The sequence below is a fragment of the Vigna umbellata genome, chromosome 1 (genome assembly GCF_029865625.1).
Source record: "Vigna umbellata cultivar VRB3 chromosome 1, Vumbellata_1.0, whole genome shotgun sequence".
In the NCBI taxonomy this organism is placed as follows: Eukaryota; Viridiplantae; Streptophyta; class Magnoliopsida; order Fabales; family Fabaceae; genus Vigna; species Vigna umbellata.
In genome coordinates, this window is record NC_142165.1 from 4,548,412 (window position 1) to 4,619,507 (window position 71,096).

Genomic DNA, 71,096 nt, shown 5'->3' on the forward strand with positions numbered 1-71,096 from the left:
GAAGGTGTGCCTCCGACGGCTCTCCGAGAGGTATCGCTTCTGCAACTTCTCTCCCAATCCATCTACATCGTGCGCCTCCTATCTGTAGAACACGTCGATAAGGTCCCCAAAGCCCAGAAGGCCTCCGCCAACCCACTCACCAAGCCCATCCTATACCTCGTTTTCGAGTACCTTGACACTGACCTCAAGAAGTTCATCGATTCCCACCGTAAGGGACCTAACCCTAGGCCACTCCCTCCCCAACTCGTTCAGAGCTTTCTCTTCCAGCTATGCAAGGGCGTGGCGCACTGTCACAGCCACGGAGTCCTGCATCGCGATCTCAAGCCCCAGAACCTTCTCCTCGACCAGCAGAAGGGGATTCTCAAGATCGCTGATCTGGGCCTCGGGCGTGCCTTCACGGTCCCTCTCAAGAGCTACACGCATGAGATTGTTACTCTGTGGTACAGAGCGCCCGAGGTTCTCCTTGGCTCCACGCATTACTCCACTGGGGTTGATATTTGGTCTGTTGGCTGCATCTTTGGTCAGTCCACACCCACTCCCTCTCTCACTATCTTTATTCTAGTTTGTTTGTGTTTGAGTTTGGATGAATGAGTGCTTGCAAAAGAGATTTTGAATTGGATTTTTGTCAATAAAATCTGACTTTTGAAATAGTGTGCTAAATTATAGTTGTTTTTATCTAAACTTTTTTTAGTAAATAATTGTATTTGAAGATCTCGCCATCGACCATAACAACTAGAAATAGATCAAATTATAGCATATAACTAGATGTTAGTTTCATTTTATTGAATTAAGTTGGATTTAAATTCTACTATTACAGAAGTATTATAGGTTCAAATTGTTAGAGGCAATTTCTCTGTAGGATTTAAAACTGTATTATCAATTGTCAATGCGAATGATATAGCTAATATTATGAGAGGAAGTATTATTCTAGTGAACATGTTTGTTTGTATTTTAAAAAATGTTAAGTTTATTTAATTAAAAAAATGGGGAAACAAAAAAAAAATGTCAAAAGGAAAAAGTTGGAAAGGGTAATTATTATAGAAAATAACATTCATTTTATGTGAATGCAGATACTCATTCTTCATAATGGAGATGGGAAGTAAGACATCAATTATTTCTGGAATGTTTTTATTTTCAATACTTGTAACTAACATAGTAATTTTGCATTCCTATGTTCACTCTTACGAGAATCTTTCTAGATACGTTGAAACAAACACAACCTTTTATTGAGTATTTTTCAAGTGCGTTTGGTTAAATTTGAATATTCTCTGGAATATTTCCTAAAATCTACAAGAATTGAAAATGGAAGTTAAATGTGCATTAGACTCTAACTTTTCATATTTTTATGGAAATTTCATATTGTATACTCACGGAATAGAAATATAAAATAAAACGTGCTAATGTAACTTAGAGAGGTACTTTTAGACAAACTTACTCACACTAGAACTCCAATTAGTCACATCCGAAAATATGCAGAACCAAACATGTTTATTAGTTGCTTAATATTATGTTAACTAGTATTTCAATACGATGATTCCGGATTATCTAATGTAAATCCCAACACTCCTTTCTAAATTCCTCGACATTTTTTTTGTTTGTATGTTTCTATGCAGCTGAAATGGTGAAAAGGCAAGCGCTTTTTCCTGGGGATTCTGAGTTCCAGCAGCTAATTCACATATTCAAGTATGTCCGAAAACTTATTTTTTAGTTGAGTGGAATATTAGAACTTAGAAGCTAGTCACTTTTTTTCTGTCTTTTCTTTTCATACCTTGTTTGTTGATTCAACTATGCTATTTACTAATTATTGATCCCTCAAGGATGTTGGGGACTCCAACGGAGGAGCAATGGCCAGGAGTTACTTCTCTGCGCGATTGGCATGTGTACCCGCGGTGGGAACCTCAGAGTTTGGCAAGGAATGTACCTACCTTAGGACCCGATGGAGTGGACCTGTTGTCGGTTAGTATTTGTATTTTTCCTCTCTTGAATCCTCTACGCTTCTGAATTCATAACCATCCAGTCCTTCACATAAATATATACGTAGATATTTGTACAACATAACTTCCAGTCACGTAAATGCTTCTGACGTGTTCTCTGTTTCGTAACAACCCGAACAAAATCGAAATATGTCTGAGACTGTGACATAGGTGCTCTGCTTCATTTTTTTCTCAAAGTATCTTTTTCCTGGTGATGAAGTAATCTCGATGTAGTATCTATTGATAAAAAGAAATTTTACGTGCAATAGGAAAGAATGCTGTAAACCAGGGTGGGTTCCTCATGGATATCAGGTGCCTATAAAGAAATTTTGAAGCCAATTAAGGTTGCCTTAATACTTAAAATAGCATAATTCCATTTTAATTTTGGGTGGCACGGTTTCTAGTCCTATAAAAGTGGATAAGTCCTATAAAAGTGGATAGAAGGAGTTCAAGAAAATTATTAAAAAAAGCATTAAGTATATTTGAATTAATTTTTAGAGTGGTCAATTTAACTTATCTCACATGGCTGGAGTTTGTTATATATCATACACTTAATGTGGCTTATCACACTTGATTGGAGTTTCTTGTATACTATCACCTGATCCAGCTGTGATATGTTGCTAACCTTGAGTTTTGTACGCACTACGTATACATATATAACACCCCCTTTTGAACAATATATTTTCTCTCATCTGCAGAAAATGCTCAAGTACAACCCTTCTGAGAGAATATCTGCCAAGGCAGCACTTGATCATCCCTACTTTGACAGTCTCGACAAGTCTCAATTTTAGTTTTGCCTCTATGTCGAAAGTTTCCGTGCAAAAGTTCCCTTCATTCAGTATTATATAGCAGTCGATGAAAAGTATTCATGGCATGGAGCTTATATATATCCAATTTAGTTTGTGTGTAATATTTCGTCATCATCTTGGTGATATATGAACAGTTCACTCTTAAGGGCAGTTCATGGTTGCCAAAGTCTTTGTAGGACCCTTAAAAAACTTAATGCTCCTGAAAAGTTGTAGTTTCTGTCGAAATTGAAAAGGATAGTCCATTATTGTGGTATTAACTATCCCAGTGCTTAATGTCTAATCGTCTTAGGGTTGGTTGTATTTTCTGTTGAAATTGAAAGGAATACACCATGACTATACTCGTATACGTGTGTTTATGAAAGAATAACCATTCGTTTCATTCTTGAACTTCAAATGGTTCCTGAAGTCAAAAAGTTTATTAATTAGCTCCCAAGACAAATTATGTTGCGTAGTTTTTAAAATTTTTAAGAAAATTCTCAAATTATATTTTAGCACAGCAATAAGATTTAGTTAGAAACTAAACTGTCGAATATTTCAGAGGTTACTTGGTACGGTGTCCTAATTTTATAAATTATTTAAAGAGGTTAGTGTTTAGAATATAAAATCGGTTGTTATTGTTTTATTGCAATTGTCGTGCTATGAAGTTGCCAGTTTCCACATGGAAAACCATAATTAAAGGTTAGGTAATGAACGTCAACGCAAATATTTTATGGTCTACTTGCCCTGCTTTTAAATATCATTGTCGATACCTCACTTGAATCTCTTATTAAAATTTATTTTAGTTTTTTTATATAAAAAAATCTAATTAAATAATCGCAGTAATAGATCTGATGTTTTTTTTTTTACTTTTTATGCACAAAAATATTAAAATAAAATCATGTTAAGGGCAAATGTTAATATAAGAACAAGGTTGTCATAAAATCAACAATTTGTGATTTCAAAGGTTAGTGCGATTATATATGTTCTTTTGGCGTAGGAAAAATAATGGATATATTCCTTTTTTTTTTTATTGTACGTACTTTTACTTGGATAGTTAAATACTGTTCTATAATTGAGACAAAATAGAAAGAATATTTATGGCATTATTCATGTTACAATGGAATTCTTGGTTTGGAGGTTGGGGATGAAAAATGGTTGGCAAAATTAAGTGGGTATGTTTAGTAGGGTACATATAAAGAGAAATTGATGTTTTTAGCCCACTTTTTATTTATTTTACATCTTGCTGTCTCTTTCCATTTTTTTTTTCATTTAAGTAGTTGTTTTTTTAATTTATTTTATGCTCATCTATTTTGTTTATATTTTCATCTTTTATTTCTCTTTTCCTAACCAAAACAGACTGTAAGGGTTTTATACTTATAAAAGTTAATAGTTTTTAAATAAATTTTAATATTTAGTATTAGAATAATAAATTTGTTATGATTATAATATGTATAAGTAATGGTGTTTGATTGGTAATATATTATTCAAAATCACCCGTATTTATAAACTATTTCTGGTAACTACGTAAGTTGGAAATTTGGTAATATATTTACAAAGGGAAATTGGGAACGTCTTCATACAAGCAAAACAAAAGTGTTATTTGTTCAATAAAAGAATTTTTTTTTTGGGTATTTTAAAAGAAAGTTATTTGTTTATTATGAAAACGCTAAAACTTTTAGAAAAAGCTGTTTTCCAATAAGTTGTGAAACCATCAATTTATTTCTAATTATTTTTTTAATCTTTAGTAGTTCGTTGCTTCTTCTTAAGAATCTTAAAGTTAAGCAAGTCAGATTTTCTACAAAAACATGCTGTAAAAACCAGTGTTTAATAATTTTTGGAAGCAGTCATGGATATCTAAAGAGATCTAATATTCTTTATACATTACGTAATAATTATCAACATTTTACAAAACTTTCCAAGAATTTTGTTTTAGGATCGAGATTCCTAAAAAAACAAAAATTCCTTTCACTAAAACACCAGTTTGGAATCACTGATTTGGTGAAGAATGAAGAGCTTCTTACCAGTCTAATTTGGAACAACATTGTTTGTTTTGAGAACTCTAACCAATCTAATGATCAAAGGAGACAAGGCTTCATTTCCTGATGAAGTTATCCTTTATACCAAGGGAATGTACGAATGCATTTACAATTCAAACTTTCCTTTGTTTCATAAATTAAAGTTTAAAATACAATGATCATATATCATTGTAAACCCTCATAAATGTCACTCTTGATGCTAGTGATTGTTTGTTTATACGAAAATATAGTTAAGAAAGAAAGAGGTTATGCTGAGGCTAATGCTCAAGTCTGCATTGAGGAATTGCATCCTCCATAATAACATCTATTATGGTATCAAATTTCCCTATTCAAGAGAAACTGCATTGTTCCCCAGCAAATCCCACTCTGGATTGTTTGGTATCATAGATTACCCTTTGGTTTCTTTGCTGATAATTTCCAATAATAGCTGTGTCATATTCATCAGAAAGACTTGCAATGGCCAAGCAAACTTGTGAAGCATCCTCTTTTACCACATAGAATGTGCCAGTTTCATCCACCTTCAGCTCAGCATTGTCCTCAAAATGAAGATTTATAGTAGGTGTGCTCACTTCATCATACCCTGTGAGATTGAAACAGGTATCCAAAATTGAAAACCCTGGTGCTGAAGGGAAGCCAGTGAACTGTTTCAAGAACTCTGCCTTCAAAGCCTTGTACACTGATGGGGGCAGTCTTGTGATCACTGTGCCAGAATCAATCAAAACCCCATAACTTCCAAAGCTTGGAGCCTGCAAAGCCACTCCACCAATCTCTATGCCAGTGAGATTGAGAATGTAGAAGTTGGTAAGCTGTGGATTTGGAAGCATTCTGGTGTAACTGATGGGAGTTACATTCTTGAAAAGTGAAGATTCATTGCCCAAAACTAATGACCCAGATGAACCTTCTTCTATAGTTGGTAAACAGTATGAGAAAACTCCTCCAAATGTGGCATTGGTTTGAGAAACCAATGATAGGTAACTTCTTCCCAACCCCATAAGGCCAGAGACTCCTCCAAATAGACCTTTGTTGTTCCTACCACAACCAAACACAAAATCACTCACTGAAACACCTCCAATGCTAAGTTTTTCAACACCTAGCTCTCCATTAGTGTATGATCCATCACCATAGTTAACCACATAGCTGCAAGTTGATGTATTACTTCCACATGCTCCTGTGTTTCCTGTGGCAGTTTGAAGAGACATGCATGTTGATGAATTGCAAGAAACTGATTGGTAGGAAGAGGAAGTAGAAGGTTTGAACATTGGTCCTTGTTGATTGTAACATGACACGCAAGGCTGACATTGGACCCATGTCAAGTCGCTTCCGGTGTCAATTATCACAGTCATGTTCATGCTTCCCAATCCCATTGTCACAATGTAGTTTAAGGTTTGCAAGTTTATACCAGAAGCTAATGGAATTTGGGTTTGTGAAGCTTCTATCTTTTTGCTTGAGACTAGTTTTCTTATCCTGTTTTGCATTGAACGAACTCGAAGATCATCTAATATTAACTGCTTCTGAAGCCTTCTGTTCCAATCAATTTTCTTCTTTGAGCAGTGGCCTGTGTCCTTCATTTCCAGCACAATAGAACCTTTCTCCCGCCCTGAGAATTCATATTAGAAGGGGTTTCATTTCTGAACTGATATAACAAAAAGGCTTAAACTTTATCAACAGAAAGTATGATATAATATAAATCCAAAGTGATGTTAAAGTCAAGGTATGCTTTGTCAAAGGTGGTAAACCTCTTTAAGACCAAACTTGACAGAGAAAGGGAGAGACCAATGATAGTTTCTCTTTTCTCTTTTACTTAGATTCTAACAGTAAAAAAGATTGGTAGTTTTCGTTAAGTGTTATTATTAGATCCAAAGTGAAACATGACATAAAGCTCAGAAAAACAAAACCTATGAACTTCTCATTCCCACTAAACTCACTTGATTCAGGAAGGAGACAACCCTGGTTACCATGTTGCTGTTTCTTCTGGAACATTTGCACGTTGAACATCTTCTTCTCTTCCAAAGAACAGACTTCGTTTGCATTGATGATGCAGAGAGAAAGAAGGGAAAGAAAGAATGGCAACATTGGTGTTGCCATAGCCATTGATGAGGGATGATGGTGGGGAATGGTAAAGAAAGATAAACTTGGAAAGAATGTTGAAAAAGTTTAAGGGAAGCAAGGGAGAAGAAACATTGAGAGAGAGAGAGAGAGAGTGTGTGTTGAAGTTGAAGGCCTAATGGAGGAAAATGTGATTTGTGAGTGGTGTATTTTGGCATGAGAACAAAAGAGGAAGTGGTGGCTTTTAGACCCCACTTGTGCATGAGGAATTATTGGGGTTTCACGTGCAGATAATCAAAAAAGAAAACTAGTGTTCTGTTTGGTGGGTGGTGAAGTGGGTCGAGGGACTTTGGATTTTCAATCATCTTATTGGCCTCTTAAGAAGCCCTTTTGGATAAGACCAGCTGCCCTTCAAGGTTACCTCAAATCACACAACTTGTAAGTAAAAGTTTTCTCATTTAAGAACTTTACTTCATCAAAAACCTCAACTTAGTTTCTTCTTTTCTGTAACAAGTTTTTGTTCATAAAAGTTATTCAAACATGGCCTTAGTACGTCCTGTGCATTGTCTCTTACTGATATGTCTTTGTTGAATCTGCAAGACATGACATGTTCCAATGTCTACTAGCTGGCTTTATTCTTTTTCTACGAGAAAACTGAAAACGTACACTGTAATCAGTCTTCAGAAAACGATACATGAAGCAGTTCCACTTCAAAGCAATCAACTTAGTGTCATTTCTTATGGATTTTATGGTAAAAATTGACCTCTTATATTTTGTTTTTCCGAGACATAGATTAATTTTCCAGTTTTCTGCATTCCAACAAAAACAATTTAATATTGCTACCTTTACATTTCTCTAGCACGGTTCTCTTATTTTCCTATAAAATACCCTGTGGCACTTTTTGTACCAATATACATACACACACACATATATATACACACACACACATTCATAAATAGATAGATATAATTGACTTGGTCAAATTGCTTACAGATAGTATTAGTAACAGAGAGTTTAATTTTTTGAAAAAGGGTAGTGTTTCCTGTCTGAAATGAAAGTTGGTCTTTTAACATTGATATAAGGAGAGGCTTTGTGTTTCACATTGAAAAATGCAGTGTCATTTCAGAGTTTTTCTTCTAAAACTTTTGTTCCACATACACAAGAAGTTGATAATAGAAATTAGTGTATACGCATAGAATTTTCATATTACTATTCCAAGAACTAATCAATATGTACATGTTTAAAGTTTTATTTATCTAATATGATATATTTTAGATGCAAAAACATTATATTTTTTCTGCTATAAGTGTTTTTTTGACAGCCTTTTATCTACAGTACACAACAGATATGATTGGTTATTGGAGCAGGTGCAGGCCATGTCTTTAAGATTCAGCAACGAAAAAAAGATGGAAACTCCTTGGATCTGTAATTGAAAAAAAGTGTTGTATTAGTGTTAGAAAAGTTGCACTCCTTGGATCTGTAATTGAAGTATGGCATAACTAGTTAGTTGTTTAGTAGTATGCTTTATTTTTCTACTGATTTATACCAGTACAGTGTTTAGCATATATAGTGGTGATAATGAGTGTAGTGAAAACTGTAAGTATTGGTGATAATCATGTAAACCAGAATTTGCAATCTAAAGTTGCTATCAGGGAGGGAATATAAGACTCTTGAATTGCCTTAAATCCAAAGTGAATAGGTGGCAATATTATTCAAGTAATGTAGTTTTGTTAACATCTTTTAGTCCAATTATGTAGTTAAATGGTCACAACTTATATAGTATCAATCAGACATGCAATCAAAAATTGCTGCCATGGAAGGGAGAAGGAGACATTTGAATTGTAATTGATGCTTATGTTTTAACTGTTACGAAAATGACTAATGGAAAACTCTTTTTTAAAAACTAGTAGATTATGGATCTTTTCACTCTGATTCCATATGAGTATTTAGAGGGAGATTCAACCATAATAATAAGATATGAATCCAAATTTATATAACAAATTAACATTATTTTTAATCCAAAAACTTAAAGAAAATGAATTAATGAATTTTTCTTTTTATACGGTGTTTAAATTTTTTATTTTTATTCGATGTATAGCTTAGATATCCTTAAAAAAAAAGTAAGAAACTCTAAAAAAAATATTTTTTTTAAAAAATTTTATATTTTAAAATAATGAAACTTATTTATAATTATACTATTTATATTAAAAAAAATTAATATTAAAATAATTAAATATTATAAGTAAATAAGGTTTCCGTTTGTGATTGGGGAATAGATGTATTAAAACTTATATCGTTGATGGTGCTTAAATGTGGAGACAAAATCCTTGCTGCAAGAAAATGGTTGTTGTTTGTGTGAGAATTGGGTGTTTCTATAAAGGGTGATGCCAGAATCTGTTGGTGTTTGTGTTTATTTAACTACATTCCATCCAGAGAAAATAAATTATAAGGTATCAAACTTTTAAGAGAAATACATAGAAAAGATAAGCAAAGTTAAAAATATTAAAAAGAAAAACAAGTGGAAAAAAAATAGTGTAATAGATCTTATCATTTTGAAATTAATTAGTTCAAATTGAACTTCTAACTTTTCATTTTAAAATACCTATCATTTTAACTGTGTTAATATTTTATTATCCAATTGTGATATTTTACCCCTTATTAAATTGACGATTTTTTTAGATAGATGAGATTGATTCCTAGTATATTAAGTTATATTTACTTTCCTTTACTATACAAAATAATACAAATTACTTTTGTCTTTTCCCATTTCCTTTATAAACAATGGATGAAAGAAGGATTGAAACATTATTCTTGTGATAGATCTATCACATATCCATATTTATTTAGATAGATCATGGTTCCCTATGTAGGTCTAATGTCCTTTTGAGTTAGGTAATGGTGGCTAATTCTTTAATCCAATTTGGTAAGCTTTGAGTAAGTATTATTATTATTTGGCTATACACTTTATGATCCATCTCTTTCAACTACAAAAGCATGTTTTCTTACTTTTTTTTTATGTAAACAAAAGAATCAATATTAAATTAATTATACTATACTTTCATACATCATAAAAGATAACCAAAGTCCAAGAACCAACTCAATCCATCTTTGCTCACTTTGTAATAATAGTGTACATATATGTGGTACATTTGCCTTTTACCTACCTTTGTCTCTTGCCAAAGGGTCTTCTTCCTTTTCATTAAAAATATCTTTTTCTTTTTCTTTAATTTTTTTTTTATACATAAATATAATTTTAACAATTTTTCTTATAAATTTTTTATTACAATTTACGTGATAATTTGTGATTGATCTGTTTCAAATACATATATATCAATAAAATGGTTATTTATAGTTTATTATAAAAAAATTGTTAAAAAAGTGGTTAAAATATCAAGTTCCATCTCATAAACATATCTTCTTAGTGTTCTTGTGTAATTAAAGTTATCGAGGAAAAAGCATAAGAAAAATGCAAATTCAAGTATATATGCAACCATATATTCTTCTTACTTTGGACTTCCATCACCATCTACTTAAGATATAAAGAGTCGGAAGACTTTCAGATGTGACCCATTGGAACAACATAAACCAATATCTTTGTTTTTTTTTTCTTTTTCTTTTATATACGGTAATGCTGTAAACGTGGTTCATTCCAACCAAGTTTGATGGGTTCATTTTACTATTAAATTGAAATGAAGTGGAATGATGTACAGTTATAGTACAAGTATGAGTAGATATATGTATGTATGGCATTAAGATTCTTAACATATATATGTATATATAATCTTACATATTATAAATGTGTTCATAGCAAAGTAGAATCTGATAAGAACATCTCTACGTGACTGTTTATTTGGATTAATTAACTCCTATTTGCCCAAAAGATATGCTTAGAAAAATTGCCCACTTGTTCGGACATCATTTTCTCAAAGCCACCAAATTTTCTTCCAACTTTTCTTCATAATATATTCTGTAGACCTCATTAACACATGAAAAATAATAATTTATTTTATACATTTTCCTTCGAAAGACTATTTTTTCATTAACATGCTTTTAAAATAAAAGTAAAACTCAATTGAAAGATATTAAAATTAACTTAGTTATTAAACCTGTAAACAAACAGCAGGAGAACTACTCCCATATTTTAGATTATGTTGTAAATGATTAATGATGGAAAGAAAGATGATGTCCCTCCACACAAAACATCACACACTGTATCATTCATCTCTTTCTTTGTCTCTGTTAACATCATTACATTGCAGATGGATTTTCATCTCCACATTCAATCATTCTCTTACTACTTTCATTCAAAATTCTCATCCTCTTCTCTAATCCATCACTTCATAATTTCTTCAACTTTTTTAACAGATCTATTCAAAACATACAATATTATTAACACACCATTATGTCAGAGTTTAAGTAAAAATCATTCATATTTGTAAAGTTGTATTTTGATTAATGGGGAATTGTGTACTTTTAATATTTTTCAAAACATAAAATATTGAAACTAGGAATTTGAATCTAGCAATATTCTTGAAGAGCATGATATGAAGTCGGCTAGGAATTCTCAAACTTTAGCTAACCTCTTTCGGCAACTTGCTCCACTTGGATTTATTCACTTAATTTTATGACTTTATATCACATTTTTCTTCTTTTAGTTTAAGCAAAAGTTCACGATAAAAAAATATATAACTTTTCAACAAATTAAATTCACACACTAATGATTTTTAATCAGAAGAGGAAATTTCCATTTTCATAGTCTTTGTCATTCTTCTTTAGGACACTGTCTTCATTCTCACATGTTTAATACTTTTCCATTTTACCATTCAAAATTTTAAGCACGTTTACCCTTAAAACAAGGACCTTGTCTCTTAATTTTTTCACCTTCAAAATTAGTAGGTTAGAACATTTAAAGGGTATGACTATTCCCACATCACTTTTTCTCCCACTCACTTACCCAACTTTATATATATATATATTTTAATTTTAAAATGAAGCAAATTGCAGTGTTTTGTAAAAGCAGAAAGACAAGTAGATGAACATGGTTTAGTTTTTGGAGGCTCAAGTTTATCCATTAGCATAAAGCAAAAGCTAAAGCATAATAATAAATAATAAATAATAAAAATAAATAATAATAATAATAATTAACAAATTACTTACATTATCCAGAAAGGCATATATGGTGGGACCCATCTCTCCAGCTTACGTGTTCAACCCTCCCACCAGATCCTTCCACCTGTCCATCCAACTCCACCACGCAACTATAACCAAGAAGGTTCATGAACCGGGACCCACATTTTATCCATTAACATCACGTGATGCCACGTGCCTTCCAGACGGCACCACGCACGCCGTTTCCCACCGCAAACGGAAATTCTCAATCTGCCCACGCTACACGACATAAAAGGCCCATGCTTTTGTTTTCAACTCGAGGGTGTGTTTGTAATTACGCCTCCCGCTTGACCCAGCTGTCGTGTTTTAAATACGGCGTCGTTTCGTACGCGGCACGTGACAGTCAGCCATTGAAGAAAGAGACGAAACATTGGTTTTCCTCAGCGCCCGCCGTTGCATTGCTCAAGTGTTGCTAAAGGATTTATCATTTCTTGTTCTGAAAATCGGAGTCAAACTCTGCTCGTCGTGTTTGTCATAGCTTCTGTTTGTTTGAATCAGCGGCATGGTTCAGCTTATGAGGTCTGATACAGATAATCAATGTCTGAAAAAGGTGAAGATGGAGGTTCAAGATGAAATTCCCCCTCTTCACACCCACAAGCGACCCAAATTGGAAACACCCCCCAAGGTTTAATTTTTCTCCTTTAAATAGTTTTTTTTTTGTCCAATTTTCTGATGCCCATCACCAATTTCGTCTATGGGTAGTTTGTTTCTGTTTTGTTTTCTCTTGATTGAATTTTTTCTTTGGGTTTGAAACAGTGTGATTCTAGTGATGATTCCCTTTCGATTCCACCAACTTCGTATAATCTCTTGGATGAGCCAAGCCCTTTGGGTTTGCGTCTCAAGAAGAGTCCTTCCCTGTTGGATTTGATTCAGATGAGGCTCTCCCAACAAGAGGAGTCCAAGAAGAAAGATCACAAGGTTTCTGCTGCCTCTGCTGCGGCGGATTCTAAACTCAAAGCCTCCAATTTTCCTGGAACCATTTTGAAAATCGGGACCTGGGAGGTATGCTTGGAATTTTGTTGAATAGCATGTAATATGATTAGTACAATACAAACAGACATGATGTGATATTGTGATTGATGTGCATATGGTGATTCGTGCAGTACAAGTCTAGATACGAAGGAGACTTGGTGGCGAAGTGTTACTTTGCGAAGCATAAGCTGGTATGGGAAGTCCTTGATGGCTGTCTGAAGAATAAAATTGAGATCCCCTGGTCTGATATCATGGCTCTCAAGGCAAATTACCCTGAGGATGGACCAGGCACGCTCGAAGTAGTGGTAAACCATAAACGATCTCCTTTGTTTTTATTTTGATTGTTATGTTAATTTGACTTGGCATCACAATTATCTGTGGCACTAAGTTGGTGTTCCTTTTGTTGGTTGTAGCTGGCAAGAAGACCTCTGTTTTTTAGAGAGATCAATCCACAGCCAAGGAAGCATACCTTGTGGCAGGCAACATCAGACTTTACTGGTGGACAAGCCAGCCTGAACAGGTACTGTTATATTTTGTATTTGGTCTTCTTTTGGTGGTTTGTTACGTTGACTCCTTGGTGATGGTGATGCAATTCTCTTTATTGTTACAGGAGACATTTCCTACAGTGTCCACAAGGATTGCTAGGCAAGCATTTTGAGAAGCTCATTCAGTGTGATCCACGTCTCAACTGTCTGAGCCAGCAGCCGGATTTGGTGTTGGATTCTCCATATTTTGATCCCGGAACAAGTTCAATTCACGATCACATTGAAACAAGTGATGGTTTTGATAGAAAAAGCGAGGAGAGAGGTGGGATTTTTGCACTGCAGGATGTAGAGTCAGGATCTGCAGTCCAATCGTCTTCCTCAAAAAGTGAACCTAATCTTGGTAAAGCTGTGGAAAATGTTTCCCAAGAAATTACCTCACCTAGCCCAGGTAATTGCTGCCCAAAATTTTCAATGCCATTTAAATTCAGTATAATGGTAAATGCACTTTTTTGTTTATCCTGGGCTATCCATTAAACTTACACCATATATATGTTACCCTTATCAATGCGGGTACAAACTTGTAGGGTTTTTCTCATGGTAAAAAGTAAAACTCACAAACTGTACACTACTTAATGGCTATGTTTATCTCAACATTACACAGAAACAAAAGAATCTGAGTTATATTTTATGCTATAACATACGTCTCTTTTTAATATTATGTTCAGCCCCCTCCCTATCATATGTAGTACTATAATGATATAAAGAATATGGTACGTGTTAGTAAACTGTGAATCATATTTTATATTTATTCTGTATGCCTCATGTTATCATCATGCAAATATTATATTAATGCCGTTTGTCTCATGTGCAGTGATGAACATCCATGCAATGAAAGATTTCAGGAGTAGAGGAGCTGAAACTTTGAAGTTTCTTAGTAATTTGGATCAGATCAAATTGCCTGGACTTCACCCTTCGATGTCAATGGACGATTTGGTAAGCCACATTGGACATTGCATTTCAGAACAGATGGGATCTGACAATCCCAATTTTGCTGGTGATGGCCAGTATAGCAGATCTATTCTGGAAGAATTTACTCAATACTTGTTCAATGACTCTCAACATGCAACTACCTCTGATGAACAGCGTGTGATGTCAAGGGTGAACTCACTGTATTGTCTTCTGCAGAAGGACCCTTCTACAGCAGAAGACGCGAACACAATGGCCAAAAATGGCAATGGTCTGAGAGATGCAAATGTGATGTCAAGGGTGAACTCACTATACTCCCTTCTGCAGTGTGCAGAGGACACAATGACCAGAAATGGTAATGGTCCGAGGGATGCAGACGTGCTGTCTAGGGTGAACTCACTGTACTGTCTCCTGCAGAAGGATACTGCTGCAGCAGAAGACTCAAACACAATTACCAGAAATGCCAATGGTCTTGATGCAGATGACAGTGGAAAAGTTGGTGTGAGCAACTCCAACTCCACCCAATTGTCCCCAGGCAAAACTAAAGTGGCTGATTTGGAAAGTCAACCTGATGATGCTTCTTGCAAGCAGGGGGGGACTGGCATGTCCAGAAAGGAATCATCTGGCGATTTGCTTCTCAATCTTCCAAGGATCGCATCTCTGCCTCAGTTTTTGTTTCACATGTCTGAGGATTCTGTTCATAAAGTTAGATAATTACCATCTACCTGAACTTGCTAGTTGCAAGAAACCCAAAAGCTATATTATCTATATAGTTTTCAACCGTGTGAATATTGTATCTGCAGTTTTTTGCATGGATTCAGAAATTTACATTGATGATGAATCCTGACAGATGACGGCACAACATGGTATTTTCAGCTAAAAAAAAGTACAAAATAGAATATGTGGAAATTACGCGTGTAACAAAATTCGTCGCCACCTTGGTTTTGTTGATAAATTGTAGCGTAAAATGTTAATGGTAACATGCTCGCAGATGAAAAAGTAATGACTGTGATCTTTATTGAACTGTGATCTTTATTTAACTAAGCCACTTTATGAACTAGGCAAGTATATAAATTACAATAAATTACAATAAATTACAATGCTTTTTTATAGTTTAAAAGAGTAACAAGTTATAAATTAACAACCACACAGTCACTACAAAGATTTACAATTTTTTTCTTTTTTGAGATAAACGAATAGTTTGCTCATTGCGATTTGATCCATTTGCCCCCAAATATTACTATATGCACTCTAATAACTGCATAGACATTATGACGAACAAAACCTACAAAAAGAATTTGACACACACAAGCACACATAATGTACTATGGTAAACTTCAAGGTTCATCCGGGCCTTCCTCTCCCATTTGTTCTGCCTCTTGTAACATGTTCATGAGCATGTTCACTTGTTCTTGAAGCATTGCATTCTCTCTTTCAACTCGAGCACGTTTGCTTCGTTCATCCACAAGCTGAAGTTGCAAGTGCTCCAAGCAACGTGAGTCCTCCTCCAGTTGTTCATTTAGTCCATCAATTTCCCTGTCCTGTGACAACAACAACAACAATGGCAGAAAGTGAGCAAGTGGCTTGAATTTTAGGCCTATAAGTTAATAATTGTGTCTTGGCTTGGAAATTAAGGGAGCTGAAGAAACTTTGAACCTTTCTGTTCATTTCTTGGATGGCAATCCTTCGCATGCTTTCAACAACATCTACATTGACAAGCTTTCGTTTCTTTCCAATCAACCAGCCCTTAGGATAGTTTGCAGATTCAAAGTCAGGGGGAGGAAGTAAAGACTCAGCCGAGGGTCGTCGGCCATTAACATTCTTTATAGGTTCTAATGGTTCAAACATGGCCTTTCGACGCTCAGAAATTGGAGTTGTGTTCTGCACCTCCTCACTAGAAGAAGAAGAAGGAGGAGGAGGAGTAGGAGTATCTTCCTGCTTGCTGGGTGGTGTATTAGCAGTATCTTCTGATACCTCTAAATTCCTCCCGCTAGCTGTGGGCAACAAGTTACCATTTTTGTTTTTGGCAGCTCATCATTTACAATGCACGACAAAGTCAAACGTATGGAAAATCTCGTTTGCCAAAGTACTCATGTTCATTGCACTCAACAAACACATCTAATGATACGAGACTAATTACTACATGAATGTTATCCAAGAAATTATTAGGTAGTTGTTACAGAAGATAATAAACTTATCACTCTCTATATATAATATAATGATTTGTGATTGAACTAACAGTATGAATCTATTTTCTGCATAAAGAACAGAGTCCTTTTTTCTCTGCAGATTTTTGGATTGGCTTTGATATAGTTGAGTAGGTATACCAAAAGGAAGATGCCTACTTAAATGCTAACACAAACACATTGAGAACAAAAGAAAAATTACAAAAAGGTAATATTGACAAGCTTAAACGTCCCATCAGTAACAAGAGGAGCATCAACTTGAAATTCAGATATGCAAGGATAGGAAACCATAATTAAGGCTATTTTGTTATTGTGTAGAGGGTTGGTTGGAGGGTGAGCTGTCATACAGAGAAACCAATGATACGATGATGACTACATAATCTCAACAGCCACATACATTTTCTATTTCCCCTTTTTCCCTACCCTTCACAGAATGCAATAAATCATCAGTATTTATATCATCACAGATAAAGCCTTTTACCAAGATGCATAAACTTAGGTGAAATTTATAGAGTTAGTTCTCAATTATGAGGTACTAATCACCTGACAAGTTGCATAACAGTTTTGATCCTTTCATCTTGTCGAATCCATAATTTTAATATTCCATTCTCAAACAAGCTCATTTAGTTTTGGGGGTCAAAAATCAGTTCTTTTTATTTAATAAATTAAGTATAAAAAAATATTATTTTATTTAATAAAAAAAAATTATTTTTAGAAGTAAGGAACTAATTGTTATTATTATTACTATCATGATATTTAAAAATGGGATGAGCAAAACTAGGGAGCACAATAGGGGACCAAAGTTGAACTTTACCCTAAAAAACAACAACGTAACATAAAAGTCATACCAACCGTTAAAACCCATTTTACGCTTCCTCTATCTGAAACAGTGGCCAATTTTGCAGAAATCACAGAAACCATAATCAAATAAGGAACTACCATCAGTTCCAAATCATGTAAATACACAAATTTTCCTACTTTATTTTCTTTTCTGTGAAAAAAAAGATAAGAATTGACAGAGGGCATCTAAATATCGAAAAACCCATGCAAAAATCAACAAAACCATTGAATTCTATTTCCAAATCTGAGCAACATGAGACGAAAATGGCACAGAAGAGAAAGTAAAGTGCAGCAATTACCAAATTGTTTGGAACAACACTAAGTAACAGACAAGGTAAATTAGGGATGGGCGAAGTTAATTGAGAAAGAAAGAGTTTTTATATAAATAAATATATGTGTATGTATAGATAAATATATAGATATACCTGATCTTCTTCGGGACTTCCAGTAAATGGTAGTTGTGGATACAGGAGAGAAGGCGTTCAAAGCATCATCTATGGCCATCTTCATGTTTTCCATTCAAGAACAAGATATGCTTCAAATTCAGAATTTCAACACATAGTAAGAGAAAGAGAAGCAAAGAAAGAGATAGAGAGAAAGATTTTATGTTGTTGTGTTGTTTGTTAGAGGGGCTGTTTGGTTTTTACCTTAATCTTCCCACCATCTAAAAGTCTCGTTTTCCTTGTCCCAAACAACTTACACCGAGATGCTGATAATTGTATGGGACCATCACGATGAGATTCGGCTTTTTCAACGGCTCAGATTTCTTGTTTTGGTGAAAATTTTTATGTCCAAGACTTGACCTTTATATCATTTATTTTATTTATTTATGGTGTGTATTTCTTCACTTCATTGTCTTTATTATTTATTTGTTTTTTTAAAGGAAAATTGGTTGTCTTCGAATAACATAAAATATTTATTTTTCACGATAATTATTTCTTTATTTCTTGTAATTAGTTAAAAAGTATCTCTTGTAATTTGTACTCAGCATCTATGCAGAATATTCTCAGCATTCCTAGGTGGCGTCGATATAAACAGAAATTATTGATGTAGTTATTTATTTTCTGTTTGATTTCTTATTTAATTCCATTTTGTTTATTTTTCACGTGTTATTTTTTCTCTCTTCATACCTTTCTCTTAGCATACACACCTACCCAGCGTGAGCGACACGTTCATCGTAGGTATTAACATACCATATTTTTAATCAACATCAAACTTTGGATCTTCCGAAAGCTTATGCCACGCGCCACCGTCACCGTCACGTGGAATTAAAATATAAATCTTTTATTTATTTTCCATGAGTAACTTGCTTATAAAATATTCATGTTTTATAATATCACGGTTCCTCCAAGGGTTAGGGCTGCACATCTCCGTGGAAGGCTGCCGCCACTGTTGTCAGAGACTCGCTGTTGTTCACTATCGAAGGCTTTGCCACACTCTGCCATTGCCGAACTCTTCCACCCTCGTCGAAGGTTATGAGAACACTTCTCGCTGGAAAGAGAAACAAATCTGCAACCCAGAGGAACGTTTTTCCCTTTCCCTTTCAAAAGAGATTGAAAAACCTTGGCATAGTAGCAGTGGAAGAACGAAGGAGAAGAGGGGGAGCAAAACGACGTCATTGAGGCGGGAGCCGGAGGAGGACGCACCTGAGTTTTTCCTTGAATTATTATATAATTAACTATAATTGGTTATAATACAGTGCACGTGCAGTTTGCCCACCCCTAATTTCTAGGGTTTTAGGGTTAGGGTATTCTCAAATTGCAAGAACATGGGTTTTAACATTCAACCCTATGGGATTCAATCCATGCTCAAGGAAGGCCACAAACACCTTTCTGGTCTAGATGAGGCGGTTCTCAAGAACATCGACGCCTGCAAACAACTATCCACTATAACTCGAACTTCCCTTGGTCCCAATGGTAACGATCGCGCTTACCCTTTTTCGTTTTTACGTTTTTTAACTGACCCCGAGTGGTTGTTGCACCTTCACATTCCAAAAGTTTGGATTTTTATAATGTGGGTATGTGTACGTTTTCATGGTTGCGGATCTAGCGTTTATACGGATGCCGTGCTAAGAGTAAATGTAACGAGGTGGCTTGAGAAAGAGAAGTTTCTGTTTTTCGTTTACTAAGGAGATTTTCATTTTGGATTCTGGGAAAGTTTTTTGTTTGTTCGTGTATGAACCTGTTGCTGGTTGTTGTTAACTGAAGGAAGGGTTTGACTGGATAGATTTATATTATTTGTAATATTTTGTTTGATCTGCTTCAGGTATGAATAAGATGGTTATAAATCATTTGGACAAGCTTTTTGTCACGAATGACGCTGCGACAATTGTGAACGAACTTGAAGTTCAGCATCCTGCTGCCAAGATTTTGGTTTTGGCTGGGAAGGCTCAACAAGAGGAGATTGGGGATGGAGCTAACTTAACTATTTCATTTGCTGGGGAGCTCCTGCAGGGTGCTGAGGAACTTATCAGGATGGGTTTGCATCCGAGCGAGATAATCAGTGGATACATTAAAGCAATCAACAAGGTTTTTTGGTTTTGATGGGAGCTATAGTGATTCTTCTTTAAATATTGTATTGATGTTGCTGCTTTCTCTCGCTCTAATTCCTTGTCATGTTTCAGACTGTTCAAATATTGGATGATCTGGTTGAGGAAGGTTCGGAGACTATGGATGTTCGTGATAAGGAGCAAATTGTTTCTCGAATGAAAGCAGCGGTTGCTAGCAAGCAGTTTGGTCTAGAAAATACCATATGCTCACTTGTTGCTGATGTGAGTGCATCCGAATCCATTTTACTATGATAAATTGCTTTGGTAGGATAATACTGTTTACAGTCTGACCTTCGTTTGGAAAATAGGCATGCATCCAAGTATGTCCGAAAAACCCAGCAAACTTTAATGTGGACAACATTCGCGTTGCAAAGCTCTTGGGAGGGGGCTTGCATAACAGCACAGTAGTTCGAGGAATGGTGTTGAAGAGTGATGCTGTTGGGACTGTAAAGCAAGCAGAGAAGGCAAAGGTGAGCTTTCTCTGTGTTGAATTTTTTTAGTTTTATCGGTGAGTCTCCTATAAATTCATTTGTTGTGAATTAGATCCTTCAAAACTATCTTATCATTGCCATTTTTCCATACTCTATGCTAGATGATTTTAAGCCAAGCTTTCAGGTTTGCTTGTGCGTGTGCTCTTCATTGGTTCCTTAATTTGATATTTTGATTAGTTGGAAGCCTATACTTTTAGCCTGACCTGAGTAATATGTGAGGACTTCATTTTAGCTTTAGTCTATTTTTATCATCTTCAACATATTCTCTCACATAATTATGCATGACTGCAAGAAAAAAAAGGTGAAATTAGTACCTTAATTGTCTGACTCGATTTTTTGTTTTGGTTTTGTTCTCCAACGGTTTTTTGTTTAATTTTTGTCCTTGCTTTAAAGTTTAAAATGTTTAACAAGTTAATTCTGTTAGGTCCAGGCAACATTCTAACACCCGTAATTAATAGCTCTGTTAATGAGGTTAACTTGTCTTCTAATTTAGCTTAACATGGTTTCATGTTGATCTCCCTCTTTAGAATGTTCAACAATTTGTCCATTCTACGACAAAAGAATTTGAAACAGGGGTGTGCTACACTCGAGGGTTAAACCAGAAAACCCATTGAAATATTGGTATTTCATTGAACCAGAAAAACTAATTTCTCGCATATAGTAGATATAAACCACCCATTCCAACACTGCTGTGAACTACACAATCAAGCCCTTTGCAGCAATTCAAAACACAATCTCCATTAGAAAATCTTTTCATAGAAGTTATAGATTTGCACAGTGATACGGTTATGTGTGACTGTCGTATTTTGGTGGAATTCAATAATCAACTGAAACAATATTTTACTATGAGGTCTACCTGAAGCCTCCTTCATCCATATCTCCTATGAATGAATCCATACTTCTCCAAACCTCATCTCTACTTGACTTACTTCAATGTTTAGAAGGCCACTGTTTATCACACCCCAACTTCATGTTTATATCAGTTTTGAATCTCCTCTACTAATGATACTCCATTCCAATATCTCCAAACAAAACGGTTCTCCATTCCAGTACAAGGCATACTCTTGCCTGAGATTAGCCTGATTTTTATGAACATCAAGTCTGTATGCCATAAGATTAGTGGCAAGAAGGCAGAGTCATTGACAGTGTTGACAAAGTTATTAGTGGAATTGGATTTGGATGCATTTGTTAATGAAAAGGACTAAGTGTTTGGGTGTTTAAATGTTAGAGGGCCAAGAGAAAACAAATAGGGTGAGAGGACTTGAGCATTATTAACATGTTAAAAATAATTAAAAAAGGAAACAACAATAGAAACCATCATAGTAAGCCAAGTTGAGAAGATGGAAGAACTGCTATAACTTGAGGTTAAATTATTGAGTTGTTACTGCATTTATAAAAGTCTTAGAATTAGATTTATATTTTTTATATTCTGCATTGTTTAAAATTTGTGTGTGGAGTTTTCAATGCTATTTTTAGCTTCCAATGGTTTTTGACTTTGTCCAAACGTTTTGGCAGGTCTTTAATGTGAATTTATGAAAGCACTTTCTTTAGTAGTGTTCTAGGGCATATTGAACAAACTCCTATGACTACATAGTATATAGTCATATCCCTTTTGGGATCATGTCGGGCTTTAAAATTTAAACTGTATATGGGTTTGTAATTTTGAAAGGCGTCACATACTTACCTTTTCTAAAAAGTGATTTAATGTAAGTATGGAGTGGCTCATTTTGAGATTATTTAACTGAGTATTACCTACTAATATGATTGGTTGTGTCAGCCTGTTGCAATTATATGCTTCAACATGGAAGCTCTACTAATTTCAATGAAGTTATTTGTTCTCTCACTTTTTGTTGAGATGCATATTTTCCTGTCATCATGTAGCAAGATCTTTTTCTATAATCTTCTACATTGAGTATATTTGATATACACAAGATATCAATCCTTTTCTCCCAATGAAAAAATATTGGCAAATTTTCAAACTGTCTTGTGCTGAGTTCTTTTATCTGTATTGTTTAAGGTTGTTGTGTTTGCCGGTGGTGTTGATACATCAGCAACTGAGACTAAAGGAACTGTCCTCATACATTCAGCGGAGCAGGTATGTCAAAATGTCTAGAGTTTGGATTTGATCACTGTCTTCTACTTACTGTTTTATGTAGATATGTTCTTTTAATTGTTTGCATATAATGTGTCTAATGTTATAAGCTGGAGATCTAACTGTGTCCAAAATGAGAAGGTTGGAAGTGGATATTGGTTGGGTACTATAGCTAAATCTTAATGCAGTAATAACAACCGTAAACTTGTGTTATTGTTTCTTTTTACCAAGTATAAGTTTTCTCCGCTGATAATTTGGAAGGCTCTAACAAGGTATTATTTTGGGCCATGTCATTATTGTCTTGTAGATTTTGTTTGGTCACAATGCTGCTGAGTTTTCTATGTTCATTTATCATGATTTTTTGGGTTTGGTTATGCTTTATTGGTTTTACATATTCTTCTAATTGTTATAATTTAAAACATATAAAAATCCTAAAAGGTCTGTTGTACTTGGTCAATGCCTGATTCAAATTGTTATTACTTAATGCATACTAGCATTGAGTTTCTCAAATTGTTCCTTCATCCATTTTTCTCATGCTGATATGTTTTGAAGTGATTTGTGGCTAGATTTTTTTATTGGAAACAATTTAATGTTTAAATTTAAATCTGTAAGACAATTTGGCAGTAACTTTTAGGATAATCTGTTTTTTTTTTATTCTCAACTTCTGTAATAGGAAATGGTTTTATTTATTATACCTGAGGCTGTACAGCTAAAGGATCCTTGGGATTTTATAGACCCTGATTTTTCTAATGTTTTGTTTTCCTATATTATTTGATGCTTTGATAAATGGATTTTCTCTCTTTTTTATTTATATAGCTGGAAAATTATTCAAAAACTGAAGAGGCTAAAATAGAGGAGCTCATCAAAGCAGTAGCAGATTCTGGTGCCAAAGTGATTGTCAGTGGAGGAGCAGTTGGAGAGATGGCTTTGCATTTCTGTGAGCGTTACAAGTGTGTGAAGTCTTTTATCCCTTTTGGATTGTTTTAGTTGTTTCTCGCTATTGAATTAATATGAACATTATAAGTATTCAAGTCTAGATTGTTTTCTAACTTAAATATTATTGCATATAGGCTTATGGTTCTGAAAATCAGCTCAAAGTTTGAACTAAGACGATTTTGCAGAACAACTGGTTCTGTTGCTATGGTTTGTGTTTTTGCTTATTTGGTTATGTAAATATGTTTTATACTTTCTGTCTAATCAATTTTATTTTCCTGTTATAGTTGAAACTCAGCCAACCGAATCCAGATGTACTTGGATATGTGGATTCTGTTTCAGTTCAAGAAATTGGTGGTGTCAGGGTATGTTCAAACCTGAATGAGCTCTGATGTCTTCTTTGTTCCACGTTTCTTGTTTATATTAGTTTATGAGAAAATATGCTATGCACTGACAATGGAAAATACACTGGTTTATTCCAACTATGGTGTGCACTTAATTGATTGGCTTGATTCTTTTGTTCTTCCTATGTCTAAGTATGACAGGCAACTTCCTCTTATATTGATATCAGGTGACTGTTGTCAAAAATGAAGAGGGTGGAAATTCTGTGGCCACTGTTGTTCTACGAGGAAGTACTGAAAGTATACTAGATGATCTTGAAAGAGCAGTGGATGATGGAGTGAACACTTACAAGGTAATTTCTAATGTTCTGAAATTTTGCATGATCTTGAAGAAGTAATTTTCTGTTATTTCCCTATTATGGAAATCCCATATCAAGTGGATCTAAGACCAAATTATAGCATACAATACAAGTGGGTGCAAATGTCACCTTATAAGCTAATTTTTTGAGGTTGAGTTGGACTTAAATTACACTTTTTTAAGACCTTCTATCAATCTTGTAAACTCAGGTCTGCATGCCTGCAAATCTCAGGATTAATATTGCTTATTACATCTTATTGGAGGCATTTCTTTTAAAAACAATTTAATGTTTGAGCTAATTGAAATATGGATTAATTGTTTGGAGGCACTTTTTTAAAAACAGTTGAATGCTTTAGCTTATTGGAATATGGATTAATCCTTTTCCACGCAATTATGTATTAGGCCATGTGCAGGGATAGCAGAATTGTACCTGGCGCTGCAGCCACAGAAATTGAGTTAGCTAAACGGGTGAAAGATTTTTCCTTCGGGGAGACAGGGTACTTTTTATTTTCCTTTTCACTTTCAAACAATGATTATAATTCTTGGGGATACATTTATGTGGGTTGTTCAGACACATCCTTCTTCCATTCATACTAATTACCTGATGAATTTATTTGTGTGACTTTGGCTTTTGGTAATGCTATTAATTATCTCGTATAGGGCTATAAATATCCTATTATTATTTTCTAAAGATTTTATATCATTTGCTGAATTCTTTGTATCTTTTAAGGCACCTCTAAACAAGTTCTATATTGAAGAGATGCACGAGTGGGTAAAAGAACTGTAAACTATTATTATTTTTCTAATTTTTGTTTTAAATAAATGTAAGGTTTTATTATGTTAAGTTCCATGAGCAACTGGTTATAAAGAATTTGTGCGACATCCATGACAAATTGTTTAGTAAATTGTCTACGTCTAGATACCACATGCTTTAACATACGTTCATTGTTATATATTTGCATTTCATTGGCTACTAGCCCTTTGGGATCATTCACCACTAATGTGTTATCTTGGATATATCTTGCTCTATTTCAATATTGTATGATGCAATTTTTTCAATATCTTTTCTAACTGGAGGTATTAGGAAATATTGAGGTTAACATAAATTAAATATGTTCTAAAATCTATCTTGAGCCCAAATGTTTGTAATACTGCAATTACTGTGTATTATTTGGAAATAGTTACAATGTCTGGGTATAGTTGCTATGTCTTTATGCTTCAGGAGTATTGTTTAACATTTGTGAAGGGGTTAACTTGTTTGAATAGGTGAACTCATCTTTTGTATTTGCCTATCTGGCACTATATGTAGAGATCATTGTATCTTTTTGTAATTTACCGATAGAAGAATCCATATAAGTGAATGAATAAGCTAAAAGATAGTTAATCTCTCAGACATTTTTTTTTCTCCTTTCTCAAGTATTTTGTTCATTGCTTATTTGGTATTTGACATTTTAATGGAATTGACTAAACATTTGCAATGGCTCTGTAGGTTGGATCAGTATGCCATAGCAAAATTTGCAGAAAGTTTTGAAATGATTCCTAGAACTTTGGCTGAGAATGCTGGGTTAAATGCAATGGAGATCATATCTTCGCTATATGCAGAACATGCATCTGGAAATGCCAAAGTTGGCATTGATTTGGAAGGTGGCTGTAAGGATGTTTCAACCTTGAGCATTTGGGATCTCCATGTGACTAAGTAAGCTATATTCTAACAAAGCATGTTTTATACGGTGGCAACCCCAAAATTTGAGCGAATAATGAACTGTCTCTTCACTATTGTTTTGTAGATTCCCTTGATAAGCTTTGTCTAATAAAAAATTGTAGACATTAAGGGCTCCTATCGTTGATGGAGTTTATGCATTCTTTCAACTTCTAAGATTGAAACAATTATATGAAATCAGAAATTATCTTCATATCACCTGAAAGACCAGTTTCATCTTATTGTTTTTTCTGTTCAGGCTCTTTGCTCTTAAATATGCTGTAGATGCTGCATGCACTGTACTACGAGTGGACCAGGTAATCAACTAATGATAATGTCTTTGCCGGTCATTTCCAGATTCCCCTGTCACATGTACCTCAGAAGCATATTTTAATTACGGAAACAAGCTTTGAAAAACAGGTTTTTTATGGTTAATAAATATAACTAGTGCTAATAGTATGCAGCTTTTGTATACTAGCAACTAAAATGAAGAATAGGGTACCATGATGCCATATTCTGACCTGGGATCTAATAATGAAGATTGAAACAATGTTGGTTTGGTACTTACATAAGTGCACAAGGTTTAACACAGGGATAGTTAGTTATAATAGTTCAGCAATTGGAGTTGTATGATTAGAGAATTGACTTGAACAATTGCAATCTTCATCCATGTCATCCTCTAGCATGACCCTCTTGTACTGATATAATCGGCACAATTTCCTCAATTCTTTGTGATTGATCTTGTACTGCTGTGATGGTGATTGTGCTTTTCACATTAATTTAGAAGTTCCCGTCTCTTCCATCGTCTCTGACCTATAATTTCCAGAATCAAACTATCTGATTCTCACCCAGCTCATAATCTTCCAGATCAGTCATGACCGTAGCAAGCGCCATTTTCATTTAACGAGCAGTGTCTCGTTCAAGACAGGAATGCTTAGTATTGTTTCATCAGTTATTAGGCCCACTGCATGCAACACTTTACTGTCACATTCATGGTTTTCCCTTGGTACCCTATTTCCTTAACCAGAGTGAAAGTGAGGTACTGTATACGAAGATTGATTGTCATTTTTTCCAAATTATAGTGGATGCAAACTTCATTTTACTAGGTTGAATTAGACTTTTACTTTCTAAGATGTTGATTTTAACTTGGGGAGAAGTTTGATTCTTTTTACTTTGATTCATCTTATTTTCTTAGTATGTGTTTGTGGAAAACTTTATCCAGCTCAACATAATATTATTAATTTTCAGTGCAAAAGCTGATTTATACATCACGAGCACCCGATACTTTGCTATTTACAGTTGTCCATAGGGTATGGTATCATTTCAACAAAATAGAGTGCTACTATTTACTCTCGTTTATTCAAAGGATTGATTTTTAATTCCACAGTTAAGTTTTAACAGCAGTACTAAGGATTTTAGGCTGGCAGTGTCTTGTGTTTAAGTAGTATAAAGAATGTAATGTAATGACAACTTGAGGTTTACAAAGTGAAACAATTAAGGAATAAATGGCAATGATGATGAGCCTATAAGGCCTATGCCATGAAGATTATTGACACATGCATATGCAGCTTATGTGAAGTTCAATGTAATATTTTCGTCTATTTTTCTTGAAAAGAAGTTAGAATTTTGAAATGTAGATATGAGAAGTGATATGATGTAACAAGATAGAGAGAAATTAGAGGTTTCAAATAGGTGTTTTGAATATGGATGTTTCCATATATCATTGTTTAACTCAGTGTAAAGTTGGGGAGTTATGGTTTTTTTTTTCTTCAGATTATCATGGCAAAACCAGCTGGTGGTCCAAGGAGAGGAGAGCAACCTGCAGGCGCAGATGAAGATTAAGTCTAAAAAAATGCGAATTGATTATCATCTTGGTCATGTTTGTATCTCAACATGATGGCTCGAATTTGACTTAGTCAATGTTTTATTTTATTTAGACTTTAGTAGTGGTGTTCTTCACCAAATTTTGAATTTTGTTTTTGCCATGAAATACAAAGAGGTTTGTTATGTAAATATACGTATTTGTAGCCCTGTTGTGTGAGTGGCGATATTAATTTACTGATCATTATCGCCCTGGCCTTTGTTTGAGATCTCATGTATGTAAGGTTTTTCGGGTATCAGTTCTTTAGTATCAAAGCTGTTACACTTGAAATTTGTCCATTATTGAGAAAGAAAACTTACTGGGTTTTTCATAGTGAAACCTGCTATAATTGCGTAGAATTGAAAGCAAACAGCGCCTAAATTTATGTTCTTCCTCTAAGGTTGTTGTGGCCTTCTGTGTGTAATTACTGCCATCTCATGGTGGTACGTTATTTCTTCATTGTGAGATTATTAGCAAAATTATATGACTAGCTCCCGCCTCAACGACGTCGTTTTGTCCCCCTCTTTTCTTTCGTTCTTCCACTGTTACTATGTCAAGGTTTTTCAATCTCTTTTGAAAGGGAAAGTTCCAGCGAGAAGTGTTCTCATAGCCTTCAAGATCGGCAACGACAGAGTGTGGCAAAGCAGTGAACAACAGTGGCGGCAGCCTTTCCACGGAGATAGGAAATAGGAAATTGTGATGGAGAAAGGAAATAGAAAAACCTAACTGTGCAGCCCTAACCCTTGGAGGAACCGTGATATTATAAAACATGAATATTTTATAAGCAAGTTACTCATGGAAAATAAATAGAAGATTTATATTTTAATTCCACGTGACGGTGGCGCGTGGCATAAGCTTTCGGAAGATCCAAAGTTTGATGTTGATTAAAAATATGGTATGTTAATACCTACGATGAACGTGTCGCTCACGCTGGGTAGGTGTGTATGCTAAGAGAAAGGTACGAAGAGAGAAAAAATAACACGTGAAAAATAAACAAAATGGAATTAAATAAGAAATCAAACAGAAAATAAATAACTACATCAATAATTTCTGTTTATTCGATGCCACCTAGGAATGCTGAGAATATTCTGCATAGATGCTGAGTACAAATTACAAGAGATACTTTTTAACTAATTACAAAAAATAAAGAAATAATTATCGTGAAAAATAAATATTTTATGTTATTTAAGTGTAAAATAAATACTGATTATCAGTTCTTGTACTGGCAATGTCTGTACTTTCAATTTTAATGAACCGAAAGTATAGTAATTAATGAACCGAAAGTATAGCAGTTAACATGGTAATCTTATGTAAAGCTGTAAAATTCTACGAAAATTTAACTTTTGTCAACACCCATTTTGTTCTGTTAAATAAATTTATTTAAAAAAATAAAAAATATAAAAATAGAAAAAAATATATTTTCAATTAATGGTACGAAAGATAAATGACGAAATAATTTTTTTAAAAATTTTCACACTTTAATTTTAACATAAAAATTATAATATAACATAACAAAAGTGATAATAAAATAAAATAGTTTATTTTGTTTTTAATCTTTTTTATGAGTCTAAATGTTAAAAGTTTGTATATATATAATTATCTTATTCTTTATTTTTTACTCCTCACAAAACATATTATATTTCAAAATCATCGATTTTGATTCTAAGAGGATTAGAAGCAACGTTAGATACAATTATTATTTCTTTTATCATTATACATTTGTGTTAATTCTATTTTATAGCACTCAAGTACCATTTTATCCTCTCCTATTAAGTCTTTTCTCAATTAACATTACCATTGTTATTAGTATTATTAGGAGTATGATTTTATACTCATGTATCTAGTGACTAAAAATCTCCTATTCGAGTTATTTAATTTCTTTTCTCAATTAATTTAATATCGTAGTCCTTTTTTTTTATAACATATTGGTCATTTCATAATTCGTCTGATCATTAATGTTTAAAGTATTAGTAGTTATTCTTGTATTAAGTGTTTCATCCTCTAACTTCCTATAAAATGCGTAAGAGAAACTCCTATCAAGAACTCTGAAAAATAAATATTTATATGAACTTTCTACATAGGGACATATTTTCTTATTACTATATATTATACATTTTTCTAGATTATATGGATAGTTTAAAAACGTAAAAGAGCCTCTCCCTGACACAATATTATATTAATTATGATTTAACCATCTCTACCCACTTTATTCTTTTTCAATATTCTTATAAGGGTGTTGCTCCCTCCACCATCCCAGGTGCTCCCTACACCTTCCTACTATTTTCTTTATTCCAAAATTATCCTATATCAATTTAACTTTTATCATTTAACTTTATTTTTTTTTTAAAACTCTAAAATTTTCTACACTCCTACACCTCCACCCTTCAACACCTGCACATACTGCGGAAGGGGAGTTCCGTTCTGCCCAAACTCTCGTCAGCCATATCAACTTCTACTGCCTTGACCGTGCAAAGATCATGAGCGAATCCTTGTGTTAAAAGAATCACTAATTCGATCAGGATTTGTCAAACCCTCATATGATTTTAGCATGATATGATGCAACCTTTTATAGGGCAACATGGTTTTTCAGCAGCAACTTTCCTCTCATCTGTCCATGATGCTGCAGTTTATTTCAAATTCGTCCAAATCTCACTTTCACTTTTTTTTTCTGATATGAAAAATAGTATTCACATAGTTCGATGGTAAATATTAACTATTTCAAGTATTGCAGTGAGAACAAAGTTGCTCAACATATAAATTTTATTATAAAACTGCATCTGAAAAAAATAAAATAAACTGTATCTTTATTTTCTTGCCGAAGCTCCTCTGGTTTTTCTTGCTCCTATATCTCTCAATCCTCACTTTCTTCTCCTCTGGGCTATAAGGATTGATTCTGCTCATTTCTTCTATGATCAAGCTACTTTCACTCGACAATGGATTATCTGAATGATGATAATATTGCATCGAAATATCTGTATATACAAAAGATCACCAAAAAATCAATTTGCATTACAACAAAATCATTTACAAATGTATTAAGATTTCACTTCCACTTTTCTCCAATTCCATAATCTCCAACAAAAGCAAAGTTTAATTTATACTTTATGTTTTAAACCAGCCGATATCTTTTGTGTGCATCACTACAAATAAAGTATATTAAAAAAAACTAACCAAAAAGGGAACACATCAAAAGGTTCTGACAGTACACGAAAAAACTCCATGGGCTGCTAAGTAGGTATATACAGTGAACCAAACAGCAAAAATAACTTCAAGTTTTCTGTCATGAAGTTGATCATTATTGTTTAAGTGGTGTACTAAATGAAATTATGAGCACTTTAATATTATATTATATTATATATATATATATATATATATATATATATATATATATATATATATATATATATATATATATATATATATATATATATATATATAATCTCAAAAAGCTCATAGATCCAGGACAATTACAGTGCTTCAAATGAAATTGGTCTCTTTCTCATCAGATTAACGTGCGACCTGGACAAGATAAATAAATAATTTATATACTTATTGATAGATATACATCTTGAATGTTTAAAATTAAAATTTCAAAATACTAACATTCAAATATATAAAAATGAGTTAAAAGTCATAATTTGAGATGTGTTTACAATTACAGGTTTATTTTTTATGTTGTTTCTGAATTGCCAATGTACGATTTGAAAGTGCAATTTGAAGTATAATTAAAAGTGCATAATATACATATAAGTGTGTATTAGTGTAGTTAATAAGATGTGTGTTTGTAATTAGCGAGCCAAAAAAGGAAGGGACATGAAGGTCACCGGTGCTGCAAGCTCTCCGTACGGAACCGTTTTGGGAGTCAAGCAACCGAGCGAAGAGAGGAGAAAAAGGGTGGTGGGGTCCAGCACTATTCTTCTGCAGCGAGTGGCTGCTTACGCTCCTTTGCACTCGCCGACTTAGCGAACTCGGCGACCCCATGTAGCTGGTGCACCCGCTCTTGCAGCTATTGTACCTGGTGTTATTGGAACTCGCCTTTGAATCAAACTCGCCCAGGGCAACTTGGTGGTGCTGCGGCTGCTGAGCGGCGGCAAACTGCATTGACGACAACGTGGATGCGTCTTACAGGGAGAGAAAATGCTCAACGGATGTTGACGTCGGTTTCTCCTTCAACGGAGGTTGATATCCGTTTGTCCCTTGTCCTTTAATGGATGTTGACATCCGTTCATTGACATCCAATATTACTAAAGGGTAAAAAAGTAATGTGCAGGTATAGGTAGTCGTGTGTGGTGGTGGAGGGAGTACTCCCTTCTTAGAAACATTATTTCAAATTTTGTCATATATAACAATGTTTTTTATAAACGAGCCTGGGACTTTCAGTATTTGACTGGGCTTATCGATATCACGTATTGGGCGTTCTGTTTTCTTCCTGCACCTCCAATTTCTAACTGCACTATGAACTTTTACAAAAACAAAATCTGAAAATTCATATCTTATGGTTATATTTCAATACTTTTTTCTTCTGACTTCATCAAACTCTTTTTCTCATGATTTTTTTTTCAAATAAAATTAATCTTAAAATTCATTTAAGCAAAAAATTAATTATAATTATAATTATTTCTAATTATTTCTAATAAAAATAAACTATTATAATCATAATTGACTTTTAAAATAAACCATTTTTCAAAATTTTCTACATCACACACTTGTTGTACCTATTATTCTCTTGTCAAATCCTTGTTTCCACTTTACTGTAAAGCATTTTGCCTAATCAAGAACTTAAGAAATCTATGAATAAATTGTCCAAACCCCACCACAGATACATCTTAATTTCACCATTAAAACAAAAGAAACCTGTTCATACTAAAACATATATAAATGAGTCTGGTGCACTAGGTTTGAATCATCAGCACTTATATTTTCTACTGCAACCTTAAATTTTTTCCTTTATAAATAAAAGGTAAACAAAAATAAAAATTTTATAACTGCACCCTGCAATTCTTTTCCAACTGCAGAGAATCCTAGCCACTGAGTAACCTTATCTGTATGCACACTTTAATTCAAATTGAGACTTTTTCTTATTCTTGTCTGCAGAAAATAGTTCTTTTCTTACATCTCACTTCTCAATCTCTTTTCCAAAATTATTCTTTCTAAGAGAATCTTGTTCAAAACATTACCAGACATTAAATATTAACAACCTTTAGAAATTCAAATTCAAACCTCAATCTGTGATGTTCTAGCTCTTTCTATAAATACCTTAACCATCTCAAAGCAACATAACTAAAAACCTATAGTGCTATAGGCTTTGAACATTGTTCAACAAAAATCCCAAGATGAAGGTGAGATTTTTTGCTTTGTTCTTACTCATTTCAGGTATTCAAGCCATATCAACCTCAGACTTCAACACTTCAGAAGATAAGGGCCTCGTCCAGAGCAATGGAGAAGCACAACAACTTCTTGGTATTATTCTTCTCTCTTTCAAACAACCATAAACTGATGTGATTCAGCCATTTTTTTCCCTCAAACTAATGTTAATGTTACTGATTACTGTTAACAAAATGACACACACTTAGAATTATCGGAATTTGCTTCTTAATTGTTATATTGTGTATCAATTAGATGCTTATAATTTATAGACTTACATATTATGTTTAAATCTTCAAAGTTATGAACTCGTCCATTAAGACACTATAATTACTTATTATTGTCTGATAATCACTGCATTAAACTGTTTATCCTTCGACAAAATTCTTAAACAAATAAGCTACACTTTTGATTCTATTACATTTAAGTTAACAAGTGCTATACAGAAACGTTGCATGGAAGCATAAAAGAGTCAATTAGTGTGAAATACCAAGTTGAAGATAGGAAAGAAGAAGCAATTGATACAACAAGAAAAACACAAGGTGGAGGAAGTTCAGGAAGTAGCGGAAGACCAGGAAATGGAGGCAGTTCAGATGTTACTCGCAGGCCACGTCCAAGTTCTGCAACATCACAACCTCATTTTTGTGTCTCAGCGTTTATTCTTTCTGTAAATTTGGCTTCTGTCATATTGTTCTTCTTCCACTATGTCTGATGGATGTAATCCATGCACAAATAATTAAGTTGATGCCGATATGACAAGGTTGAAAATCTCAGCTTTTTGCTGATAAGTGGGAATAAATAATGGAATTCATTTCACTTTTTCATTTTGGAATTACAAACTGTTTACTGAATTCATCAATGTTCATTGCTGATTAATATTCTATTATGATGAATTCTAGAAGCTCAATGAAAAGTTTATGTACATTAACACTTCCTGGCTTAGCTATATTCTGTTGAAATGAATTAACATGATGGAGAATAATGTTGGAGAACAACATTACTTTATTCCATATTCTTGCTAACACTAAATGACATTGTGCATCTTTTTTCACTGTCTTCCAAAACTTTGCCATAAAGATTAGATCTGCACTTCAACTTTTGAAATTGTGAAAGTAAAAAGGGAACATATACCTTTTTTTTTACAGCGAGGAGTATATGTACCTTATTAAAAGGTTGTTACTTTTTAAAATATAAAATTAAATGTACATAATAATAGGTAACCTCTTAATTTCTATTTTTAGTTATTACTGTTAATAAGATAGTATAAATTATAAGTTTAATTAAGTTTCAAGTACATTTTCAGTTGAATCTTTATTAAATCCTTTTTATTTATTGTGGATTACTTATTTAAATTGATTTTCATTAATTTTGCATTTCATTTTACATTTCATTTTACATGTATGACGTACCTTTGATAATTAACACTGTTACATATATATCTTTTATGTTTTACAAAGATAATCCTTAGCTTTTAAAATGATTACACATGAATGTCAGTTTTTTTAAATGTTGTACAAGTTACTCGTGTAACATGTATTATCACATAGCATTCCCTATATTTTACAAAGCGAACACATTGTCTCATCTTCTTGCTACAATGTTAAATATGGATCTTGCACGTTTAAAATATTGTTCAAATTAATGTATAACAAGTTTTAAAACTACTGAAACCATTTACCTAACATATGACAATAGGGAAAATCTCACTAAAAAATACTTAATACAAATTGATGGCAACCTCCTTGGCTAGGTTGGGCCAAAGCTAGGAGATGTGCATGAAAGAGTGTTTCCTTAGATGAATGGTGCGAAAATGTGGTGATAAATGGTCCAAGGATTATGAGTTAGGGTATGGATGGAGAAGCTCAAAGTCTCTAGGAGATATGGTGGTGGTGGTGTAGTGTTTGGTGGCTCCAAGAGAGGTTAGGCCAACTCAAAGAGGAAGGTGACTAGAAGGACCTCTAGGGTTGTTCTAGTCTTGATCAAGGAAGAGTATGACCATATTTTGACAGCATAACATTACTTAATTCCAAGATGAAATACAAGGGTAGAGACACCTCTATTTATAGGCCAAGAGTGTCTCCTTCTAACCCTAAAAGCACGATCTCCCACCTTTGCTCTCATTGGCCAAAAATGAGGTCTTCTAAGGAGTGGACAAGTGTCCACAAATCCTCTCCAATGATGGGAAGACATGTGGCCACTCACAAAACACAATCATCTCCATTCCTAGAGTGTCATGTGGCCACTACTAAAAGCAAAAACTCTCCACTCCTAAGGTGCCTTGTGACTACCTTTATAAAGTAAATCCTCTCCAATGGAAGCATGACACATGTCACACACTTTTCACTTGGTTTAGATGTCTAACTTTAAGGAAAATCATATGCTACTTAGGTCTTAATACAAGCCTTAATCAAACCTACACTACATGGCCAAATACAAGGCCTAAATAAACCTACATTACTCTTCAATCCATGCTCCATGATGGCTCCAAAGGTGGCCCACAAGGTAGAGTTGATATGTCATCTTCATGGATGACTTCCACTTGAAAGTGCTTGACCATGGCTAGGGGATTTGTCATCATTCCCTCCCTCTTGAAAAGGATTTGCCCTCAAATCTTCAACATGGAACAAGGCAAACTTCCTTATCTTCTTTGGAGTTTTGTGTCCTTCTCCACCAAGGTCAAATACTCATTTTATAACACAAGTTAGAACAAATGTTATAATAGTGAGTAAATGAAGAATATAGCTCCCAACAATGATACACCTTAAATCAAATGAATGATCAAGGTTTTGGAGAGTAGGAGCATCTTTGAAGCTTTTATTTGTCTTGTGTTGGTTGTATATGTTTGAAAGACTATCCATTCCAACACAAGAGTTAATTTTTTAGGGTTAAACCATCATACCCTCCCTTTTGAAAATGATTTGTTCTCAAATCTTCTTGTTCTTTTATGACAAAAACCTTTTTCTTATTATTGGTTAATTTGTGTATCTTTCCACCAGGATCAAAGATCCATATGCAAGTGTCATCAAACTCAAAACCAATAATCTTATGAACCACAAACAACATGTATCTAGATGAAAGATTTAAATAAGACCTTATGCTAATTTTAAAAGAATTTACTTAAAAACTTTGAAGGTCGACTCCACAAAATTGTTTGTGTTTACTTTGAGTTAATTGTATCCTAGAAGGTAACATCAACTCAAAGTTTGATTTGAAAAAAATTGAGGAGTTAAAAATAATGGGAGGTGAAAAAGAAGTTGAAATTTTTTCAAAAGTAAAAGTTGGAGTTATGAAAGATGGTTGGATGTATTAAGAAAAGTTCAAGGATTGGAAAATTCCTTTCATCATCTTAGTCTTAGTCTTAACTGTGGGAGTGGTAGGGTGCTTTAGTAACTCTTCCTCTTCTTCTCTTATCTCAATCTCTTCTTTTACTATCTTTTCTTTCTCATTCCTTTCTTTTACCTCTTTCTCTTCATACTCTCTTCTTCTTTCCTCCTCCTTTTTCTCTCTTCTTACTTGCTCCTCATCCTCTCTTTGTTCTTTCTCTCTTTTCCCATGCTCCTCATTCTCTCTTTGTTCTTTCTTCCTTCTTTTGTCTTCCTCTCTTCTTCTCTTAATCTTCCTTAAATACTTTTGGACTTTTTCTTCTTTTTCATTTAGAATTCTAAGCTCTTCTTCTAAGGTAGCAAAATATTGTTTTCTTTCAACTATTTCTTTCTTTTCTATCTCTCTTATTTGTTCATCTCTTCTTCTTTGAATCTCTCTTTTTCTCTTGTCACTAAAGAGCTTTCTAACTTTTTCTTCAAACTCATATTCTCTTTTAAAGAACCCTTCTACACTTTTTAGAAAAGTTTTTCCTCTTTTAATGAGTTCTCTCATCTCACATATTTTCTCTTGGTTTATTACAAGGGAAAAAGGAACAAATTTTCTTCTTATGCATGCTCTCAAGTCACACCAATATTTAATTGAAGATTTTCTACCTTTCTCAACCTTAGATTATCTTTGATTCCACCATTCACTTGCATGCCCTACAAGCCTAGAGATGCATAAACTAAGTATATGATATTTACCATGCCTAACTAAGAATGAATGAAGTTCTTCTATTCTTTTCTCCCATGCTAGGTATGATAATGCACTAGTATTCTAACCAAAGAATGGAAGGTCACTCTTAACTTTAGAATGTAGCTCAACCTCACCATGACTTAAATGCGAGCTACTATAAAAACTCATTTGTTTTAAAAGAATTTTGAAAAACAATTTTCACAAATCCTAGACATTTTTAAGATTTTCAAAATGACTTATGCAAACAAACTTAGTATTTCAAATAAAATTCCTTAAGAGACTTAAGGAAACAAGACAAACTTAAGTTCACTTCCAAGAAAGAGAGGTGAATCACTATGAATTGCTTAGAAACCAAGTCTTTCCTGGCCAAAGCTTACCTCAAGTTCTCTTGTACCAAAATTCTCAAAGGGATTTGAACTTGAAATAAAAATTGACACACACTAGACTATCACAATTAAAGAAAGCAATTAAAGCTAATCTATGCGGCTTAATGGTGAAGTTAGAAGGAACTTTGGTTCCCTTACACTTACCAACTACAAACGCAATATTAATCAAAGTCCAATGTTCTTGTTAGGACACATCCTAGCAAGGCCAAATAATAGAAGTCCAAAAAGGAAAACAACTACAATTTTGTAATTCAAATAAAATACACACAAATCTCTCTTTCTCACCAAGTGTATACTCTCTTGTTTTGTGTTTTAGACCAAGACTTCAAGCTTCCCTTCAAGACCTCCTTCACCTTTGGATGTTTCTCACTGTGTTGGGCCGTTATCCCTATGATCCTCACTTTTTTTAACCATTCAAAGACCTACACCACAAGTTAACACCACTAAAGCCAAAAGGAGCCCAAGAAAAAAGCAAGAAAATGTCTAAAATGAACAAAAGCTCTTTAAAAGGAGTTTTACTTTGACAAAACCATGGATGTTTAGAAGACAATCAAGCAATTAAATAGTAAGAAAGAAAGGTTAGCACAACAAAAGGAGTTACCTAAAGAAAGACACTAGAATAGATCACAAAAACCAAAAACTAATAGAAAATCATAAGGTGCTTTTGTCCTTTGGCAAGCTAGATCAAATGATGCAATAAGGCAACCTCTTTTAGATCATCATGGCTGTTGGAACAGTAGCTTGGGGACATAAAAATTAGCTCCAAATCAACATTAAAGTGCTCGCACAAAAGTTGGTTACATATGGTACATGCATGTGCTTTTACTTTTACTTTTACTTTTTGCTTTTGCTTTTTGTACCTTTTGTCTACTTTTCTTTTGTATATTTTGTCTCTTTTTTTTTTAAATTTTTACCACAAACACAACCAAATCAGATCTCAAATCTGAAAATTTTCATCAAGTTTGATGATCATACAAATTTATAGCACCAAAATAAAGACAACCTACTAGAATCAAGTATAGCATGAAACACAAAAATTGACATAATGGAAACCTAACTCTACGAACTTGTTCATGATCTACCAACAAGTATGAACTCAAATATATAAAATAAAAGCACTCAAAGGCACAAATACAAATCATATTTATGAGATGACCTCAACATATATTTTTTATGATTTTCAAAGTTTCAACTAGGAAATAAAGACATCATAAGGACTAAACATGATTCTAGAGAACATGAAATGATTTGAAACTTAAAATAACTCAAACAAACATATATTGACCAAACAAAACAGTAAGGAATGACTCAAAAAAAAAAAAAGAAAGGGCACAAAAAAAGTAGCCAAAACTACCAAAAACGAACTTGAAAAACGCTAATGACAACATCTTGGCAGTTTTGACCTTTGTTGAGTGTTTTACTCATAACTTTCTCCACAGAACTCCAAATGAAATGATTTTTTTTTCGGAAACTAGACTCAAAGAGCTTTCATTTGAATATTTTTACGTATTTGTTGGACAACTGAGCTAGATGCAGTTTAAGTTTGAAAATCGTCATAGTTTGCTGCTAGAACAATGATAGATGAACACAACAAGACAAGTAGGGAAACAACATCAACAACATGAAAGAATAAAGGATATAAAGACCAAAAGACTTAGCTCTTAAAGAACCAAAGCTCTTGATAGCAAATGATGACAACCTCCTTGGCTAGGTTGGGCCAAAGCTAGGAGATGTTCATGGAGGGGTGTTTCCTTGGATGAATGGTGCGAAAATGTGGTTGTAAATGGTCCAAGGATGATGAGTTAAAGTATGGATGGGGAGAAGCGCCAAGCCTCTAGGAGATATGGTGGTGGTGGTGTAGTGTTTGGTGGCTGCAAGAGAGGTTAGGCCAACTCAAGGAGGAAGGTGACTAGAAGGGCCTCTAGGGTTGTTCTAGTCTTGATAAAGGAAGAGTATGGTCATATATTGACAGCATAACATTACTTAATACCAAGATGAAATACAAGGGTGGAGACACCTCTATTTATAGGCCAAGGGTGTCTCCTTCTAATCCTAAAAGCACGATCTCCCACCTTTTCTCTCATTTGCAAAAAACGAGGCCTTCTAAGGAGTGGACAAGTGTCCACAAATCCTCTCCATTCCTAGAGTGCCATGTGCCCACTACTAAAAGCAAAAACTCTCCACTCCTAAGGTGCCTTGTGGCTACCTTTTAAAAAGTAAAATCCTCTCCAATGGAAGCATGACACATGGCACACACTTTTCACTTTGTTTGGATTTCTAACTTTAAGGAAAATCCTATGCTACTTAGGCCTTAATATAAGCCTTAATCAAACCTACACTACATGGGCAAATACAAGGCCTAAATTAAACTACATTACTCTTCAATCTATGCTTCATGATGACTCCAAAGGTGGCCCACAAGATAGAGTTGATGTCATCTTCATGGATGACTTCCACCCTCTTAAAAGTGTTTGACTATGGCTAGGGGATTTGCCATCACAAATAGAGGGAACAAGTTGTTCACAACAATGTATATTAACTATATATATTAAGGTTTTTTTTAATTATTGTTACTCAAAAAGTATTTTAAAAAAACTACCATAAATTTAAGCCTAAGACTTTATATAATGCAATAATTGTTACGTAAACATGATTTTGATTATTATTTTTTCTTTTAAATTGAACAAGGTTGATAGACTTTATCCAATATAATGTGAATTGAAGTGGAGTAAGAATGACAATAAACACGAAAAGTTTAATAAAGACATAGAGTATGAAATTTTAATTAAAACTTAAATAAAAGTTTCTCAATTTATCATGTATTTAAAAGTTAATTAAGTCTTTATAACTTTATAATTTTATAATTGCATAATTTTTTAATATTTTATAATTGTATAATTTTTTGAATTTTATATTTTATGTTTTTCTAATTTTGAAATTTTATAATTTTATAATGTATAGTTTTATAACTTTGTAATATTATAATTAATAATTTTTTAATATCATAATTCATAATTTTATAAAATTATAAATTATAAAATTATAAATTTAAAAAATTATAAAATTGTAAAATTATAGAATTATCACTAGTAAAAAATAGGGTTTTTAAATCGCGTATTATGCCTCGGTTTTTGAACACCCGAGACATATAAAAACGCGGTGGCAAAAATGTAATTTTAGAGACACTATATGCCTCGGTTCTTTTAAACGCGCTTTTGAAAAGAGTATACTGCACCGGTTCTTTTTAAACCCGCTTTTAAAAAAGTATACTGCACCGGTTCTTTTTAAACTCGCTTTTGAAAATAGTTTACTGCACCGGGTTGGAAATAACCGAGGCCTATATTTGCCTCGATTAGGGTTAAAGTTCGAAACTTTATTATTCACTTTCAGTATTTCTTCTTCCCGCAAAACGCAAAACCTCTCAGACTCTGCTCTCATATCTCGCGCTCTCCCTCTCGTTCTCATCTTTGCCTCCCTCCCTCTGATTTCTCCTCTCCACCAAACCCATCATCAGCGCCGCAAGCATCGCCGGCCACCACGCACAAACCTGCAAGCACCGTCGTTCCACCTCGCCTGCTACTGCATCGCCTCTCGAGTGAAGAGCAAGCGGTGGCCAGATCCAGATCCAGATCCAGATCCAGATCCAGATCCAGATCCAGATCCAGATCCAGATCCCGTGCCAATGGTGGAGTCGCTTGCCGCTTGCCGTCAGGTGCCGCTTCGCGCTCGCCGCTTGCCTCGGTCGCCGCTTCGCGCTCGCCGCTTCACGCTCGCCGCTTCACGCTCGCCGCTTCGCGCTCGCCGCTTCGTGCTCGCCGCGTGCCGTCGGGTGTCGCTTCCCACTTCCCGCTTGCCGTCGGGAGCCGCCTGCCATTGACGATTTTCAGAAACTGGGAAATGGGGTTTGAGGCTGGGTTTCAAAAGTATGAATCCTTGGTTTCTTTGATTTTTCTTTTCATTTGTTATATGCTCTGTAATATATTTGAACTATTATTTTCTGATTTTCTGATGTATTTGAACTTTCATGCTTTGTAATGATTTTGGGATTATATTTTCTGATTTTGTTTCCATTTGATATATGCTCTGTAATGAACAAGATCTCTGTAATGAACTTTGTTATATGCTCTGTAATGTATCTGAATTGATCTCTGTAATGAACTTTGGTGCTCTGTAATGTATCCCAGCAGGTTCAGCAGTATTTTGAATTTTTTTTTATTGAATTTTCTAAGATACGGTCTCGGTTCAAAGAAGGACCGAGGCAAAAATCGATCTCTTTTTGACCCGGTTTGCAACCGAGTTATTAAACTTATCCTTTTTACCTCGTCTTTATATGCCTCGGTTGCAGAACCGGTGCCTATAAACGAAATTAACCGGTGCCATTTCCGTGTCCTGTACTAGTGTATATGTTATCAGGTCACCTTACCATCACTTAGCTAATAAAAAGATGACTAATAACTTGTTTTGTCCCCAGTTTCGCTAAAGTATGTCAAGTTGGTTCACCCTTTAAAAAAATTGTCAATTGCGTGCCCACTTGGTAAAATTTGCCTCAACGAAGTCCCTGTTAAATACACACAAACAACATTAATTTTTTTTCTCTCTCTTCTGCTTTTCTGTGCAACGCAAGTTTTTGTTAGTCATTTCTCCTCTACGCCTTTGGATAAAGTGATACAAAATAAGTAGTATTCTCTTTATAGTTTTGGAGCATAATGGTAATTATCAAAAACATAAGATATCAAAAGACAAAAAGTTTCAACAAATCATTTTAAATATGTTCAATATATAATAAGTATAGCATTCTAGGGGTCAGTCTGACCTGGTGCACTCTATTACTTCCAAACGTTAAACTTCTGAAGCAAATGAGGGTGAAGTTGAATCCACAGGGAGGAAGCAACACTCTAATGGTTAATCTTGATTATCGATTAATTATTAATTATTAGGGTAATATTGAGGATTTTCTAAAGTGCATGTGAAATTATTAATGATAATTAATGATGATGTTGGTGGGGTATTGGCAGTTGATGAAGACTCGCCTGTGTAGAAAACCACCCAAAATGGGGCATCATCATCAGGTTGAGGTCAAAGAAAACTTTTTCGCGTAGTGCTTTTTTTTTCTTGGAAAGTTGAGCTAATAATATTCATTCTTCTTCTATTCATCCACACAGTGAGTATAGTATAAGCATATTGGCATCTAATTCAAATCTTTTGGATACTATAGTTCACTTCAAATTGATATGGCCTATATGCTGATGCAAATGGGAGCTCAGGCTCTTACCGTAACAACTCAGACGCAGAACACAAACCGAAGGTGATTCGCGTAGTGAATGTCGGCCAAAACCCACGCCTGCACCGTTAGTTTCAACCTCTGCTTTCGCTTCTCAAAACGTATGGATATGATTTCTTAACCATTTTGGAACATGACGACAATAGCAAGGGCATACAATCCAAACTTGGACTTGGAGAAGGAGAAGAGCCACAACAATAAGCCCTTGCGCGTGAGGCGGCTGTGCAGGTGAGATCGGTCGCTGTTGTTGTTGTTGTTGCTCGTCCGTGGCAATTGCCGATCGAACAACCCCGGTGCCAATATGGTTAGGGTTTCTCTTGAAGGGGAATCCACCGCGGATCGCATGGAATCCAATATCACCACTGGCGTCATCGATCTCCGGCTGCGACGCCGCGTTGCGCGACAATCCCGTCAAAGAACAAATCTCGAAAAGAATTAAAAAACGTTATTCAAGTTTTGCCGCTTGTGTTGCACTGACAAAAGATATCATTGACAAAAAGAAAGATAAAGGTCTTTTGTGTTACAGAGGAGTAGAGGAGAAAAAAAAAGTTAATGTTGTTTGTGCATATTTAACGGAAGGGACGATATTGATGCAAAATTTACTAAGTAAGGACCAATTTGACACACTTTTAGAAGGAGGGACCTAATTGACCAAATTCAGCAAAATTGAGGACAAAATAAGCTATTAAACCTAGAAAGATCTAATAACACTCATTAAAATATTTGAATAATTGATAAAAAATTAATACTGAAATGAAAATTTTAAAATTTATTAGAGACTTAAAACTTGATTAAACCAATTTTCTTTTACTCTAACATTTATAGTGAAAATAATATTTTTTTCATACAATAGAAATATGTTAAAACAAGATTTTCTAAACAAACATTGTTTTGAAGTTTAACATAAATGTCTAAACGAAATAATGTTTAATAGTATAGGAAAAGATTATAAATGTTACTTTAAATGCCTAAGCAATACAAGAACATCTAATGATATAAGAGTGTCTAACTTATGTTTGAAAAATGTTAAACGCTATAATAATTGTAACAAAACATCTAATTGCAAGAGTGTCTAATAAACTATTAGACTGTCTAGGATATTTGTAACCAACACTAAATGCTATATATCTTGAACGCTTAAAGTTTCTCAAAAACAGGCATAGTTAAACAATAGTAATAGTACTTGTATCATGCTTAAATGCTTAGAATTGTCTAACGCTTTAATGCATGTACGTTTTTGTACTCTTTTGTCTGTTGTATTGTGCTCTGCAAAGACTTAACATAGCTCCTGTATGTACCTTAAAGGCTATTCACCTAGAAAAAGTCAAAAGCTCTGAGTAACGAATCTTTTTTTAAGACATCTATATAAAGAATTTTGCATGAAGAGAAGAGAAGAACTTTTGCTACCAAGATTATTGTTATACGCTCACTACTTTTTTCTCTAAGCTCTTTCTTTAAGACTTATCTTTAAAAAGCTTTCTGACAAGTTTTCATAAGTTCGTTGTATTGATTTAATATCCTTTGTACGAGAGTAATCTTCTGTCTTGTAATATTTCAAAAACACTTTGTTGTTTTCAGATTCATAAGTGAATTTAAACACTTGTAATTTTAACTCGGTGGAGTTAAATGTTCTAGTCAGTTGGACTAGTGTTGATATCAAGAGTGGTGAAGCTCGTCTAACCAGTTTGTTAGTTTGTAAACCAAAAGTTATTAAACTTGTGTGTAATCTTCGTGATTGATGGAACTCCTTAAAGGAATTTAAGGGAGAACTGGATGTAGCTAAATTTGGAGCGAATCATTATAAAAATGAAGTGTGCTTTACTATTTTTTCTTTTAAAAGTTTTCCATTCCATGTTGCTTTATAAACTAAGTGTTTAACTACTATTGTAAACCATTTAACCCCTATAAAGTAATATTAAACATTATTTCCAAAAAGGTTTAAAACACAACTTGTTCTCTAAATTTCCCTTGTTCATATTTCACCACCTATTACAATTATGTTTTTGTCAACTCTTCATCCTCCGACACCATTTTTCCTCTCCCCTAAATTTCCTTGTTCTCCATTATTCATCATAAGTTTTTGTTTATTGAAATCCCCAATATAAATTTAAGGTTATGTTTTATGTTTGGGAAGACATTCACGTGAGCTCTGCACATCGAAGAATAAATCGACACTGTCACCTGGTAAGGGACAACGCTAACAACCAAAATCATTTAGCATCGATGGTTTGGTTGGTTTTTGATTTTCAACACTGATTTGGATTGTTGTTGGTTAGTGGTTATGGAAGGGGTTTTTTCGTTTCAGGATTATAGTGGAGGGGTGTAGGATTTTTGTTCTAGTATGGGGGAGAAATCTGGTTAATGTCACTAGTTTTGGATAAACATAGATGGACTTTGTGTTTTGATTTGCAAAGCGAGCTTTCAGAATTTAAAATTTGGTTCGTTTTATTGCATTATGTGATGCAACATGTTTGTATCAAATTAAGGAATTCAAGTTTACTTGACCAGATAGGGTGTTTGGAACTGGACTGCGTGTTCAAGTTGAGTTTTGTGTATGTGTATCGGATTTTTAAATTCGGTTATGTATACTCGAAACCAGGACAAAATTTCAAAGTCTATGATATGTAGTGTGTGATTTTTGAAGAATGTTACTCTTATGTTTTGTTTTGCTACTTTCTCTGATGGTTTGCTCGACTTTCTTCTCATGCACAACTTGTTACTTATATTTCCCTTGCATATTAATTGCGTGTTGGTGTTTGTTGCCAATGGTTTTTCCTACTTTCTTGTTTGTTGCTGATATTGCAAGAACACATGGTGCTCATACATTTCAAGGATAAAGCTTTGCACAATGTGCAAGAATAAGACCTACGATGTCTACTTGTAGAAGAGCCTATTAAGTTGATGTTGTGGAAGTTAATCATGTTTCTGCTACACTAATGGTGGATCTTGTTGATGAGCAACACCATACAGAACACATTGAGCAAGTGCAAGAGGACCATGCAAAGGAAGAACTATGATATCCTAGAGGTCCACACGGCACATCTACTTATTAGTTACGCAGATCATGCAACATTTTCACTATGGGAAGACGAGGTTAGTATAGTAAATAAAGGGTTTTTTTGGTGATGTGTTTATAAGTTATATGGTTTGATATGTAAATGTTTTGTCTAGGACTAATGAGAGCTGAAATTGGTTTCCCATGGTAAAAAACTAAATAAATTAGGTGTTTGTCATGTTAATGTTGAGAACTTTGTTATCAATAATGGATTGATGCCTCTTACAAGGACAATCACATTTTCTTGTGCTAGTTACATTGGATTGAAGGTCATATTTATATTTTCTATGCTTTCCAGTCATTTTACATTCTAACAATACATTTGTCTTTCTTTCAGGTTGTTCATTAGCTCTATAAGATCTCATAATAAAAACAATAAACCTAACTTGAAAAGCAATATATCTCACATCCACTCAAGTAACTCATCATGTTTAAAAAATACCTCATTAGTTGTAAAATGTCTAGTATAATTTCCATGAGCCATTTCACTTCTAATGACAAAAATGAAGGAGTCTTCCATGTTGAAGCTTTGATTTACTTCATCAAAGTCCTTGAAGCCTAAAGAATAAGCTTTAATCTCTAATATCAAAATTATAACACCCACAAACAACACAAACTAACATGACTACACAATTCTCTATATAATTACACATCTACTAGATTGCATAAATCATTTCCAAAATAACCAATTTGTTCATAACGAATCGAATTACAAAATTCGCGTAACACTTGGTGCTCCAAATTACAAAATTTGAACAATATTTTTGTGCACCAAATTGTACATTTTGGTTTAACTTACTAGATCTAAGATAACAAACCAAATTACCTAATTCACGAGAATAATTTGTCAAATTTAGGACATGTCATGTTAATCAGAACAATTAATCTGGTAAATTTTTTTTGAAGAATGTAGTTACCAGACTGAAAAATATGGTGTACAACTCCATATCCGAAAAAAGTGTACCAAATTGATAACTACATTCCAAAGAGTGTAGTCTAGACAAGTAACTACACTCCTGAAAAACTTTTATCGGAATGATGGTTCTAGTTCATATATGTTGCATTTGATAATCCGATTAGTTTTCCCATATTCGTGACAAAAACTAGATTCCCCGTTCCGATGCAAAAAAAAAATGTTACCTAAATTATATAATCTGATTCCTTTACATGAAGAACCCAATTCACCAGACCCTAAATCACCATAGAATCCACCCCTTACTCTTTAGTACTTCAAAACAAAATATTACTTTGATTCAATTGATGAAATTCCATATAACACAAATTGTTGAAGTAGTCCACCACCAAAGAAACTAAGAATGGTGCCAACGGATGTTTGGTTCTTCGGTGTCAAACCAAACAAAGGTTTCAATGCAGGAAGAAGACGAAGAAAGTTTTATTCATTTATTTAATATATAATTAGAGGGGCCAAAAGGGAAATTGATGCAAAATTTGGAGGTGCAGAAAGAAAATAACAAGGTACAGGAAGAAGCCCAATATGATTTTGAAATCCAAAGAAAACATTGGCACATGATAAAAATATTTATTATTTCTTACATAAATATAAAGTTGTGACATTGAGACATGATAAAAATATTTATTATTTCTTATATAAATATAAAGTTGTGTGGTAAAGTAATATTTTTCCGACCATCTTTAATTTACATAAACATTTTTATTTGGAACCATTGTATTCTAATTTAGACATATATTATGAATAATGATTGTATTATTTTTTTGTAGTGAAATCAAATATTACGATTCTTATTAATCATGCGAATCAGATATTAACAAAAATATTATAATCTAAGTTAAGAGTCCATTTCACGGGTAAAAAGACAAGAAAAGGTAAAAAAAAAGCTAATGTTTATCAAGAAAAGGTGATGCGAAATGCTTAAAATATTTTATAATAAAATACCCTACACTTGGTGTTAATCACATGATTATCCTAGAAAAAAGCAACTTTATGCTTAAAAACAGCAACTTCACAAGTATAGAAGATGGCAATAAGTTAGATCTGTTTAACATTCTTAATTGTATTTTAATAAATTATGTAAAAATTAGAATAATCACGAGAAGATTAAATGGATTAATTTGAGTGGTACAGAAAATAAATAAATTTACAGGCCAAGTTGCATAAGTCTTTTTGAAACCGGCCATGGGATGTGGGAAATTAGAGGTTTGATTACTTTATTCGTGTCCATCCTCACAATGATGCACTCTTATTATATTTTATGGTAAATAAAGCAAAGGCACATTTGAAAGTTCATAAATTACAAAAATAGTGGCAATTAATTTATGTGTTTGGGCAGTGAAGTTACATTATTGATTGAAAAAGGAAGCTTCCTCCTTGGGATGAGGATAAAGAGAAACAGAACATGCCGGAGTAAATATTAAAAAACTAAAGAAATTGATAAATTAATAAAAAAATAATAATTTAAAAATAAAAGAGGTGGTGACAGGAAAGGCGCGTGGCAGCCGTGGGTTTAACCCAAAACAGCCCTTCCTATATCAGAGGCAACGGAAAAAGGATCCTTTCTGCTTCTTCTTTTCTTCCACACAAATAATACATCATTTCTCTTTCTCATTCTCTCTCTTCCTATTCGCACGTACACACACAACACGCTCGCTCTCTCTTCTTTTCCAATTCCACTTTGCGGACACGAGTGAGTGAGTACTGTTCCGTCAAACCCTTATTCTCTGTTAATTTTCTGTTTCGCTGTTTCATTTTGCGCGCTTCCTTTCATCGCTGCCGATTGCGATAATGGTTGTTAATGATCACCATTTCAATTGTTTGATTCTCATTTCTTGCACTGTTAATTTCATTTCTTCATTGGTTTCTTGTTTATCTTGAATCTTGATGCATTCCGATTCGATGCGTCCGCTGCTCTCCAATTACATTGCATGCCTTTTACTCGCTTGAAGCATTTCATTTTTTCATGTTGCGTCGCATGCTAGCGGATATATATGGTTAGATTGACTTTTTGGAATGCGTTGTTTGGGATTGAAATGTGCCTTCCTGTGATGTGGTGTGATGTGATCATGCGTCGTTGTAGTGTTCTTTGTGATTCAATGTTTTTTTTTTGTGTGATTGTAGTTTGAGATGGGGATATATCTCAGCGCTCCCAAAACAGAGAAGGCCTCTGAAGATGGCGAGAACGACAAGCTGCGGTTTGGTTTGTCTTCCATGCAGGGTTGGCGGGCTTCCATGGAAGATGCTGTAAGTAATTACCTCCTTCTTTTTCTGCGTTTTGTGTCATTTGCTTCCGCTTGGTTTTTATGTTGTCGTCGACAAGTGTCGTGTTCGCTGTTTTTTTTATGCAATAAGACATTTGGTGCTTTGGTTGCCTTTGAGGGGAGTTATATTAAAAGAGTAGTTTGAGTTCATTGACTGGCAACGAAGTTTAACGAATATCCTAAGCTAGATTGACGGTATAGATATTAACGTAGTGAGTCGAGTGGTGGCTGACGAGTTAAATTTGATATTTGCGCAATTGACTGAGAAATTTGTTAAAGGAGCAGTGTCTTGTGTTCAATGTAGCTTATAGACTAAAAAGTTTCACTGTTAATCTTCTACAGTGAAGAGAACAAGACTTCACTTATTTCTGTACTTGAATTAAAGTTATTTCCGTCGCATATTGATGTGATTGAGCAAATGTAACTCAGTTTTTCTAATTTTCAGAGGTATAAATTTCCATCCTCTAGAGTAGTTTTAGTGATGAGAAATTGCTTCTCTTTGGAAGTGAATTTCATATGTATGAAGTAGATGCTTGGTGTACCTGATGCTTTTGTCCTACAGTCATCAGTAGCTCATTATTATATTACAACCCATTCCATGGTGTATACAAGTTTTAATTCTCTTACATTGCTTGCCAGCATGCAGCTATCCCATATTTGGACGAGTCTACATCTTACTTTGGCGTTTATGATGGCCATGGAGGTCGGTATCAGCTCTTTATGTTTTCAATTGTATTTATGTACCATACTCATTTTCTTAAGCAAGGAGAACATGATTTCTTACTGATTCTTTTAAATTTAAATTAATTTTGATCTGTATCTCAGCATTGGAAATGTCCCTCTAAACTATTTTTAAGCCAGGAGGAAATGATTTCTTACTGATTCTTTTAAATTTAAATTAATTTTGATCTGTATCTCACCATTGGAAATGTCCCTCTAAACTATTTATAAGAAAATGTATTTCATTACATACGAAGTGGTTTCACATTTCTAATATTTGATATGGCTTGAAGATTTTTACTTTGAAACTCCCTTCAGAACTCACCTTAGCAAGGGTGGGTTTTACCGGCTTATATAGTGTTTTCTTTTTTGGGTCATTGATTGATTGGGATTTCATTTTCTTTTTTGACCCTATCTTCTCTGTTGACCAATGTCACTTAAAATGTGAATAACAACATTGTATGAATTACAATTCTTTCAAACTTATCATTGGACATAAATACTGCATAAGTTTTCTTTTTCCCCTTTTCTAATACTTGCCTCGTTGCAGCGTTGCTTACGTAATGTAATATGTCGTTCACAATTTTCACTATTGACAAACCAAACAAAACCCTTAACCTTAAACATTTTTGGCCTACTATATCTTATTAGATTCAAGTGATATAGGATTTATTGCCCCCATATTTTTGTTTATTTATTTATTTATTTGGAACTTTGTTCTGCAGCATAAGTTAAAGGGGAAAAAAGGGAGGGGGGAATATTCTTTTATATGGTGTGTGTGTTCTTTATCTATGTTAGAGTATTAGCCATTCAGACTCAAGAATATTGATCATGATTCATAGTTCACATGAGGACTTTGAGAAATTTGTAAATCTTAAATTATTTCAAAATGAAGGTAATGGCCTAGGGGTGCTGACATTTATAACTTATTGTCTACTACTGTTTTATAATCCTCAACATGGTCTTATGGAATTGCAGGCAAAGCAGTTTCTAAATTCTGTGCCAAGTATCTACACCAGCAGGTGCTGAAGAGTGAATCTTACCGAGCTGGAGATATAAGCACATCATTACAAAAATCTTTTCTTAGGTATTCATGTTTCTTTTTCTTTAGAGCTTTAATTAATATTATTGGATGCCAATAAAAGTCAGTAGATGATACAGTAGGTAGATGTTCTTTACATTTAAAAGCCGATTTGGCTTAGGCTCAACCCTGTGGTATGTGGTCAACTTTTGCACCAAATGATTTAGCCCATCTGTCTACTGTATATTCCCCAGGGGAGATGTGGCATAAGAAAAATATAGCTGTGAACTAAGTTACAGACACTTAAATATAATATTAAAACAATTGTCTTCTCCTATCTTTTTCCTGCTATTCTTATGTGTTACTGGTGTCTTAAAACATATCTTATCATCTCTTCATTTTGTTTGTAGCATTTATACTTGTTAAAAGTAGACTTTAAATCTAACATAGTCTTTCATAAATCGGCCTTGTAAGATGATAGTTATACTTATATATTATAATTTAGTCATATCACAAGGCGAGGTGGGATCTCAACAACACATTAGGAATGCCACTGCCTGCTCTGGAAGTCATTTTCAGAATTAGTGTTTGTTTTTAGTTATATTTCTTTTCCTACACAATTAAAACCATTTGCACATTTGGGGCTTTATAGATCCATAGGTTTCATGCCCATAAATGGAAATGGAGATATGGCATTTAGATGAAACTGATTCTATCAAAATTATGTCACTTTTTTTATATTTTCCTTCATATTGGCAGAATGGATGAGATGATGCGTGGACAAAGAGGGTGGAGGGAATTAGCTGTCTTGGGGGATAAAATAGAAAAGTTATCTGGTATGTTAGAAGGCTTTATTTGGTCTCCCAGGGGCAGTGAAGCAAATGAGAATGTCGATGATTGGGCATTTGAGGAGGTAACAACTAAGACGAGTTTCTTGCATCATCATTGCTTGCTTTTCTAACTTATTCCGTTGTTCTAAATGTACGTTGTCTAGGTTTCATTGTATGAAATTTAAGCTTGTAGTAAATAAATTGGAAGTTTTTCAAATTAAAGCTTAGCATTTTTTGCTTTTGGGTTTTATTTAAATGTAAATCTAGTATTTAAAAAATCCTTTTAACATACTTTTGTATGGGTTAGTATGTACATTAAAGTTGACAAGTTATTTGCTCAACTTTCTTTTGCTTAAACTGCGTATAAACTAAACAGCATTTGTCAGCTATGAATTACCACTTTCTTAAACCTTACAGTAATACTTTGCTTGTGTATGTTAGAATTTCATGATTTTAGCTGTTTCATGTGTTCTTGATTTTTGTCAACCTCGTACTTACAGTGCTTGCTTGTTCAGTATGAGAGTGATAAACTTGTGTTAAAATCAACATAAACATTAAAAGTCAAATTCTTGTATGATGTTATGATGTATGTCACAATTTGACTGTGACAGAGGGTCCTTTCTGATTTGGTGATTACAGCTACACATTATAAGGTTTAGATTTTGTATCTTTCCTTTCTTTCTGAATAACCTGGGAAAATTGCACTCACCTTTTCTTAGATGACATCCATATTTTATTTTGTAGAAAACCCCAACTTTTCCTGAGATAGGCATCAAAGGTTAACCCTTTAAACTTAGGTGTTCATTTATTTTGCCCAAATATCAAATTTTCTCCCAAAAATATCGGGTAACAGTGAAAAGAACATGAGAGAAACATTAAGAAAGAGTGAGCATTTTTCTAGTAGTACGTAGCAAAATTATTGAGAAGTTGGAGGTGCTGTCTCTATCTTCAACGAACAACTGCTTTTGCATTCTTAAGAATAGTCAATCATGGGGTGTATTGTGAATGAAGTCTTGTGGATGCCTTCTGTTAGTGGAATATTGTCTGTTATTTTGCAGGGAGTGTGTGTCACACTTATTAAACCAATAAGGCATCTAGGTGTTTCTTCAAAAACTAAGGGAGTGTGTGTCACACAAACTAGGTGTTCGTTTTATTTAGAAGACCTTGTTTGAAGTGAGTTTAATTTCACATAATAAATTCTGTTTGTCAATAAAAAAACTACAAGTTGTAAGGTCTGATGTTGAACATACAAGTTTTGAATCCTACTGTAGAAAGTTTTATTCTGAATTGAGAATGTTATGGTGTAAATTAGGGACCCCATTCTGATTTTACCGGACCAAACTCTGGAAGCACAGCTTGTGTAGCTGTTATCCGAGGAAACAAACTTGTTGTTGGTAATGCTGGAGATTCTAGATGCGTCTTGTCAAGGAAAGGCCAGGTATTCTCACCTTCTTGATGCAGTTTTTTTATCTTCTCTAGTTTCAGCAGGCATGCGATGTTAAGCTTATACGGTGCAGATATATGATAATAAAAGGTGCTAATTCTGGCTATAATTTTGTTTTCAGAGATGTACTCTTTTTTTGACATAAAAGGTCTGTTTACATTTAAAGTGAAATAGAGAGGAAAGAAACAGGAAGAATGGAAATGAAAAAAAAAATAGAATAGGAAAATGTTGTTTGGATAGATAGAAGAAGAAAATTCTCTGTATTTGTTTGGATTAAGGTGTGTATGATCAGTTCCATCGCACTAACCCGGCTAGGCGCAACATTGATTTTGGTGGGTGTTATAAAATTAGATCTAGTGTATTGGGCTTGGGTGGAGTCAGTCATCTCAACCTGCTCTGAGGTCCTATATTTCTTTAAAGTGAGTTCTTTTTAGCAATTGTATATTTATGGCAGTGGTGTAATATGACAGAAGACAAAAATTCTCTCTATAAACATGCCATTGCGGCCTATGGCCCCACATTGGGGGCCTTCCTTCACAAATTGCCTATAAATTGGCCACGCCATTCTGCCATGTGGCCACTATATCTAACCGTTCAGATTTATAGTAAAAGTTTATCAAGCAAATGAATAACTTGTAAACATGATATTTATTTATTTATTTTGAAATATACAGTATAAAATATATTTTTATTGAACTAAATAATAAAAGATGTTAATACGAGTATATTATATTAATAAATCATATTCTTGTCTCGTTATCTTCTCTTTTCATGGGTCAGGCATGATCACACATAAATGGCTCTATAAAATTCTCAAGTTGTTTAGGGATCATGCTCATCCCTAGCTTGGATGCTAGGAAGAGTAAGTAGAAATAAATAAATGTATTATAAAATAAGTTTGTTTTTTATAATAATACAAAACGTTAAATTTAACAAAAAATGTAAACCTTGTACTGCATTATATTTTTGTTAACATTTTTTTTTTATCTTCTTATGTTATGAAAAGTTATTTAATTTTAAAAAAACGGAAAAGAAATGATCGAATGCAGAAAACATTTGCCCCAACTTTAGGATGATTTTTTTTAATGCAAGATCCTTCACCAAACTAATTTTCTTTTTACTGTTCTCTTTTTCCTTCCTCTTTATTTACTCAAGAAAACATATGGTTTGAGGTAGAGGGACTAAGTAAGGACATTCATATTTTAACACTTTGTTATTGTATTGATATCACAAAAACTAATTTTGGCATCTAAATGCATCCTTCCAAAGTCTAAATTTCTCCTGTACCTGTCAACACACTAAATGTTTCTGACTTATTTTCCAAAAATTATGAATTTACTCAGATTAATGAATTAGTGTCTGTGAATAGATACCTTCTGTGCATGGGACAGCCATTGTTTGACAATACTCATACTCACAGTTATGTACTGAATATTTATTTGCAGGCACACAATTTATCTAAGGATCACAAGCCTGATCTTGAGGCTGAGAAAGACAGGATTCTAAAAGCTGGTGGTTTCATCCAAGTTGGACGGGTCAATGGAAGTTTAAACTTGGCTAGAGCAATTGGTAGTAGAAATTATTTTTTGTTATAAATTTTTAGTGTAAAGCAAAATGTGAGGTTTATTGTTTTCTGAATGTTTTATAGTTGCTGCCATGATATTTTTTATTTCCCACCAGTACACAGTGTTTTGTAATATCAATTTCTTTCTATTCCAGGAGATATGGAGTTCAAGCAGAATAAGTATTTGCCTGCCGAAAAGCAGATCGTGACTGCTGATCCGGACGTAACTTCAGTATGTATTGCCATATGCATTATTTTATTTTATAATTAAGTTAATATTTATGGATTGCCTCTTTCTTGGACCTTTGTTATTTGTGATGTTATACAAAAATATCTTGGAAGAAATATAACATGAATTCCTTATACATCTTTTGGCATCACTCCAATAGAAAAACATATTGAAATAGAGAGGAAAGAAACATGAAAATAGAAATAAAAGAGAAATAGAGGAGAAAAGGTATATTGATTGGATGGATAGAAATAAAAGATGGAGAGAAGTGAAAAAAGAGTCTCTGCCTGTTTGTATGAGTAGAAACTATTGTGGAAAAAATAAATAAGTTATTTTAAAATACTTTTACTCTAATTAAAAATTAATTTTTAATACATTATTTTTTCTTAACATAAATATTCTTTATTTTTTTATTTTATAATATAAAATATTTAAAAATTAAATAAAAAATGAGATTATTTTCCTGCTACTTCAGTCCAATTTGAAAGAAAAATGTGTTCTGCTTTTCTCGAACAATAGATAGAAATTTGATATTTCTATCTTATCTAGTTACTATTTTTTTCTACTTCATTTTACACCCAACAAAGAAGGGGTTAAAGCGAGATGCTCTTTTTTGCTCCAATTCAAATTTATGCGTATACTCTATGTAACAGGTTGAACTTTGTGATGATGACGAATTCCTTGTGATAGCCTGTGATGGAATATGGTAGGTTACCTCTACAAGCACCATCGCAATTACCCAATTTATATAGAAGGCAAAAAAATCCTTATTCTTTATTTTTGTAATTCACCACATAATTTACTTTTATATATAAACTCTCTGCAGGGATTGCATGTCTAGCCAACAGCTTGTGGACTTTATACATCAACAGTTAAAGACAGTAAGTTTTTTATGGCTACCTTTTATTACTGATAGAAAATGATTTGGATACGAAATTGCAAAACTGGTGGTGTCATTTATGAAAAATCATGAATACGCAGGAGAATAAACTTTCTGCGGTTTGTGAGAAAGTATTTGATAGGTGCTTGGCACCAACCGCTGGTGGTGAGGGATGTGATAACATGACCATGATCTTGATTCAGTTCAAAAAACCTTCCAGCCCTGAAGTTTCTGTCACGAACCAGCCCCAATCGTCTGCTCAACCACCTGAAACCGATAAAAGTTCAGAGAAAAAAGTAGAATCGAAGTGAGAGAATTTCGAACATTACTTGATAGTCATCAGTTCTTAGTGCGTGTTGAAGCATTGGTAAGCAGAGGTTCTTGGGTAACCATTTTATATCCAAATTTCAGGGTGTTGATTCTCAATAGGGGATTGTAAATTTGTGACAAACTAATCCATGGGCCAATATTGGTTTTGTACATAAGTGTGAGGTTTCTATCATATGAATGGAAAAGAAAAAAAGAATCAGAGAGCATACTGATGTATACTGGATGACTAAAATCACCTTTTGCATACTTACCATTGCCAATGAGTGTGGATCGGCAGAATGCGTAGAAAGAACGTGTTTGGATTCTGAAGTTATGATCAGTAGCAGTTCCTTAAGGATTTTGTGCCATGTTCTTTTTTACATAGGCCTTTGTGGGCTCATCTACCAGTGTTGCTAATTTCTTTTCACAAATTATAAATACTCATTGCTTTTCTTTTATGGGTTCTATTTATTGAAATGAATACTGCGTCCAACAAACAACCATTTTTTGAAATCGCTGGAGTCTTGTTTCTCAGAAATTTTAAATTAATACTGCTCCTATTAATTTATGTTTTATTTTTTTGAGTGAAATACTGTGACATCTACATTTCACGCAATGTTGTTTTCTTTGTATCATGGCACTCATTTTTTATTTCACCTTTTTAAAGGTTCAAATTAACTCCTATTAAGTATAACTAAATGAGTGAAACAATTAATAAGTTCAAGTATATAAATAACGATAAAATGGATATTACGTTTTTTGGCCAAGTTATAAATGTATGCTAAAAGATATTTAAGAGAAAATATTAATAACGTCTAATTTAATAGAATGGAGAAAATAAAAATATTACACTTTAAAATATGTATTTTAATATATAAATACGTATATAAGATTATATTTTTTGACACATTTTACAATTGTGTTTGCGATCAATTATTGTAATATTGCTATGAATTTATTAGAAATAGAGTGATATAATTTTACTTGCTATGTTTTTATTATTAAAAAAATGGTTAAATATGTTTTTAGTCCCTAAACTATAAAGCGGATTTGTTTTTAATGTAAGGTATATTTAGTCCTCTTCCTTAAAAAAAATCTTAATTTTTTGTTCTTCCAAAATAAAAAATTAACGTTTTTTTTAAATAGAAAGACTAAAATATACTTTAGAGGGACTAAAAACAAATTTGTTTTAGGAACTAAAAACATATTAAAAAAAGGTAAGTTACCGAGATATGCAACCTCATAACATATAAATCAGAAGAGATTTTTGGTAAAATAAATCAGATTAAAAAAAGCAGTTCATGACAAAGGTTTGTATCACGTGTTATTTTATTTTATTTTATTTTTAATACTTCTTCAACACATCTCTTAATTCTAAACATTACTTTAACTTAATAAAAAAACATACAAGACACAACTAGTAGCTTTTGTTCAAACCCAAGAATAAATTTGGATGACCCATTTCTAAACATTGCATGTGTAAGGAAGATACGTAAGAGAAAAAAAATACAAAACATAATTTAATCAGAAATTATGATATACGTTATGTTGCTAATTTATTTAATAAATATTAAAAAAATCATATTCATTATAATTTTTGCGTTACTAATATAATACATTGTATGTACATCAAAATTAAACTCAATAATTAAAAGTTGTTTAGAACTAAAGAGGGATGGATAGTTATATGTAAATTTACGTGAATAATAGTGATACTTATTCACTTTGGGTTTAAAGCAATTATCCAGTCTTATCTCTTCTCTTGATAACAAATTTAAATTGCATTTTTTTTTTCTCAGTTATGCTAATTAACATAAGAACTGGATTACACGTACGTGTTTCAAGTAAATAATCATACTAGATATTAATTACAAAATGTAATTAAGACTAAAGACATGCTAATGATTTTCACCTGCACTGATTATCACCACTTTTAAATATGATATTGAACTAAATCAGTGCCAATCATGTGTAAGCAAATAACCAGTTATGCCATAGTTCATGAGTTAGAGATCCTAGGTGTTCTCTTTTCTAACACTCCAACATTTCTTAGGGAATTTACACATTTCATGTTTATAAAGGCTTGGCCTGCTCCAATAACCAAATCATATGCTCAAAGCTATAAAATGATTTTGATTTCATACAACTTTTTTATATATAGTCTATGGAAAAGGAAATTTAAATTTAAGGGTAGATTTTTTCAATACATTTTCCTATTATTTAAATGCATATTAGGTTAAATTACATTATATACTGTTTAGATTCAATATTGCCCTTCGTTTTCTGAATTTAATTTATATATTTTTCTCTTAACATTGTTGAATTTTCATCTTTTTCTATTAAGAGTTGACGATGTTAATAATTTTAACATAAAATTGAAAACCATGACAAAATAAATTTTCACATTTAACCGTTTCCCTATTCGCTTGATTAGCAAAAATGATATTTTTAATTGGGATAATAATATCAAGAATATAATTTTTTTTTATGTTGGTTTCCTCTTGTATTAAATTTAAGTGTATTATTGATTGATGAATTCAAATAAAATTATTTTAAATTTGCAACAAATGAATGCATAAATTAAAAGAATTATATATATTTTTTCTATATAATTATATATATGTATACGTTTCTTATTTTTATAACAATGAAAAAAAATAAAACAGTAACACAAAATTATAGTTGTACAACTAGGGAATGGAATCAAAAGATGTCTTGGTCCCAACATATATTCTTATAATCATGTCCTCCCACTTGAAGGGAAGCCATATTCAGCCAACTAAACCACTAAATATCCCATCAAATTTGAGTCACTCAAGCAATGATTTTGTTTCAATTTGTTTCTATTATATCCTAGAGCTTTTTTTCTTCTTATAAATATCTTAACTCAAATCCCAATTGAGATTTGTTATACCAGCAACAACAAGCTGAGTAGGGTTAATGATCATTCCAAATATATATGATGGAGCAAGACAAGGTATGAGATTGAGATTGCCATGTTCCTCCTCATCTATGAACAATTACAAAATACACATAGTTCAAGAGCACATTCAACATGTTAAAACATGGCTATGTTAAAGCCAAAATGACATGGCCCTCACAATAGGACAAGAAGAAGAGGAAAAGAAGATTGGTTCATATAATTGAAGTTCCAAAAGGTGATAGGGTTCAGACAAAGAATTGCTTAAAGAAGGAGGGGTAACACATGGAAGCACAAAATAAGGCTTGAATGAGGGGACTACCCTAAATGCTTTGTTGTTTTCTTTTTCTTTTTCAAAACATTGTTTCACATATAAATGTGGTGACTTTTTAAACCTAAGTTTGTGTTTTTCTAGGTCTTTGAAGTCTAGATTCACTTTCATATATGAAAAATAGAATTTATTTAAAAAAGTTTATATTTAAATTTTAATTATGAATATACATACTTTGTTGCTCATGTGGCTGTTTTATTATTTGAGAAATCTTTAGTTTAATGAGAATTAGTCACTTTTATGTATTTTGTGTTTTATTTTTGTTTCTTATGTATGTATATATTGTCTTTTGGACATATTTAGTTTAATAAATATATGGTTTATCATTCATAAATTACACTATGTATACTAAAGTTATTATATTGATTTCATTGAGATGAATTAAGGACCAGATGAAAATAAACGTACGCAAGTTACTTTCAAATAATTTTCATGTTATACATTTTATAATGAGTCCATGTCAATTGATTTTATCAGCATTATTGGTCATTGTCAGGTTAGTTATGATTATTGCAATGAAAAACTGTTTTGGTTATGCGGATATATTCAATTGACATGACCTTTTTAATATAATCAAGCGTAATTTCGAGTTCATAAAGTCTAACACATTTAAAAGGATATATATATATATATATATATATATATATATATATATATAAAAAATACATAATTAAATGTGCATTATATTAATAGCTTAAGTACTAAAGTGATCTAATTATGGATAATGTCATGAAATATTAATTATGTAGATATCATATCTTATATTCTAATTTAATGAGAGGAAAAATTAGGAATATTGATGTTTAGAAAAAGTAACCAAGAGAGGTTACCTAAAGATGTTATAGTTGATAATGGTTGATTTTACGTGTTTTTGTGTATATATTTTGGTGAATAAATAAACTCCTTAATAGCTTTTACCATGTTTTATCCCAAGTTTTAGTGTGTTTTCATGTTTTCTTTTGTTGTAATTAATAAGTTTAAACTCTCGAATGATCCTCATATTTGTAGAGGAATCTCAAGTGGGTCCTCTTATTGAAAACGGTCTCAATTGAGTCCTAAATTTTGAAAAATCGTAACAATTAAGTAATTTCCGTTAAGTGTTGACAAACGACGTTAACAAATACTGACATGTTACACAATTAATATGATGATGTGCATTGTTTGATTATGTGAAATTTTATTTAAATTAAGGGATTTCGACATGGCAAAATTTAATTGGTTTATGTTAAAATAATAGATTAGGGATTTTGTTTTCTTCATATTAGGGTTTTCTAAACTATATAGGGTTAGAGAAAGAGGGAGTTGAAAAGGGAATTACGAATTTGAAATTCGAAGACGAGAAGATTAAGGAAGACGCAATTTTGTGTTTCAATTGAGTTTTTTTTTCATGGTTGCAATTGGGTTTGATGATTTGTTTGTAGGTTGATGGATTCACCATGGTTGCATGAAGATGAAGATTCACGTTCTCTGAACATGGGAACTCAAGCCAATCCAAAGAACGCTATGACCAACCACCGTGTGTTCTCCATCTAGTTAGGCCATGGGCATCGTTACCGGTCGCGGTCGGAGCTTCGTCGATGACAGTCACTCCTCCACTCTTCGTGTTCTTCACGCATGAGATTTTCCTTACTCTCCCATTTTCAGATCTCCTCCCACATCTCCATCAAGGTTCTTCACCCCAAGACTAGATCTCATGGCTGCAAGTGACGAAGTCATTGCCGTGACTGGGTACCATCGACGTCCCGCCTTCGTTTTCTATTCCGCCAGATCGCGTGGGTTATTTCCTTTCCTTCATTGCAGGGCCTTCCATGGCCAACACCGCTGAAAGCTTCACGTCGCGCCACCACCGCCGTGATCAGGGACGTCGTCGACATCACCCACCATCGAAGATGCCTTTAATCAGAGTCTCTTTCAAAAATGGTTTGGGATTTTGGGGTATTGTTCTAATTAATGGTTGTTTCTTGCAATAGAAGATGAAGAGATGATTGAAAAATGAGAAGAAAAAAATTTGCAGTTTCAAGTACAATAACAAAATTTGCAGTTTCAAGTACAGTAACAAATTTTTAAAATAAATCCTAATTCCATATTATAATTTAAATAATATTTTCACGTAATAAAATGATCCACCTCATCATATTTAATGTGCACCACATCATCACATTTTAACACTGTCTATCAACACTTAACAAAAAGGACTTAATTGTTACGATTTTTCAAAATTTATGACCTAATTAAGACCGTTTTCAACAAGAGGACCCACTTGAGATTAAAAATGAGAACCATCCGAGGGTTTAAACTTAATTAATATATGCTTGTTTTACCTATAATCTCTTTTTGAGTGTGAAATAAGAAAATATGAAGCAATTCTGGCGAGGGAGAAGGAAAACAAGTTAGAACTCAAGGAAGCATGATTAAACAACAAAAAATGGATTTTAAGTGAATACCCACACTAGGTGCCACAAGAGTCACGTTCAGTGCTGCGAACACAATGAGCAAACAAAATTGTTTTTTATGGAACTGTTCACTATTCACTTGACACTGTTCTCGTGTTTATTGTAAGACCCTTAAAAATAGTTGTAATTAAGATACTAGATTATTTTTGAAATATAGAAAATTTTTATGTATAAATGCTACAATAAAATGCTACAGTAAAATACGTATAGTGCTACAATGAAATATGTACGGTGCTATAGTAAGAATACCTCGTGAATCATGTGTTGCTACAGTACTGCTACAGGAAAAATGTAGTACAAGCTACAATACTGCTATAGTGAAATGTAGTACAACTACAATACTGCTAGAGTAAAATGTAGTACAACTACAATATTGCTATAGTAACCCTAACTTCAACTATAAATAGAGGTAAGAAATGAAGTTTTGGAAGGAGGAGAGTAAAATCGAGAAAGACTTTTGTCGAAAATAAGAAGATATTAGGACTAGAATATGAGTTGTAGAGAAGGTAGCAAGAGCTTCTCAAGAGGTGCTATTCATCCAGGAAGGAGTGAGAATCAGGTAAGAGGACCTAACTTTGAGTCTTTTATTTATTTTGTATGATCTGAAATCTTGAATATGTTTAAAATTTTGAGTCTCTTTATGGATTTAGAATGATATTCTGCTTCTGTTGCATTTTCTAGAACGTTTATATTGTGCTATTTTATTATTGTTAATTTATTTTGTGATATGTTCATTTTATATGGAATCTGCGATGAATACATTTTATTATGTTGAATAAGTAAACTATAAAATTGTGGAAGTAAATACTCAATCAAATTGTGAAATTTAAAATTTTGATCATGTTTTTTTTTAATTTTTTGAAGCTATCTTAGTAAAACTCTAATTGCTACTTAGTCTACCGTTAGATCAATCTAGAAATTTAATACATAGTTTATAAGACATAGAAATTAACTTTGACCATCAGGATCTTTAATTTGAGAATTGTACTTAGAGGAAATAATATTATAATTTGGGTAGAATGACCATCACTTTATTTCTATCTCTAACTTATATCAGAAAAATCTAAATTCCCCCTTCTTTTGCCGATAGATTAAGTTGGAAATTTTGATAAATGATTCCAGAAATATATTACTATATTTTGACCACTTGGATTTGTAACTGGATGTCTGTACTTGGAGGAATTAATTCCGTAATTTTGATAGAGTCGACAACCAATTGAATAATGTTTTCGAGTTGTATAAATCTCAATCTCTACCTAGTTAACAGTTAGATTAACCAAAAATTTAGATATGTAGTTCCTAAGACATGTTGATGTATTTTGACTGTTCCATTTTTTAAAAACTAAGTGGTGTTTATTAAGGATCTCAATTTTATGTTCCTGAATTACGGATGCAACATTTGAAATTTTCACTTTATTAATGTTTAGATCAAACTGAAATTTTTATCCAAGATTCTAGTAAATTGTGATTCAATTTATCAGTTTAGATCCTGAATGTGGAACTTGTAATAAGAACAATTTTTTTTTTGTGTAACGTCATAAAAATAAATAAAATAAAATTTGGCTGATCTATAACCTTTGATTGGTGAAATTATGTTGAGTTTGTACTCATTATGGGAAAGATGAGATTATAAGAAGAGTATGATATCTAAAAATAGGTTAATTTTATTTTGGATATTGACACAAAAATGGGTTATTATCAATTTATGATTAGAGAATGAACATGATTGAGTTAGGTGGATGAGAAGATATGATTGGTTGATTTTAGGAAATGTTAGGGTGAATATAAGAAATCATTATTTATGAAATGATGTTTACATCCGAGAATAGTATATTTAGTTATACCATGAGACCTTGATATGAGCAGAGTAACACATGAGGTTTATGAAAGCAGACAGAGAGTGGTTTAACCATAAGGGTTTGACATAAACATATTACTCGTAAGTCTTATAGAAGCAGGCAGAGAGTGGTTTGACCACAAGGCTTCGGAAAGTAAAACATAGTATACGGGTAAGGCTTAAGGAAGCAGGCAAAGAGCGGTGTGACCTTAAGGCTTCGTGCGTAAGCATAGTATACTTGTAAGGTTTATGAAAATGAGAAGGATGATTTTGAAGAAGTTAAGGAAAAATGAATTAATGACATCGGGATAATTGTGTCCATAAATTGTAATAATACATGAATGAAATATATATTATAAGAAAGTTTAATGATTGTATGTTATGGTTAGCTTACTCTTATTCGTTGGTGTTATGATCGTATAACTCATGTTATACATGAGCAGATAATGTTGCAGATGTAGTTGAAAAATCTTAGAGATGATGAGAGACATGCTGGGAAAAACTTTCAGGGGTTTTGTTTTTTGTAAAAAGAATAAATCTGTATTAGAAAAATATGTTGTGTAAGGCTTGCAAGTCTAAATTCGAACTTATGTTAAGTGGTGAAGGCTATATTGTTCAAAGTTTGTAATTTTGGAACTATACTTTGATCTAATCGAAATAAAGTTTAGTTGTTTATATTAGATATCAAATTAATTGGTTTTTTTTTACTACTAGTAATATCCTTAAATTAATTAGGTGTTACATTGTGATATCAGAGCAATGGTTTTCAAAAAGCTTTTGGGGTTGTGGGGAATGAACTTGTTATTCTTAGTAAAACTCTTTATTGTTTATGGTGAGAATGACTATTTGAAGAAGTTCATATCATATGCTAAATTGTATTATTTTTTTTTTGGAAGAAATCACTTGAATCTCGATAAAGATGCAACAACAACCAGTTGATCAAGTACCTCAAAATCATTCTAGCTTGAATAACTTTCTAAGGCATGACCCTACTAAGTTTAATGGGGAGGCTAGTCCTAATGAGGCCGACTCATGGCTAAGGCAAAATGAGAAGATTTTTCGAGTAATAACTTGCTCAGAAGAACAGAAATTAACTTATGCATCATTTTTTTTGGTTGGTGAGGCCGAATATTGGTGGGAAAGTATGCAATAGTTGATGATGGTTCGTGGTGAGGTTGTGAATTGGGAGAACTTTCAGATAAGGTTCTTGGAAAAATATTTTCCAAACAGTGCAAAATTTGCAAGGGAGGCAGGATTTTTGACCTTACAACAAAGAAGGCTATCAGTGTAGGAGTACGTGGTAAAATTTAATTATCTCTAGTGATTTTATACCCAGAATATTACAGAAGAATGGAGATGTCAAAAATTCGAGGGAGGACTAAGGCATGAGCTAAAGAAGGTACTTATGCCATTAGAAATACAAGATTTTCGTGGAGAAAGCCAGAATGATATAATTGCTAGAGGTTGATCCAAATAGGGTTTCCAGACCTTCAAAGGGAGAATCTTCAATGAAATTCACCAAAAAGCCTTATGAAAAACCACAACTATCCTATCGAGGAATAATGAAGTGTTTTGAGTGTGGAGGAACACATTTCAGACGCGACTGCCCTAAACTTATTGGAGAAAAAGTTGACGGGAAGAGATGTTTGATCTGCAATGATCCGAGACACTTTGCTAATGTTTGTCCAAAGAAAAAGAAAGTGGGTGAAACACAACAACAAGATTTTGCTGAAATAAAACCTCGAGCAACATAAAGAGTATTCACAATGTCTTCAGAAGAGGCTACTAAGTTAGGTACTTTAATCTTACACACCTGTATGTTGTTAGGAGAATGTGTATATGTTTTGTTTGATTCTGGAGCCACACACTCCTTTATATCCCTAACATGTTTGAAAAGACTCGGATTACCAATGAAAGATCTAGGGTATGAATTAGTAGTTTCTACACCAGCATCGGGACCAGTTACGACCAATTCAGTCTATGAAGGCTATATTGTTTAAAGTTTGTAAGTTTGGAACTGTACTTTGATCTAATCGAAATAAAGTTTAGTTGTTTATATTAGATATCAAATTAATTGGTTTTTTACTACTAGTAATACCCTTAAATTAATTGGGTGTTACATTTATCGACATTGTTCATTCGTTGACTAACATTGCCCACGCGTTGATTTTTCATGGGTTGACCGACACTGTTTTTACACGTGTTGAGCGAGTTGACCAGCTCGTTTGGCTAGAATTAATTCTTGTTGGGCGAAGGGAAAGCACAGTTGGAGTATGGAGCAACTGCAAAGAACCTTTCGAAAGGTTGTGCATCTCTCTATGCTTTCAATTTCTTCTTTATCTCTTCAATTTTATAGAACCCTAAGTTCTCCACCATGGAGGGCCTTTTCTATTTGTTGAGATTAGTTGTAAAACATGAAATTCTTATGTATTTTATAATGTTAATGATATATGTTTTTCCAATTCATGTTAATACTTAATTTCTATGCTTAATGTTTTTTTTGGTTTGACCACCTTTATTGTTCTTGATATATTGTGAAATATGATTTGAACCTAAAACTGAAATTTAGAGCTGTCAAAATGGGTCACAACCCGCGAGCCAACCTGGCCCACCACGGGTTTAAGCCGAGTTGGGTTAGAAAAAATTGTATTTTTTATATGCGGGTCAGATTTCAACGCGGCTCGTTTAAACCCGGCTCATGCGGGTTGAACCGTGGTGGACCGAGTTGGCCCACCAACCCACCAACCTAATTTTATTTTATTAAAATTTAATTTTAATTTTATAAAAAAATATTTATTATTTTGTTTTTACTTGAAAAAATTATTTAAGTTCCTTATGTTCAAAATTAATTAAACACCCATGTTGGGAGTGAAACTTAGGAGTGAAATTTGTTTAGATTTGTATTATAGAATGTTTGTAATTTTTTTTTATTTAAAAAAAATTGTAATTAAGTGAGCCAGTGAGCAAACCCGTTTACCCACCAACCCGTGGTGGATCGAGCCGGGTTTGAATTTTTCTGGCTCGCTAATAAATGAGCCGGGTTGGGTTGGCTCACTTAGTGACCAACCCGTGGTGGGCCAGGTCGGATTGGGCCGGGTGGCCCGTTTTGACAGCTCTACTGAAATTGAACACCTAATAGATGAAATTGAGATGTTTGTGAATGCATGGAAATGAAGTGGATGAATTCTAATCTTGACAATTGTAAATATTCTATGTTAAATTTTTTGCATACCAACTTTTTGATAAAAATATCAAAAATAGTTTATTGTGTTTTTGTACACTTTGATGTCTAATTGAATTATAAAAAGAAGAGTTATCGTGTATTACACAAATTCTTTAGAAAAAAACGATATTTATCACTTACTACGCTTTGACCAGTATACATGTCCTTGGTTTTGCACCCAACAATAGTTCCTATCAAGAAACACTTACAATTATTCTTGTTTTTTTCTTTTCATCTCATCACTGTAAAATACCTATGATGTTTTAGAATTGGAATATCAAATACATTTGATCTATGTTATTTTCAATAAACAATCCAAATATATTTTCACATACTAAAATATTTGAGATTACTCAATTAGTTAATTGTAAAGTTCATTATTTATTTGTTATTTGTTTATTTGGAGAATAGTCTAACAAAATTAATATATAATATTTTATTTAAATTTGTGACAAACATAGTAATAAATTACAATAATATAAAACCATATTTTGTCACGTGGATGAATATCCGATTATAATATACCATATCATTTTTTTCTTGCTTGATTGTTTGAGTGATGTGTTTTTAGTTATTTCATTTTTTTATGCATTCTCAACTTTCTTGGATGTAATTACATTTTCAAGACTAATATAATGTTTAAATAATTCTATATTATCAATCATCTGTACATTTGGTTATATTGTTTTATAAAAATTGGAGAAAAATTAAAGAAAAGGAATAGAATTTTCAACCGACTTTAGTACTGGCTTAATTTATATATATATATATATATATATATATATATATATATATATATATATATATATATATATATATATATATATATATGAATGATTGTACGATTAATATTTGTTGGAAGATCTTTCCTAACAGTGATTCAAATTACTTCATACACAATTTTTTCAAACCGCACAAAAGAAAAACAAATTAAGTGGTATTCCATCAATTACAAACAACAAAATAATTATAGTTTGGAAGTATCCAAACACTAATTTAGATATTCAATATCCAAATCTTATGATTGTTTTCAATATTTGATGCTTCCATTTCAACCCAAATCCCAAGGATTGAAATTGACTGCTCTAATAACTTCACTATGCTATATACCTATTATTTTATCATTTTAAAAACAAAACTATATTATATTTCTTTTAAAAACATAATTTTTAATTCAATTAAAGAAAAACCATAACATGTTAGATTGATTATGCATAATTATACTTATCATTTATAAATAGGTTAAGTATTTTTTTACTTTTTTAACTTTAATAGAAAATTGAAATTAGTTTATGTTCAAAGTTTTTATACATTTTAGTCTCTAAATACTAAAAATGAATGGTTAATCATTTTAATCCAATTAAATTAAATTATTTTGACATATCAAACTATATATATATAAGGAAGAAAAACAAGTTTTGCTCAATATTAAATACTTTATAAAGTGATACAATATTTTTATAATGACTTAAGCATAAAATAATTTTTTGTCCTTCTAATTTCTATTCTTTTCTATTGAATCAAACAATAATTTGATATTCAGATATCGCTGACTCACCTCAAAGATTCTTGTTAGGGTAAAAAAAGTATATTAAAAAAATTAATTTTTATAACATGTATATAGTATAATTAAGTTTTAAATATTAAACATTTTTAATGGAATTTTCTTAAAAAAATATTTTATTAAATGTTTAAAATATTTTATATTTCTTAATAATTTGAGTTTTCTACAGATGATAACAAGGTCGTGTATAGTAATTAAACTCCAAACTAAAATAAATACAGACATACCAGTATATCTTTATTTAAAGTTTTAAATGTACATACAAATGTAAATATACCTAATCATTTACTATTGTTAAAATACATCAAATTTTCTTAAAAATAATCAAGACTATATTATTTATCTTTATTAAAATTATTCTTAATTACCTTCGTTAAAACATAGATAAATTCTAATCATAATTATTTTATTAACTATATAATGTATGTATCTCCTAATTTCAGTTAAAATCCGTCATAAGACTAATATCACCTTTTCTAATTATGAGGGACAGAAAAACAACATCTATATAAAATACCAATATTTTGATTTGATATGCATCCTTGTAACATTCAATGCATCTATAGAAAAATTAAGAACACCTAAAAAATCTTTTGATTAGACATGTATCCCATTACTTTTATAAAATGTTTCGAATCAATATTAATAGATAAAGTATAAAACAATTTAACAACCTTTGTCCATGTCGAAATAAATTTCCTTACATGTTTTTTATTATTAAACCAAATGAAAGAAGTTAATATTCCTTAAAAATATAATAACTACTTAAATATTTGTTGAATGGTTGAGAAAAACACACATTATATTTTAACCTTACTTAAAACAATGACCCAAATCCTTAATAAAGTCGTTGAAGTGGATTAAGATTCTAGATAGACCCATGACCTTGTTAAATATTTAAGAGTTAAAAATATTTTTGGTTTCTTAAATTTTGGTGAAAACTGGAATTGGTTTCTATTTAAAATTTTGACTCTGTTTAGTTTCTCAAACTTTAGAATTATGTGAATTTAGTCATTTTAATCAAATTTTGTTTAGTTTACTTAACGTTTCAAACACATTTCATTATAGTATTTGAGTTGTTTATATTATGACATTTTTTTTTCAATATTAGTTAAAAAATACGTTTGAAATCTCAAATAAACTTAACTAATGTAGTTAAAAAGACTAAATTCATGTTGTTTTAAAGATAAAAGAATAAATTAGTCTAAAATTTTAAAGAGTGACTGATTTCAAATTTCATTAAATTTAAGAAACCAAAGACATATTTAGTTCAATATTTAATAAAAGAATAGAATTTTTAATTTTCTTAACGGTTTTGGTATGTCTCATTTAACCTATAAAATTAATGGACTACATTCACACGTGTTAGAGAAAACTTGTTTATGAATTAAAATAACTTATCTATAACCTATAAACTACATTAAAATCATATTAATATATTATAACATAATTGTTTTCCTAAATAAATATACAAATACATTAATATTTTTTATGGAAGGATAATTAATATTTTTTTATTAGAAATCATGTATTGATTAGTGTATTATATGACCGTTCGGTCAACATTAGACCAAACGGTCCAAACAATCAGGCATGTCATAAGAATAACCACATTTGTTATTTTAAGACCAAATGATTGTGATTTAGAGATCGAATGATCATCCAGAAATTAATTACATCTAACACTTATTAATTTATGACAAAGCATGATTATTATAAATTGAGTCACAATTAGGTCGTTATTAATCTGAAACTCATTCTGAAATATTTAAATACATATTTAAAGTAAAAAGGTAGATAATAACTTTTAATACTTATTAATTGCTAGAACAATCAAATTTATACTAATCGAAGTATCTTTTGAAGATAATCTTCAAATTTGACCAAACAAACATATTTGATTGAACAAACCATCAGGACAAACATTAAACTAAAGACAAAGAACTAAATATAAATATTAGAACATTCAAAACACTCGTTATAAATAATATATAACTTATAAATAAAATGTAAAATTAGTTATAAATAATAACTCTAAACATATGTAATCAAAGAAGTAAGATAAATTTAATGCGATGAGTATAATTAATTAATAATAAAAGAAATAAAAAACATATTCATTAAATAACATATATTTATATTCTCCATTTAAAACAATATATTATACCACACAAATATAATAGCATATTACACTAAATTTATTACCAATAAATATAAATAATCTATCACCATAAATAATCTAAACTTTCCCCAGTTAAGATAATTTAATCATCATTTCAAATTACAATTTGAAACAAAAGAAAACAATAAAAGAAATATAAAATTATAAAATATTAAGTGAGAATGTGTCATTAGTACTAGGAACATGTGTTGATGCCGAAGAATCTTTAAAAGTATTTGAAAAATGATAAAATGAGTAGAATAAGATGAACATTATTTACTATTTAGTGCTCTGCTAGTCCCTACAAATCCATCGCTTTATCGCTAAACTCAGCCGAAATACAAACAATACAATTTCTTTTCTTGGGAAGTTTGTTACACTACAAAACGAAATATTCGAAAAATGTTCTTAATTATGTTTCAGCTATTGACAGCAAAGTGGATCATC

The 71,096-nt window shown here is 32.7% G+C and overlaps 7 protein-coding genes across 14 annotated transcripts in view; 4 read left to right on the forward strand and 3 right to left on the reverse strand.

Moving 5' to 3' along the window:
- Positions 1-3,126, forward strand: part of LOC148204444 (cell division control protein 2 homolog C) — a 3,521-nt gene extending 395 nt beyond the window's left edge. Inside the window, exons 2-5 of the mRNA XM_088092016.1 lie at positions 1-520; positions 1,614-1,683; positions 1,818-1,956; positions 2,672-3,126. The exon at positions 1-520 is cut by the window's left edge and continues 135 nt beyond it. Coding sequence (XP_087948142.1) covers positions 1-520; positions 1,614-1,683; positions 1,818-1,956; positions 2,672-2,764 — 822 coding nt within the window. The 3' untranslated portion in view covers positions 2,765-3,126. The remainder of the gene's footprint in view (positions 521-1,613; positions 1,684-1,817; positions 1,957-2,671) is intronic.
- Positions 3,127-4,762: 1,636 nt separating this feature from the next.
- LOC124847457 (aspartyl protease family protein At5g10770-like) lies at positions 4,763-7,060 on the reverse strand. Its single transcript, XM_047324952.2, has 2 exons — positions 6,723-7,060; positions 4,763-6,394 (listed from the first exon to the last, which is right to left on the reverse strand). Exons 1-2 carry the CDS (start codon positions 6,886-6,888, stop codon positions 5,127-5,129), a joined length of 1,434 nt encoding a protein of 477 aa, XP_047180908.1. The 5' UTR covers positions 6,889-7,060; the 3' UTR covers positions 4,763-5,126.
- Positions 7,061-12,345: 5,285 nt separating this feature from the next.
- On the forward strand, positions 12,346-15,371 carry LOC148204445 (uncharacterized). 2 transcript variants are annotated; one of them, XM_088092025.1, is made up of 7 exons: positions 12,346-12,637; positions 12,769-13,014; positions 13,116-13,289; positions 13,398-13,504; positions 13,595-13,917; positions 14,341-14,462; positions 14,655-15,371. In XM_088092025.1, exons 1-7 carry the CDS (start codon positions 12,515-12,517, stop codon positions 15,147-15,149), a joined length of 1,590 nt encoding a protein of 529 aa, XP_087948151.1. In that variant the 5' UTR covers positions 12,346-12,514; the 3' UTR covers positions 15,150-15,371. The 2 variants fall into 2 exon arrangements, with proteins under 2 accessions (XP_087948151.1, XP_087948147.1); XM_088092021.1 differs by having other exon boundaries at positions 12,347-12,637; positions 14,341-15,371.
- A 148-nt stretch (positions 15,372-15,519) lies between these two features.
- On the reverse strand, positions 15,520-18,210 carry LOC124847455 (protein HEADING DATE REPRESSOR 1). Of its 4 annotated transcripts, none has more exons than XM_088092035.1 (4): positions 18,109-18,210; positions 17,887-17,996; positions 16,092-16,465; positions 15,520-15,976 (listed from the first exon to the last, which is right to left on the reverse strand). In XM_088092035.1, the coding sequence occupies exons 2-4, from the start codon at positions 17,978-17,980 to the stop codon at positions 15,773-15,775; spliced, it is 672 nt and encodes a 223-aa protein (XP_087948161.1). In that variant the 5' UTR covers positions 17,981-17,996; positions 18,109-18,210; the 3' UTR covers positions 15,520-15,772. The 4 variants fall into 4 exon arrangements, with proteins under 4 accessions (XP_087948161.1, XP_087948166.1, XP_087948157.1 ...); XM_088092040.1 differs by having other exon boundaries at positions 16,092-16,429; positions 18,109-18,206; XM_088092031.1 differs by lacking the exon at positions 18,109-18,210 and having other exon boundaries at positions 17,887-18,099.
- A 587-nt stretch (positions 18,211-18,797) lies between these two features.
- On the forward strand, positions 18,798-27,988 carry LOC124848755 (T-complex protein 1 subunit theta-like). The gene is made up of 13 exons (XM_088092045.1): positions 18,798-19,377; positions 19,727-19,989; positions 20,085-20,231; positions 20,318-20,479; positions 22,518-22,595; positions 23,409-23,542; positions 23,663-23,735; positions 23,813-23,890; positions 24,097-24,219; positions 24,627-24,721; positions 25,714-25,920; positions 26,183-26,240; positions 27,697-27,988. The coding sequence occupies exons 1-13, from the start codon at positions 19,230-19,232 to the stop codon at positions 27,763-27,765; spliced, it is 1,635 nt and encodes a 544-aa protein (XP_087948171.1). The 5' UTR covers positions 18,798-19,229; the 3' UTR covers positions 27,766-27,988.
- Positions 27,989-30,532: 2,544 nt separating this feature from the next.
- Positions 30,533-32,005, reverse strand: LOC124830844 (uncharacterized). Its single transcript, XM_088110189.1, has 2 exons — positions 31,609-32,005; positions 30,533-30,756 (listed from the first exon to the last, which is right to left on the reverse strand). Exons 1-2 carry the CDS (start codon positions 31,883-31,885, stop codon positions 30,548-30,550), a joined length of 486 nt encoding a protein of 161 aa, XP_087966315.1. The 5' UTR covers positions 31,886-32,005; the 3' UTR covers positions 30,533-30,547.
- A 16,402-nt stretch (positions 32,006-48,407) lies between these two features.
- LOC124822790 (putative protein phosphatase 2C 60) lies at positions 48,408-56,618 on the forward strand. 4 transcript variants are annotated; one of them, XM_088092048.1, is made up of 11 exons: positions 48,408-48,693; positions 49,024-49,146; positions 49,803-49,866; positions 50,862-50,970; positions 51,664-51,817; positions 53,047-53,172; positions 54,624-54,747; positions 54,898-54,974; positions 55,625-55,677; positions 55,798-55,852; positions 55,953-56,618. In XM_088092048.1, exons 1-11 carry the CDS (start codon positions 48,691-48,693, stop codon positions 56,160-56,162), a joined length of 1,098 nt encoding a protein of 365 aa, XP_087948174.1. In that variant the 5' UTR covers positions 48,408-48,690; the 3' UTR covers positions 56,163-56,618. The 4 variants fall into 4 exon arrangements, with proteins under 4 accessions (XP_087948174.1, XP_047150812.2, XP_047150810.2 ...); XM_047294856.2 differs by having other exon boundaries at positions 48,408-48,600; XM_047294854.2 differs by having other exon boundaries at positions 48,408-48,596.
- The last annotated feature ends 14,478 nt before the right edge of the window (positions 56,619-71,096 follow it).

Bases quoted from the DNA above. Each gene is read 5' to 3' on its own strand.
- LOC124847457 (XM_047324952.2), bottom strand. From the start codon at position 6,888: ATGGCTATGGCAACACCAATGTTGCCATTCTTTCTTTCCCTTCTTTCT. The intron at 6,395-6,722 runs GTGAGTTTAGTG...ATGAATTCTCAG, and splicing joins TTGTCTCCTTCCTGAATCAA to GGCGGGAGAAAGGTTCTATT.
- LOC148204445 (XM_088092021.1), top strand. From the start codon at position 12,515: ATGGTTCAGCTTATGAGGTCTGATACAGATAATCAATGTCTGAAAAAG. The intron at 12,638-12,768 runs GTTTAATTTTTC...GGTTTGAAACAG, and splicing joins AATTGGAAACACCCCCCAAG to TGTGATTCTAGTGATGATTC. The intron at 13,505-13,594 runs GTACTGTTATAT...TTATTGTTACAG, and splicing joins GGACAAGCCAGCCTGAACAG to GAGACATTTCCTACAGTGTC.
- LOC124847455 (XM_088092035.1), bottom strand. From the start codon at position 17,980: ATGGAAAACATGAAGATGGCCATAGATGATGCTTTGAACGCCTTCTCT. The intron at 16,466-17,886 runs GTATATCTATAT...GTAAATGATGAG, and splicing joins GAAGTCCCGAAGAAGATCAG to CTGCCAAAAACAAAAATGGT. The intron at 15,977-16,091 runs GTTCAAAGTTTC...TTGTTGTCACAG, and splicing joins TCCAAGAAATGAACAGAAAG to GACAGGGAAATTGATGGACT.
- LOC124848755 (XM_088092045.1), top strand. From the start codon at position 19,230: ATGGGTTTTAACATTCAACCCTATGGGATTCAATCCATGCTCAAGGAA. The intron at 23,543-23,662 runs GTGTGTGAAGTC...TATTGCATATAG, and splicing joins CATTTCTGTGAGCGTTACAA to GCTTATGGTTCTGAAAATCA. The intron at 25,921-26,182 runs GTAAGCTATATT...TTTTCTGTTCAG, and splicing joins TGGGATCTCCATGTGACTAA to GCTCTTTGCTCTTAAATATG.
- LOC124830844 (XM_088110189.1), bottom strand. From the start codon at position 31,885: ATGCAGTTTGCCGCCGCTCAGCAGCCGCAGCACCACCAAGTTGCCCTG. The intron at 30,757-31,608 runs GTGACCTTCATG...TTGTATATACAG, and splicing joins ACGGAGAGCTTGCAGCACCG to ATATTTCGATGCAATATTAT.
- LOC124822790 (XM_088092048.1), top strand. The intron at 49,867-50,861 runs GTCGGTATCAGC...ATGGAATTGCAG, and splicing joins CGTTTATGATGGCCATGGAG to GCAAAGCAGTTTCTAAATTC. The intron at 51,818-53,046 runs GTAACAACTAAG...GGTGTAAATTAG, and splicing joins ATGATTGGGCATTTGAGGAG to GGACCCCATTCTGATTTTAC.